The following is a 70,499-nucleotide window of genomic DNA, read 5'->3' on the forward strand; positions in this document are numbered from 1 at the left end:
CATGGAGCACGAGAAGGGACAGAGGCCTGTCTGCACTCTCACCAGACTTGGGAAGCTGGCTCCCACATGCTCTGGGGCTCACCTCACCCGCCTCACCTGGGCCCAGGTGGCAGGAGTCTCCCTGAATCCTGGCTGAGTCCTGCCCTGAGCCTGAGGATCATGCCCGGGGGCCTTCAGTACCGAGGACACATACCTGACCCAGCATGACACTCGGGCTCATGATGCACGTGGGGTAGGACAGCCTTCCCTACAGACCCAGGCACAAAGCCTGCTGCTGCAGTGGGAGGAGGCGGCGGCAGCCCAGAGCCTCAGACCCATCGGCAGGCCTCAGGGTGGGAGAAAGAGTGAGACGGAGGCAAAGATGGGACGTGGTACAGCCATATTTAATTCAACCACCAGTGAATTCGAAGGGGCCAGAGCACAGAGTACTTCTCCTGCTCTATAAAATTGGGTCCTCGAAGCAAGTCACCTCCATCCTTTCAAAGGGGGTGAGTTATCTGGAGACAGCAGCAGCCCTGGCTGGGGAACAGGCCTGGGCTCTCTGTAACGTGGGTGTCATGTGTGCGGCCTGGGGCATACAGGGCATGGTCACCCACCTTGGCCACCAAGTGGAGGCAGAAGGCCTGAGGGCCACCAGGCCAAAGGCGTTGGGGCTACCCATGCGTCCTGGGGCTCAAGGTCATGCGGAGGTCTCAGGAGGGAGCACAGTTTGCAGAAGCTGGCCAGCACGCAAACAGAAACAGCCCAGAGCTTCCCGCCCTGCCCCAGGGCCCCACCAACCTCTAAGCTGTCCTCTAAGACATAAGGAGGCATTTCCATCACCATGACAACTAAAAACAAAAACAAACCAAAGCCCACTTTAAGGTAGAAACTTCCAATTGCTTAAAATTAGTCAGTGCAAAGTGAAGCTGAGCCCGTGGCCGGGCCAGGAAGGCGGCCAGCCTCACACGAGCCTGCGCCTCTTGGAGCCCCTCTCCGCGTCCCCCTCCTGGGCGTCTGCCTCACAGCCGAGTGGGGACACCAGGTTCAGCAGAGGGTCCTCGGAGGCTCGTCCGAAGAGCGCCAGCAGGAGGGCCACGCCGAAGCCGGTGGCACGCTCACCCTACGGGCAAAGGGCAGGGTGATGCTCTCCCAGCCCAGCCGGACCAGCTCAGCAGGCCTGCCTCTGTGGAGAGAGGCTTTGGACTGGGCGAGGGCATAGGCGGCCCTTGCCCTGCAGCCCCTCCTGCTGCCCTGCCACACTCAGGGCCAAGGAATGCTCAGGCCCAACCCAGGTCTCCTCAGGGCGCGAAAGGCTGAGCCCCAGGGTCCCGGGCCTCTTGCTGAGGATGGGCTGGCTGGGGAAGGGCCGCACACAGCAGCCACGCTGTTCCCAGGGATGAGGAGACCAGTGGTCAGTGGGGACCACAGCTGGCCGGGAGGCCGAGCCACGGGCAGTATGACCCTCGACACAGAATGTTTCCGATGAGCTCAGCCTGCAGCTTGAGCCAGAGAGGGACTCTGGACGCAGGAACGGGTGGGAGTAGCCAGGCCAGTGGGAAGCAGACTAGCTGGCTGGACAAGGGAGCGTCCTTATAGGGGAGGGGAGGACACCCACAGGGCCCTCGACTCACGGCGTGCACAGGCGCGGCGATGTCCAGGTGGACCCAGACCCCGGGCCAGTCGAAGCCGAGGTGTGAGGCAATGAAAAGGCCAGCACAGGAGCTGGGGCTGTTGTCCCGGTCCTGGGGACACAGGAGGGCAGACGGTGACCCTTCCCCTCCCAGCAATGCGGTGGGGGAGAGGGGCTCCACCGAGAATGCCGTCAGGGCTGCTTCAGTGTGGGCCCACTGTGGACACCCCACACCCTTTGGACCTGCCCCGCCATCTCAGCCATCACCCTCCCTAATGTCTGCAAGAAGGGGGTTGGGGGGAGGGCCCAGTGCAGGGAGGCAGCTGAGAGGGACCTGGGACCCCGAGGGCCTTGCAGTGGGCTAAGAGGTCTGCCTCCACCCAGGGAGGCAGCTAGCGAAAGGACTGATGGGGGGCAACAGACAGACCCCAGTGGGGAGGAACCCTTGTACCCACCATGGTGGACATGCTGGCGGGGAGCCCAGCGGGATCCCTCCTTGGGACGTCCCCCGCCAGCACGGATCTGGGGCCTCGTTGGGGGGACCCTGGTCTGCGTGCTGCTGTTTCTTGGGGTGACACTGACTCCCTGAGTGCAGGGCTGAGCTTGTTCTGTACCACGGGGCGTGGGGGCCTCGCCAGACCTACCGCCACTGAGTTCTTCATATCTGCCACAGCTGAGGTGAACTCGCTGAAGTGCAGCTCAGGACAGTAGACGAGCGGGTGCACCAGGTCCCCACACTTGCGCCCAGCCTTCACGCAGGCCGCCTCCCACTCGGCGCTGTTGGTGAGCACGGCGGCATGGTACTTGCCGGTGGCGATACCCTGGGAGGTGACCCCGCGGGAGGAGACCAGACAGAGACAGACAGAGCCGCATGGGGAGCATCGCACGGGAGGGAGGAGAGGAGAGGGAAACACACACACGGCAGGAGAGGACAGACAGGAAATGAAAAGACCAAAAGAGAGGCAGTGAGAGGCCAACACCAGACACAGGGCGGAGTGTGAGCACCGAGCTCGCGGGGGCAGGTGGCCTGGCCTGGCCCGGCCCGGCGTCTAGGCCTGTCTGTGGGCTCTGTGGCCTGGCCTCTCCTGGGGACCTCAGACAAGCTCCTTGGCCTCTCCCCGCTTCAGTCCAGGGAGGCGCCGGCTGCCCAGGGACCCACCTGCGCTCCGGTGAGCGTAGCCACGTCCAGGATGATATCAGCACCCAGGTCCTTGCAGGCATAGGACACGCCATCCGCCAGCACCAGCCTGCCCTCAGCATCCGTGTTGTTGATTTCCACAGTCCTGGGCGGGCAGACACCCCACTCAGGACGGCACTCCTTGGGGCACTGGGAGCGAGCCCCTTTGGAACTGGGGTGACCTCCATAGAGCCCTCATCTCTGTCACTTCCCCCCACCGGGAGGCAGAGCCACCTCGTCCCCACAGCCATGCTCTGGCCAGGGACAGGTGTCAGGGCATCGGGGCAATTCCACCCGCTGCTCTTCAGCTGGAAGCTGGGGTAAGCTGCCTGGTTTCCATGCCTCGGTTTCCTCATCTATAAGATGGGAGAACAGGGTTGTGTGGGGGCATTTACACAGTGCCTGGCCCTGGGTAAATGCAGAAGAGGACGCAGCTCTCAGGGTCACCCTGGGGATAGGCACCCGTGTGTGTGTGTGTGTGTGTGTGTGTGTGTGTGTGTGTGTGAGAGAGAGAGAGAGAGAGAGAGGAGAGAGAGAGAGAGAGAGAGAGAGAGAGAGAGAGAGAGAGAGAGAGAGAGAGAGAGGACTCATCCTGCTAAAGTAGGGTGAATCCCGAATCCTGGCACCCAGTCCAGTGACAAAGGTGACTGGGCACCCCAGGTATGGCTCAGGCTGACGAGTCTGGCCCTGGGCAGGAGGGGGGCAACAGAACCAGAGGGAGTGGGGACTGTGACACAGCGAGCAGAGGGGCTGGCCTTACTTTCCTGAGTAGAGCAGGTGGATGTCATCGGGCCTCGTCGCATTGGGCCCCACTGCATTCTCGGCCAAGCAGAACACCGCATGCAGGTTGTCTTTGAAACCCTGGAGGGCATGTGGGCAGAGGCTCCAGTTAAAGGCTGGTGGTGCTCGGAGGAGGAAGGGCAACCAGAGCTCTCTGACCCGCTGCATTCCGCAGCAGACAGACAGACAGCCAGGGCTCCAAGGAGCAGAGCTTCCCGCCACTGTCTGGTAGTCCTGGCAGCGGGCAATGAGGCCGAGGCTCACCCCATCTGGGGAATCCTGCTCTCCTCCACTGAGCCCACGAAATGCAGGAATGAGCCCAGAAGTGGGGCTGAGCTATGGGCTTGAATCCTGGCTCTGCCGCTTCCCAGGGCATGAGCCAGGCCGGTCACCCAGCCAGCGGTCGGCGTCTCCTCACTACACAGACCTGCTGCGCTCCACACTGCCTGTGAACCAGGACCTCAAAACTGGAAGGGACTACCTGCTGGGCACTTCTCAGCCAGCCTGTCCAGATGCCAGGACAGACCCTGTGCTGGAGCAGAAGCCAGGGGTGAACAGCGAAGAGGAGACAGTGCCAGCCCTGAGAGTCCTCCAATCCACTTCCCCACCGGCCAGGCCACCAACAAGCAGTAGCTGTTCCCTTAGAGAGAGCCGCCCAGAGAGTCCCTATAGCTGGGCCGGTTTCCTCACCCCTCACATCCTCTGACGAGCTCATCCACCGAGGCAGCAGGTCCTGGGGGACGGGGGGCAGGTGGCAGAAGCCGGGTGCTGCCCACGCAGGCCGGGTCAGGCCTGTGGTCCTGAGTGAGGTGACTGTCTAGCTGCTGCTGGCGGCACTCCTTGTGAGTCTCCAGCCAGCAAGGGGACAAGAGCGAAGATGATTCATGCTCCTTGGGCAACGTCCCCTCCACAGGGCTCATGGGGACCTGTGGCCTGTCGCTCTACTTGAGAGAGACCCTTGGAAGGCCTGTTTCAAATGAGGCCGTGGGGGGCAGAAGCAAGAGCCAGTCTGCCTCTGGGCCGGGCTCTGGACATGCTGGCCCCTCGGCCCCGCTGGAAGCCCCAGAGTAGTAGAGATGCCCCGCCCCGCGTGGGCCAAGGCCCTCCTTTCTCGCTCCTATTTCAGGGAACAGGCTCGACCCCTGAGTCATGAATTAAAACCTATTTGCCAAGACCTTTTGTTTCACTTTAAGTTTACTGCACAGGTAATCCCCTACGAGGAGTGGGGTCTTGCATGTAGTGACAGGAAGGGCCCAGTGTCTCAGAAGAGAACTGAAGGAACCACACAAGGCGGTTAGTGATCCCTATGGTGGCTTAGGGCACACCACACCTTTGTTTAAGAAACACTTTTTATGGCACTTGGAAGCCATGGGCAGGGAGGGGCTGCCTTGCATTTTTTGAACCTTTGGCCTCTGATGGGTGTGGACCCCCCCAAGGTGAGGCAACACTCCTGTTTATCACCAAAGTGTTTCTGCCTGTGTCCCTGGGGACGACACCTGGACAGATGTCCCGAGAACATGCAAGGGGCCCTGGATTTCCTGGGGAACCTCCTTAAGCACAAGCCTTTATTAAGAAGATGCTTGCCACCTCCTTGGGGCAAACACAGGAGGAGCAGCCACCACCAGCTGGTCCCCTCACTGGAGCTCCCCCAAATCACCGCCAGCTGGTCCCTTAACTAGGGGCTCCCCCTTTCTCCAGACTCTGGTTCCAACTGTTCCATGAGGCCGGGCATGTCCTCCATGGGGAAACCTGCTGCCGTGGGAGCTGGTCTCAGCAATCTCTGACGTACGGGATGTGGTGGGCACGGGGCCCCCTGGCTCCCCTGGATGTCCCGCTCAAAGTGGTCACCAGGCTATTCCCAGAGCAGACCCAGCCCCCTCCTACCTGCCCACAGTTCACACATACCAGCCAGCGCCTCCCCAGCCCCCGAGTGTGGGCAGCAGGCCAGGCTGGGGCAACCTGCCCCAGTGCACCCGTTCCCATTTTGATTTTGACAGGAGAGGCTGTTAGAACCAAGTGGGGTCTCATGAAGCCTGAATGGCACAAGGTCAAGCCTGCAGTCCCACGACGTGACCCCTGGCAGAAGGAGGCGGAAGGAGCTTCCCTCGCCAGAGGTCTGGCAACCAGCTATACCACCACCTTTCCCTCCCCGATTGGCACTGTGCCACCCGGCCAGAGGACAGCCCCCCTTCTGGGCCATGCTGGACCCTGGACAGCCGGGTCCGCAGAGGATGAAAATGGCGATCCCAGGTCCCCGCCAGCATAGGGGGCCCTCCCATGGTGTGATGGGAGGTAACTGGCCGATGCCAAGGGCCGAGCTGATGGGAAGTTGGATGATAGAAAGCTCAGATGTAGCACATGGCACCAGCTAGGCCCCACTTCTATCATGGGCACGTCACCGCAGGTCGGAGGATAGAAAACCATGTCCCCATGGCCCAGTGAGGGCTGTTGCTGCTGTCCTCCCAGCTCAGGGACCCCCGTCCTCTGGCTTTTGGCTTCCAGCAGAGCAGGACCCTCTGCTTGAGGGTTTTCCTGTTGACAGGGAGACCTGGCTTCTATGGGGTGCATGGATGCAGCCAAATCCATCCCTTACTCCATGGTGGACCCGCAGGGACAGGCCTCCCAGCCTGAGCTATGGACATCTGCTAGGGCCAAGTGTAGGAGCGAGTCAGTCCTGGCAAGGCCATTTCCCAGTGGTCACTAGGACACAGAGAAAGGCTGTTGGGAGGGACACGTCGGGAAACCTACGCTTGTGAGCTGGTTCCGGGCCCAGCACAGGGGCTCCACCTGCTCACGCCGTGGCCTCAGTTCAGGGGTCTTCACTAAACGCTCCCGGGGCACCTGTACGAGCCAGGCCCTGAGTGGCCAGCACGGGGCACTCCACTGTCGGGTGACACCCTCAGGCAGGGATGACACTCAGGTAGAAGCCACACATCCCGTGAAAGGAGCCTTGATAGAAAGCAGGGAGCTCTGGGAGTTCAGGAGGAAACCAACATGGGAGCGTAGAGGAGGGAGGAAGGCACCGAGCTATGGAGACTCAGGAAGGCTGGGATGGGGGCCCTGGAGAGAAGGACAGGAGGACACCAAGGACACCCAGGGAGCCCGCGTCCCCAGGACTGCAGCGGTGGGCCCCACTCACCTGCTTGACAGCAGCTCTGAAGGCCCCCAGGACCGCCGCAGCGCCTCCACAGTCCCTCTTCATGCCTGGCATGGTGGTCTGGAGACGGCACAAATGAGAGAGGGGGGTAAGTGGTTACTGACCAGCCAGCAACACGGCCCCACCTGCGCCACCTGGCCCAGCCAGACACACCAGGCCCCAGGGGGGCTCCCCAGACCCACAGGACCTGGTGCCACAGAACCCTGGAAACTCCCACTTTCAGGGGTGTGATGGCCAAAGACTAGGGGACCCTGGCACTTGAGCAGAGTTGTGGGGATATCCAATGGAACTTCACCAGGCAGGGGAAGGAGGAGGAAGAGGATGAGACGTTCTGTATTTGCCACAGGCAGGCTGCTCCACAGACCAGACCATGACCCCCGTGTCACCAGGCTGCCCAGGGAACAGGCCCCACTTCCTCAGCCTGGCATTTAAACCTGTCACTATCTAGCCTTACTGACACTTTTGTTCTTGGCTCTCTCTGCTCCTTTATGGCACTATCTTCAATGATCCGCTTGAGTTAATGTGCACTCTTCCCAAATGCCCGTTACGTCACCAATCCCACCTCACTGGCAAGGACACCAGTAACCCCACTACCCCACCCTCCCTCCATTGCCATCTCCTGGGTAGACGAATCTAATGTGAGGCCACTAGAAACAGAGGCACCCTCCTGCCACAGAGGGAAATGGGATTTTCTATAAATGAGTTGAGAGTGGTCACACATTTTTACATTTTATAGGCTCCCAACTCTAATTGACAAGTTCATATTTTAAATTAACTGCAGGTCGTCACATGTAAAGATTCCGGTTTGAAATGCACTGAATGATTTTTTTTTTGAACCTTTACAGATTACAGGGGACTTGAGTTTTAATGGAAAGTATTTTTAGATATAAACTGAGCTGCTTTCACAATTAAGCCGTGTGAAAATGACCCATACGGAACATAAGCTGTCTCTTTTGACCTAAACTGTGAGAAAGCACAGGATTGTTTAAACAGAAAAATGGGGCCTCGGATCTGGAATCAAACCACTCGCGAAATGGCCCATACAGAGAACATCTTGAGAGGGTCGCTGGAATTATGACTCCCCATCAGCAGCCCAGCCTTCCTACCACGAGCACAACTGCCAAACCGCCGCGGTAGCCCCACAGATGGTGTACAACACACCACAGCCTCCCAGGCCGTCCCCAGTTCTAGTAAGGAAATGAACGCAATAGTAACACTGGGTGCAATCTGCCTTTCTCACTGGGTTGACACCTGCACCGTTGGAGCACAAGCCACTGGCCTGGGGATGCAGCACGGAGCCAGATGTGGTACCCAGTGACCTGGCACCACCTCGCCCCGTGTCCAGGCCTCCAAGAAAGGAAAGCACTGCCGATTTCACTGGAGTTTCCTTGCTGAAGCAGTAAAATTATTAGCTTTTAAAAATCTCAACCGTTGAGTACAGCTGCTTTCAATGTTCTGCGTGACGGAATGGAAGGTACTCGAAAAGCACAATGACTCCCTGACGCTTGTCGTTCAAGAGCTGAGGAAGCTGGGGAAGCAAGGGAACGGTCCTTTGAGTTGTGAGTTCATCCAGCTTCTCTTCTCATCAACACCATCCTTACTTGAAAGGGCAGCTGACACACGAGGGTTATTCAGACTTAGGTTTCCGGCAGCTATTTTCTCAACAATGAACAAAGTGAGCCTCTCACTTCCAGGAAAACAGCTACGTTATTTACTGCCAATGGCAAAATTTGAGCTTTCAAGCAAAAATCAGAACTTTGGAAAACTTGTATCTGCCCCCGTGACAGCTTCCTAATACTCAACGACTTTTTTAAATGAGATGGGTGGTGATATTAATGAATGTGATTTTAAAATATACTATATAAGGAAATGTGTCAACATTTGGAGGCTCTGCATAGCTCAGCAAGCAGTATTTTCCAACTGATCCATGCATGATATTACAAAATCTTGTATTCAAAGTACAAAAGTTCACTGACATTGTTTCAGATTCCACATTGTAACTAACCTCTCAGGAACCACCACTTGTGGAGTTTTGGTGTACTAGCAAAGAAGAACCTCCTCAGTTATCTGAGAAGTGTACTAAAATATTTCTTCCTTTTCCACTACAAAATGAGTGAGGCCAGATTTCCTTTTTACATTTCAACTAAAACAACATATCACAATAGACTAAATGCTGAAGCAGACTCTTGATCACAGCTAGCTTCTATTAAGGCAGACACTGGAGAGATTTGCCAAAATGTAAAGCAACACCATTCTTCTCACTAGTTATTTTTCATTTTGGAAAATTAGGTATTTTCATAAAATTATATCATTTACATTAACGTGCAATGGGTTTACATTGCTATTTTTACATGAATTAATAAACATCTTTAGAATTTCCAAGTTTTAACTTCCAGTCAGGTAAATATCAACAGACATCACCTGTATAAACAAAATGTCTTTGAGACCAATACATTCAAGAGCGTCAAGTGTCCTGAGACTGATATATTTGAGATCTGCAGGCTCACACTGATCCTGATTTGCTTTTCAAATCTTTGGAAATGGAGCTGTGATTGTTCCTGCAAAATTGGGAGCTGGGCCACCAGCAAAATGACTAATTCCCAGGAAGCCCAGCTTCTCACTCTGACCCTCCATCAAAAGCAACATCAAAACAAGCGTCCGACCAATTCTACCAGCCAGAACTCCGCTGCTGTCAAGGGTGGGGCCGGGGGGGGGGGGGGCGGGGTGGCCAGCACCAGGGGAGACAGTGGGGGCTCCTTGTCTGTGGGGAACTTAAAAAATGGTGATAAACCGACTCAAAGTTGGTTTGCCTGTTGTCATCACTGGTAAATTATTCCTCCTGAAAAAAAGCTGTTGTTGGTTGAAGTGAGTCCTAATCATATAAATGAAACCTTCAAATTGCCTATTTTAATTACTTATCCTTTTAGAAACATTATTCTAATGGATGGTAATAACCGCCAGTTACACAACTGGCCCGACCCCACGCCTTCTCTCATTCTGAGGCCACTTCCTAACCACTGGAGTCGGAGTCCTGCTGGCTGGCTTTGAATGGACTGGTGTCTACACGCCTGCCTCCAAACAGGACGCAAAGTAAGCCCGAGCGTGTGGTGAGCCCAGGTCTCTTCGCTTCCCTCAGTCTATGAGCACACCTGCAGTTGTGTTTCAAACGTTTTTACTCCACAGACATTTGAAAGCCCCTAGAGGCAATCTCAAAGAAAGGAAGACACAGACAATGTCGCGATTTCTGGAGTCTGTTGGGAAATGGAATTTTTAGCAGTCTCTGGCGAGCGACCCTGCAATTAAAGACTTTCCCCGAGTGCGTATCTGCTGCTTCGTGTGATAGAAGCTCCTCCAAGTTAGAATTCATGGTGTTTGGGGATCGACTCTGAGTGAAGACAGACTGACAAATCTGGTACCTCTATCCAGTGAATATAAAGATGTAAAGATCAATTGTGGGGCCGGCCCGGTGGCTCAGGCAGTTGGAGCTCCATGCTCCTAACTCCGAAGGCTGCCCGTTCGATTCCCACATGGGCCAGTGGGTTCTCAACCACAAGGTTGCCAGTTCAACTCCTTGATTCCCACAAGGGATGGTGGGCAGCGCCCCCTGCAACTAAGATTGAACATGGCACCTTGAGCTGAGCTGCCACTGAGCTCCTGGATGGCCCAGTTGGAGGGCGTCCTCTCAACAGCAAGGTTGCCGGTTCGACTCCCACAAGGGATGGTGGGCTGTGCCCCCTGCAACTAGCAATGGCAACTGGACCTGTAGCTGAGCTGCGCCCTCCACAACTAAGATTGAAAGGACAACAACTTGACTTGGAAAAAAGTCCTGGAAGTACACACTGTTCCCCAATAAAGTCTTGTTCCCCTTCCGCAATCAAATCTTTAAAATAATAATAATAAAAATAATAATCATAATAAAGATCAATTGTGGTAAAATCATTGACAAATCTTCAGAAGGTAGGCCTGAAAACAAACTATGACGCTAGCATTTATTACCACAACAGACCAATATGAAGGCATAAGATGTTTCTATTAAAAAACTTATATTAATGCTATTTACAAGTATGGATCAATTACTGTTTTCTTTATTTGTACTGTAATATTTAATTCCAAATTTGTACTGGCATAATAATATGTATGCAACTCAATATAAGAGAACGCACTATCAGTTAATTCATATTGGTGTTTGTTTTTTCCAACTTTTGTTATTATTAGTTTCATTTCCTGATTAGCCCAGAAAATAATTTTATTGTTTAGAGGAGGAGGGATGTCAAAAAAATAGATAAGATCATTCACTGTAGCTACCAAATACACTAGACAGGCCGGAAGTACAGAAAAAAGTACAATCCCCACCATAAATAGCAACTGACATTGGGGTTTAATGTCAGAGATGTGACAGGGCATGCTGGGACCTGCGGCAAACTGGAGTATATGTAGGCTATGTTCCCAGGGGCAGCCACCACTCAGCGCCAGCAGAATGCTTCCAGGTGGGAACATAGGACCAGCATTGCCAGGTCTGTTGAGTTTAAAAAAGATCAAAAAAATCTAGTCTTTTGTGAGAATTCTTCCTGTTTTTAAATGTTAGTAACTAATTCAAATTTTAAAATACCGTTAGTGCCAACAATACACATCTGTGAGCCAGGCAGGCTACTAGTTTTCAGTGTGTGTTCTGTATGAGCTTAGCACGTGCTCGCTCTTCTGAAACTTTCTCTCTGGGCTGGTTGCTTCTCTTCCGATTTCCTGTGGCATAAATTTCACATATCAGCTCTTTCTGAGTCCCTCTCGGATTTGCCCCTCGGAGCCCAGCTTGGTGCCCAGGGGCTGCTCCACACAAGTATGTGTGATGAGCAAATGAAGACTGGTACCACTAAAACAGGACCCGGTTGGGAACCCCACAAAAGAGGCCTCACCTCTCCCTGCCCTAGAGCTTAACAATTGAAAACCCCCCTCCGTGCGGTTTGAGCTTGAAATGTCCCCCGTCCAGTTCCTTGCTTTAAATAATTACGCAAATAAAAACTTGTGCTTGTCTATAATCACAATACCCCTTGCCCACTGATCACAATCTCGATGGCCTAGCATTCTTTCCAGGTCACTGTCATCAATGCTCCTGGTTGATGACCACATTGGAGCCACACCGTCTGAGGGAAGACTCCACATAGACCCCGGGTATATCACGTAGCCTCTGAAGGAATGTCCAGATTTTCCATTAAATATCCCAGGCTGGTCTGAGAATATGAAGGCAATTTTTGGAGGTGTTAACCCACTGCCTTCTCAGACCACCGGTGCTCTGATAATAAATGCTTATTCTATGACTCAACTCCTGTGTCGGTCTATTGGCTAAGCGGCTCAGGCAGCAGGAGCCCCAGACTCCTCCGGTTTCATCATCATTCCTATTCCTGGTACCAACAGAGTGCTGGGTATGGAGGAGGGCAGGCCGCTCAGAGGCAGACCAACAAAGCAGGCACAGACTGGCATCCTTAAGGACCTGTCCTCCTGAGACATGGGACTTCAAAGGCCACCCACAGGAGAGGCTTCTGGGACTGCAGCCTCACAGCCATGCTCCCAGGCAGCTTGCTTTGGGTCCAAGTTCCCCTTATTTTATGCCAGATGCCTGCTTTCTGAGTGGTCTATGCGGACCACCCCCGAACATTGTCTCCCCAGAAACCAGGATGGCCGTGGTTCCTTGAACCCTGCCTCCCTGGGTTCTGTTTTCATGCCCTTTCATCATTTCTGCAGCTTTTTTCTAGATCCTATCCAGCTTTTTTGTTTTCTAGATCCTTCCAGCTTTTTTTTTTTACCCCATTTGAAGGGTGAAATCGTCTCCCTCTCAGGAGGGGAATTAGCCCCATTGACTCTCTTCCTGAACTCGGCGACCCAGAGGTATGCCCCAGCTCCGAGCTCCCAGGAACCTGGCCGCCTTCCTCCAACACCTGAGAGCTCAGGAGCCTGTCCAGAGCCCTGCACCCCAGGACCTCACCTTCCCTTTGATGCTGAGACCCCCGGTGTCGTAGACGATCCCTTTGCCCACCCACGCAATGGTCTGGGTGGCTCCATCTGGGGTGTGGCTGAGGACTGCCAGAGCTGGGGGGTGGAGGGCAGCTTTGCCAACACCGTAGATCCCTATGGGAAGCACAGGGAAGAGTCTGTTAGGCTCGGGTTACACTGAGCAAAGGACTCTCAGCAGCCCCCCAGAAACACCAGCTTCCCCCCGCCCCCAGGAAATATCATCTGGCTTTGGGCAATTTCTCCCGGAGAGCTGAGCTACCCAAGCTCAAGCTCCCAGCCCCCTTTCTTACCCCCCCCACCAGCGGGGGGTGGGGTGGGTGGATGAGAAATGCAAATTAGATCCAAAGCTCTGGGACTGTAAATGCATTCTATGCGAAGCATTGTTAGGCAAGAAAACCCACTGAGGAAAAAATATTGTATCATTCCCAGAAAGAAATGAACAGGATTGCAGAATGAAATGATTTTTGGATAACGCTTCAAGGTCGCCCCAGCCCACGCTCGCTCTCCCTTCCCTGAACCCTCTGTGTACTCAGAACTGCATCACCCTCTCCAAGCTCACTCCAACCACAGCCTCACTGTTCATTTTATGCTCCATCTTCTCAAGAAAATCGTGGCCTGCTATGGGCAGAGTCCATGTCCCAGGTTCCCCAATAACTGAACTGAACAGTAATCACAACAAGCAAGACAAGAGCCAATAATGGCTGCCTGACCAACTCCTACTGATCCTGTAAGACCCACTGCAAAGGATGCCTCCTCTGGGAAGCCTTCCACTTGTAATTGGTTTGTGTGTCTGTGGCAGGCACTTCTCAGATGGCCCCTAATCAGGGCCTTCATATTCATGACCATACCGACCTCTCTCCATAAGGGTGGGCGGGACCCCATGTCTCGGCTCTTCTGGACAAGACAGAAGTGATGAGATACCACTTCCAAGATTAGGTTACAACAATGACCTTGCCTCTACCTGCTCGCTTGCTTTTTCTCGCTCTCACTCCCAGGGACGCAGCTACCACAGCTTGTGAGCCACTGAAGGAGTGGCCCACGTGACAAAGGACAGCCTGTGAGTGCCTGAGGCCTGCTGGCAGCCCATGAGTGAGCCTTGCAGGGAGCACATCACCGGCCCCCGGCGAGCCTTCAGATGGCTGCAGCCCAGGTCAACACCTTGATGGCAGCCTGGGCCCAGCACCCAGCTAAGCCAGGCCTGACTCCCCACCCACAGAACTATGGCATCATGAGTGTGTGTGGCTTTGAGCGGCAACCTTCTGGGGTAAATTATTTCGCAGCCACAGATAATAAATACAATGACCCTCCCCCAGCCAGTCTGAAAGTACGTTGCCTCAGTTGTCAATGTACCTCCAATGCCCAGGGAGTGTAACCAGGGAATGTGCAGGGTATGACGGCTTTGCCATGAGAGCATCTTAGGGGAAAGTATCCCAGATAGGGACAGCCCAGTACACGGCTCTGATACGGACGTAAACTTGTGTATTCGAGGAACAGAAAGTCCCTGCTGAGGTGGCCCACAGAGCCAGGACAGCAGCACGTGAGGAGGCTGGAGAGGGAGCGAGTTGGGGAAGGGCTTGGATTGTACGGCTTCCAAATGTGAATCAGAATCTGAACCACTGCCTCCTTTCTCCCCCAGAGACAGTCTGCTTCCCAGGATCTGGTCTCGGGGTTGGACACAAACCCGTTTCTTTCAGGATGAAGCTTGGGACAGCACAGCATGTGGCCCACTGCCCTTCTGCCACCCGAGGTACCCTGGACTGTGCCCTGAGGCCATGGCCTGCAAGGGGCAGCCTCCCACTCACCTCCAAATCCTCTTGTCTTCAGCTCCTCGTCACGGATGATGGTTGGGGCGATCCCCAGATCTTTTCCAACTTTCTTAATCTCCTGGATGTGTTCATGGAAAAAACAACACCATGAGGACACGTGAAGAAGGCTTAAATTGAGGCGAGGCCCCGGCTCCGGGCCAGCGATGAGCTGAGGGCTGCATGGCGGGAGAGGAACCAGGTTTGCGAGCCAGCGGCTCGACTCTCTCAGCTTTGAGTGTGATTAAACCCAGGAGAGAAGGCTCAGCCTCCAAACTCTGCAATTTCCTGCAGCTCAGGGCTGGAGTCCTGCAGAGGGGCCTTCACAGGGGGCTCTGGCCTGCTCTGCCCTTGGCCGAGGCCTGCTGGCCCCTTGGAGCTGGGTGGACAGCAGGCCTTTGCCCACACAGCCCCAGGCTGCCCCATACAAGGTGCAGAGGCTGTGAACACTGGCCCCCTCCCGCCCCCACTTTTCCTCTGACCCTCCTTGGGGTCTGTGACACTTCCTCCATCCTGGTCCCACCCGCTGGCAGGGCCCCCAGAGCCACGTACCTCGAGGAAAGTGTCTGTATTCATCTCATTGCAGGGTGTGTCCACAATGCGGGCGGCCAGCCGTATGCCTTCTGTGGCGCTTGCTAAGCACTAGAAAACAAACCACAGGCTGTCACTGGGGCCCTGGGATCAGGTGGGAGGGGGCTGCCCTCCAGCTGTTCCCCACCAGAGGCACACACCGCCTGAGGGAGGTTGTGGGACTGCTGAGAGGGCCGTGAGGGGCAGGTGGAGGCGGGAAGCAAGAGTCACGCCTCCTGCTCACTCCCCGGGGACTGAGACCCACAGCGACCTACACAAGTTTGCACCCCGCTGCCAGAATTTCAGTGACCCTTCAGTCTGGCATCCTGACCTGGTATAAGAGGGCCCACCTTCCTTTCCAAGCCTCACCTCCTGCTGCTCTCTTCCCAGCAGCAGGTGGCCATTGTGCCTGGCCCAGGATATGTCCTTGGCACTCCTACCTCTGGCCTCTGCCCCAATCTCCACACCCTCTCTCAGGGGGAGGTGCTGCCTCTATGATGGACTCAGTGCCTGAGTCTCCCCAGACCCACATGTATTAGGAGGCCTTTGGCAGGTCATGAGGGTGGGGCCCCATAATGGGATCAGTGTCCTCACAAGAGGAAGAGACCAGAGCACTCTCTCCGCCCTGTGAGGACACAGTGAGAAGGTGGCCGTCTGAAAGCCCCAGAGGGAGCCCTCACCAGAACCCACCCTGATCTCGGACTTCCAGCCTCTGGCACTGTGAGAAGTAAATGTCTGTTGCTTAAGCCACCCACCTATGGGGTTTTCTTAGGGCGGCCTAAGCTGACCAGTCCACCCTCCCTTCTCCTGTGGCCAAGATCCCAGCCATCCTTTGAGGTATTTCTCTAAGGCCATATCCTCCAGAAGGTCTCCGGACCCTCCCGAGGGAGTAAAAGCACTCCATGTTCTGAGCCTCTGGCCCACTGGCCATGTAGCCGCCCTCCGGCTTGTCAGGGGCATTTTTCTGACTGAAGCCCCATGTGAGCATGTCATAGACCCCAACCACCTGGTTTATCTGGTCGTCTGAGGCGACACTGCTCTTGGCACAGGGCATGAGGGAGAAAACAAGCAGACCCTGCCTCGTGCACCTCACACTTCAACCCAGCACCCAGAAGGGAGCAGGAGCCTGTCGCCGGCCACCACAGGCGCTTTGGAAAAGGGCACGTGCATGCTTGCGGACTCATCCCAGAAAGTGGCTGCCCTCCGCCCCCCACCCCCACCCCCGGCTTTTCTGCAAGGAACTTCCATCTTCCTTTTGCTTCAGCCCTGACCTGGATGTTTACTGCCTTCTCATTTGTCTCTGCCCCACCACCCACCCCCAAGCTTCAGACAGGCTGGCCCTGCTGCTCTTCCCAGCCCACGGGGAAGAGGTGACATTAAGAGAAAAGTAGCACAGGTTTAGCAGGGGTGCAGACAGCATCAAGTTGATCATCACTTTTTCTGGTCCCACGGTGTCAGGGAGGACAGGCTCTGGGTCAATAATACCAGCCCTGCCACCTCCCAGGCCCTGTCCAATTGCTGCGACAGCTCTGCCTGTCCCGAGGCAATTAAACCCCAACGCTTCAAAGAACGAGACCTGACAGCTCGGATAGGAAATGTGCCTGTGGGGTCCCGCCACCTGTCAGCGGCTCTACCCTGGAAGGGCAAGGGTCCCCAGCTGTGGGTGTCACAGAGACTGGTTGCTCACCTCTGACACATCCCCGGACTGCTGCCTGGGAAATGTGTCAGTGCCCTGAGACGTCTCTCAGCGGAGGCCAGGTGCTTGCCACGCTGACCTCCAGTGAACTCCCCGACCCTGCTCGTGCGGGTTCGAGGGCAGAGAGTGTTTGGGAGCCGGAGGAGGCTCCCAGGGTCCCATCACCACCGCAGAGCCATGTGGCCGTGGGGAAGAGCTTGTGCCTCATCACACCTCGGTTTCCTCATCACAAAAGCAGGACCATTCATTCATTCATTCCATCCATGCTTATGTAAGCGCCTACTTTGTGCCAGACTCCATGCTGGACTCAGAATCCAAAGACACCCCAGGGACTGAAGTCCAGCAGAGATCACAACACACCCTTCCATCCAATGCTAGAGAAGGGTGACAGGCCGCAGGGACCTGGAGGGGACCAGGATGTAGACGGGGGCTGAGGAGGACCCCATGGTGAAGAAAAGGCCACATGGGTGTCAGAACCTCACGTGCCCATGATCTAAGAGACAGCAGCCATGGTTAAAACCTGGCTCTGCCCTTACTGACATGGCCAAGAAAGTCACTCAATGTCTCTGAGCCTCAGTTTGCTCAAGTCTAACATGGGAATAATAATAGGACCCACCTCACAGGGCAGCTGTGAGAATTAAGTACACGGGTCCATGAGAGTACATACGTGCGCTCACACCAGGGCCTGATACCCGGCAAGCACTCGGAAAACGCTTCCCCTCACTTTGTAAGGCAATGGGAAGGGGGAACTGGAGGAAGGGCATCTGGAGGCACAAGACCAGCTCAGGGGTGTCTGCAGGGCCCAGGAGAGCAGTGGGGCGTGGGGGGGCAGCTGGAAGCAGTGGCCCAGTGCTGGGACCAGGTCCCTGCCCTCCGGGAGCTCCCATTCCAGCATGGGGCACAAGAGCCAAACAAAGATGTACAGTGTCAGCTGGGGATGGCACTCAGCTGGCAGAGAGCCTGACGATGTGGAAGGGGCCATGTCATCCAGGATGGCCAGGTCTCCCTGGGGAATGTGGGCAGAAGCCAGAAAGGGAACCTGACATTTGCTCCATAAAAGGACTTCTAAACTGAAAATCATTTCTGGCCTTGCCTTGCCTTGCCTCAAAAGGATTATTCTGAGCATCAAATGAAATAACGTGTTTTCAAAGTTCGCCATAAGGGGAACATAATATATATACGGATGGGATTATTAGCATTAAAACATGAACGCGCCTGGCACTGCTTAGGTGCTCAATAGATACTGGCTGAACAGAACCGAATCCTGAAAACAAAGACCACGGTGAGGGAGAGGGAGCATGCGGCCCAGTTTGGAAAGGCCTCTGGGGCCTTCTCAGGAAGTACAGCAGCCATCCCGTCTTCCCCAACACGGGAGACGCAGCCTTCCAGACACCCCTCCTGGCGGCCCAGCTCATGGAGGCCCTGGGACACGGTCTGAACGTCCAGGCACCCACTTGCAGAGTGGACACTTCCACAGGCCCGTTGTCTTGTCCCACCAGGAAAAACTCCACAGTGACCGTCTTCTTCTCTGGGCGCCGCGAAGCACCTGAGCGGTGGGTGAACAGCGGGAAGGCGCGGGCCAGGGCACAGGCGGAGGCGAATGCGTCAGACCGCTCACAGACCATCTGCAGCACAGAGAAGCAGAGCTGTGAGGAGAGGTGCAGGGGGGAAGTGGGGGGGGGGCAGGACACAGGGCCCACCCAGGATGCTGCGTCTCAGATTTGCCACCAAAACTGATCTGGGAGAAATGGCTTAGTCTCTCTGACCTCAGTTTCCCCGTCTGTAAAGCAGGGGTTACAAGGTCAGGTGTGGCAGCCGGTGAGCTACTGGGGGCCAGAGTGCTCTGCGGTCACCGTGGCTGAGCTAGGGAGATAGCAGGGCCCTGCTGGAGGAGCCTCTTCCCTCGGAGGCACTCACCACGATGCAACGATGAGTTCCGGGCGGCAGGCAGGTCCGCACAAGTCGGGTGACGAAGTGCGCGGCTGAGGGGCTGTTGTGCCTGCTCACCCGGGAGGGCAGGGCGGCCACGGTCGCATAGTTCAGGTAGAGGGGACAGCTGTCCGTGGGGTTGGGGTTGAGCGTGCTTAGAGCGGCCTGCCAGAGCTGGATGAGAAGGGGAGAGACAAAGACAGACACCAGACTTCAGACAGTCCGCACGCCAGGCGCCTGTCACTGTGTGTGGACACTTGCATTGCTAAAGGGCGCTTTTGCGGCTTCCCCGAGGTCCCCACTATCCATAATTAAGATGTCACATCTCACTAGGGCGAAGTGTGTGTGTCTGCAGGCGCAATTCCACCCTTGTGGGGTTGAGGGGTGGGGATTTATTAAAAAGCCAGTCTGGGGGCTGCTTTGCTTCAAACGCTGGAAACCCACATGGGGGACCCAGCCAGGTGCCACTGAAAGGGGGACAGGGGTCCGGCCCCTCGAGGCAGTCCTGTCCAGGCGGTCACATCTGCCAACTCTCCGAGCAGCGCGGCCCGGGCGCGGGCGGCTGGGCGGGAGCCCGCTCTGCTGGTCGCAACGAGGCGGGCGGCCCGGGCCTGGGCGGCGGCCTGGCCCTGCGCGCCCCGGCGGCGGGCGGGGGGCTCGGGGCGGCCGAGGCGGGGCCTCCGCGGCCTCCCCGCCGGCGCGACCCCGCCCGTCCTCCGCTCGCCGGCGGGGCGGCGCATGGCGGCGGCGCGGCCCGCTCACCTCCTCGGTGACCCGGGGCTGCAGCTTCCCGCGGACGTGGCTCCAGGGCACGCGGTGCAGGTGGTGCAGCTGCCCGAGCAGCAGCAGCGGCCGGCTCTGCGGGTCCGCGTCCCCGGCGCTCGCCTGGAACTGCAGCCCCACGTTCGCCATCTTCGCCGGCCCGCGCCCCTCGCCCCGGACGCCGCGCCCGCTCCGCTCGGGCTCCCGCTCCGGCCGGGCCTCGGCGCCGCCCCGGCCCTGCCCGGCTGCCCGGCCCCGCCTCCCCCGCCGCTCCGGGCCGCTCGCGAGACGTGCAGGGCCCGCCCGGGGCGCGAGGGGGCGCGAGGGGCGGAGGGCAGGGCCGGCCGGGCGGCCCGACCGAGCAGGCCCCACGGTCCGGGCGGGCCCCGACCCACAGGCCTGGACCCTGGGCCGGCCCCAAACTGAGCAGGCCCCAAACTCCAGGCAGGCCCCAAACTCGGGGCAGGCCCCGACCCACAGGCCTGGACCCTGGGCCGGCCCCAAACTCTGGGCCGGCCCCGAGTGGTCTTGCCCTCAAAAGAAGGAAACACAGCTCTCCAGACAGTCCTTCTGGCACGGGGCCCTGGCCAGCAGGCCACCAGCAGACCCGAGTGGGCTCAGGCCAACCTCGAGTCCACCCCAGCAGTTCCCACCAGTCCCAGACTCCAGACGAGCTCTAAGTAGGCATCGTGGCCTCCACGGGAGCAGGGCCCCTAGTGGTCTCTGAGCAGCTTGTGGCAGTTGTCAGGGACCCCACACTGGCAGGGCTGCCCTGACCACACCAGCAGCCGCTGTCAGGTTTGGGTTGGCTGAGTGAGTTCGGGATTTATGCCAGCTCCAAGTCATATAAGGCCCCACTGCCTGGCATGCTGGGTGGGTCAAGTCTCTTCTTTGACATTTCTCAGACCCCTACTCTTTGCCAGACACTGCCCTTGAAGTGAGAGGGGTGTCAGGGACATGGGCTCCCATCCAGGTTGCTGCTTCTGGGATGGCCACTTACAAATCCAGGCATCACCTTAATGGGTGGGCGACCCTTCCCCAGCACACCCCTTTGCAGGGTCATCTGGCAACAGCCTAAGCAAGCTGCCCCTGCAGCCTCCTAGGCCACTTAGGGAGAGAGAAGGGCGGCTGCAGGGTGTCGGGGACATGTGGCGGACGGTGGGTATGCCATTGGTGAGGCTCCTGGCTTCTGCTGTGGCTCAGATAGAAGGTTCAGGGAGTGATGACCCAGTTGTGGAAGCTCTACCCAAGAGTTGTTTAAAAACAAAAATCTGTGACCCCATCCTGCCCACGGCCGGATTGTTCTAGGGCCTTTGGCTGACACCCCTCTCTGTTACCTCCAGCTATTTCCATGCACCGCTCCTCTCACTGTTTCCTCTTCACCACCAACCTTTAAAACAGCAAAGCCAACCCCCCGGTGTGGCATCCAAGGCTTTCAGCCCCACCTCCCTGTACCTCTCCCCCACTCCCTGGCTTGCAAAGTAGCCACAAGCCACTTTCATCTTCCCTGTCGCCTCCCTCCCTCCGCAGTTTTGGGCCCTGGTCCTTGGAAACACCCACTAGGTGAAGAGCGTTGGCATTCTGAAAGCAGGGCTTCTTGCCTGCTTTTTTCTCTAGTGCATGGCACAGAGCAGGTGCTGAGAAAATAGTTGTTGAATGAGTGAAATGAATTCCTTCAAAACCCTCCGCTTTCCGAACATGAAAGTTGATGCTAATTGGATCTTATTTACTTCAAAAGATTCTTACAGTGGCTGAATGTTTTCACACATTTGTAAAGGGTACGAAAAACACGTATGAAGATCTCCCTCCTTTCTGTTTGCAAATGTATTGTAGGCAAGTGCAGGGTTTTCCAGCAGGGGCCGAAGTAGTGGGGCAGCTCCCTAAATAATGGATGTGAAGCTGTGCCCGATGGATGAAATAGGACTTCCACAGACAAACAAGACAGGGGGAGGTATCCAGGTGGGGACAGGCCCAGGAAGAAAGCACAGGCCCAGGCCCAGAGTGTCCACGTGGTTCTGAAGCCAGTGTGAGAACAGAGAATGGGAGAAAGTGGGTGATGGTGGTGAGTTGGGGAGTCTGAGTCCCTCCCTAGACTTTAGCAAACTGAGGCAGGATCCAAGAAACGTTCTGGAAAGTAGGATCCTGGAAGTTCTGTGTACAGGAATTTGGAAGGGGAAGGAAACTGTCAGTGGTGAGATTATTTTGGAGGACTTTCCTTTTAGATGGCCCCAAGAAAGGATGAACGAGATGATTCAATTCAATCACATTTATTGAACACTTATTCCATACAAAGCAAGAGAAAATGGTAGACGCTTGTTAGAAGCAGATATTACGGATTCTGGTTTTAAGCCATCCCTGAATTGAAGAAGTCCAAACTAAACAGAACATTGAGGAATTATTCCACTTTAGATACCTGCCAGTTTCCTCAAGATGTGGCCTGTGACAGATACAAACATCTTCCAGGAAAGTGTTTTCCCCTTTTCACTGCACTTTGCAGACTTCAACACAAAGAAGACAGGCAGCACTTCGTTTAGATATATATTTCACTGTCAATGAAAAATTCACCTCAATTTAAAAAAAAAAAAAAAAAGAAAGAAAGAAAAGAAAGAAAACCTAAAACAACTCACCAGAGCTTTAATGCAATCCAAGAAGTAACTTAGGTTTTTTGTGGCTTGAGACTCTTTCCAGACTCAACTGGGTGTTCAGACTTACTTTAGGAATTAAGGGAAAAACTAAAAACTTCTGGAAGAAATCAGAATCAAGTTTCCAGGATTTATTAGGAAGTTCTGGGGCACAATTCATAGTCTAGACACATTTCTGAAATCACAGCATGTACGATGGCCCTAGGCGTATGAGCTATTCTTATAACATCGCTGCATGCTGGAGTTCACCTGTATAAAAACCCCCCAGTGCCTGCTTAGACGCAACTGATCACTGTGATGTTCCCAGATTTCATCACATCTGATGTGAGAAGGAAACCCTGGTCCTCTGGGAACACTTGTTTCATCTTGCTGGTGTTTCCATTCATTCATTCAACATATATTTATTGAGTATCAGTTCTGAAAAGTTCCAGGCTGGGTCAGACTGTGTGTGTGTGTGTGTGTGTGTGTGTGTGTGTGTGTGTGTAGAGGTGGAGAGCGAACCCAGCAGGAAAACCCACAACTGCAGTCACCGGGAGCTGACTAGGTTTGGAGGTGATACTGGAGTTCAGTCTTGAGGGTGGGCTGTGTGCCAGGCAGGCTGATCCTTGACAAGGGCCCAGAGTACTAAAGGGCATGGTCCATTCCGGAACCGGCAAAAGCCTGTGTGGCTGCCCATTACGTGAATGTGAGATATATGCTGAGCCACGGAGTTTGGACTTGACCTTGTGGGCAACTGAAAGCCTGGGGAAGTGCCTCCGTCAGGACTAACGTGAAATAAAGGTAGGGCTCATTCCTGGTTGAGAATGATCTGCTACTTCACACGCCCCGAGGAAGCAGGAGGTGGCTGAGCTCCAACCACCGTCCTCCTCATCCTAGAGCAGCTGGTCTGGAAGTGAGAGAACGTCCAGCCAAGATGGCAGAGACATTTGCATGACCCCCTGATACTGCCTGTGCTGTGTATGTTTGTTTCCCTCACCACGGCTGGACATCAGGGAGCGCCTCAGTCAGACTGTAAATATTGTCGGACACACCAATTAGATTTGTACTCAATGTTCCCCAAAGGATTGAAAATGAACTAACTGCCGTGAAAATCACATTTCTCTAGATGCTTAAAAAAAAAATGCATTAACTTATGGAAAAGTTGAAAAACCAGTATGATGAACACTGGTATACCCTTTACCTATATTCATATATGTGTGTGCACATATTTTTCTTTCGCAGCATTTAAAGCTCCTTGCATACACTACTCTAAATACCTCAGGGTGTATGTATCTCTTGGGAACAAGGACACTGGCCCACAGTCACAATAATATCCTGATCACACCCATAGAAATGTATTAGTGAAGCAATGCTGTTACCTAATACGCAGTCCACACTGGAATCTCTTTAATTGTCCCCAAAATGTCCTTCATGGTGTTTTCTTTTAAAATCAGAATCTAAATAAAGATCACATTCCACTTGGCTGTCAAGTGCCTTTCCTCTCCTTTAGTCCAGAACAGTCCCTGCCTTTGTCTTGCCTGACGTTGAAATGTCTCCTGGAGGGCCCCACCGTCCCCACTCGCCTGATTGTTTTCTTATGATTAGATTCGGGTTAAACGGTTTCGGCAACAATATGCATTGTTTCCCACAGCACCTCATCAGGAGCCATGTGACCTGGTAAGCGTCTCCTCTTCACCTGCCAAGACTGGTGACTTGGTGGACGCGGAGTCTGCAATATCTCTTCATGGTAGGCATATCTCCCCCTTTATAATTAACAGAATTAAAATCAGTTTCCTCTCTATCATGTGTGGAGTGACACTCTGAGACTGCCAGGATGTGTGGTTTCCTGACAACCTTCCCCCTAGTGGCCTTTGTATCCAATGATGGTCGCTGCCTGAACGGAGCACTGGTGGCAGCGTGCTCATTTGCTAACTCTCCCATTCCTTCTACACTTGGCACGTGCTATTCCTGGGTATAGAAGACCTCCCTGCCTCCACCCTCCAGGACTGGCTGCCTAATTTGTGGGGTCCAGTGCAAAAATGAAGATGCAGAACTTCATTTTCAAGAAAGAATTTCAAGATGGTGACCGGAGAGCATGAAACCCAAAATGGGGCCACTGGACTGCAATGGCTGCACGTCCGTGAAACTGCCGCGCCGCTCACTGGGAACGGACATACTCGTGTGCACCTGTCAGCACCACTGGTCCCAGTGTCCCCACTTAGGCCAATGAGAGCCCCATCAGGCCAGCTCCTGTGCCTTTTTCACATGTCCCTATCAGGTTTTTAGTACTTTTGTCCTTCCTGGAAAAATAAGATGATCCCAAGGCTCACACTGCTCCTTCCTTGCCCCAAATGTTGGGTCAGCCATTTCTCCAAGGGGCCTCTGTCCCGTGAGTCGGGGGAACTGGTATTTAGGAAGCGAGAGCTTCCTGTTTAGAAACCCAGGTCTCACTGCTTCTGATCCTTTTAGGGGACAGAAGTCCGGTTTGTTTTCTTCTTGAGTCCTCCAACTCAAACCCCACCTTACAGACCTCCTCTTCACCTGCCCCTATTCCACATGGCTGTCCCCATCCCCCTGAGAACCGATTCCCACTCATCCATCCAGACACTCACTTGCGGTTTCCGACACCAAATAGCCTCCACTCCTGACAATAAACCTACTACATCAAGTTGAACAGTTCTTTACTCCCTTTTATTTTTTTGTTCTTAGAATGCATTCCATTGATAAATTCAAAATTTACTTGATTTTTGTGTGATTTTTCTATCTGATGTACACCTAGATTCCATATTTCTGTCTATACTCAACATAAGGGCTTGCTGTTTTCATTTTCTTTACATTTCCGTTTTTTGAATACGTGAAACATTTCTATGGTTCAAAAATCAAAATTGCAAAAAGGAATACTCAAAGGAATCTGCTGTCCCTTCCATCCCTTTCCACTCATCCTTCCACAGGTAAACATTTTTATTAGTTTTGGGTTTATCTTTCCTGTTTCTTTTCTGAAAAGAAATACAAAATCATATATATTCATGGATCTGACACAAGAGATAGCACATTGCATGTAATCGTTTGCACTTTGCTTAAAAAGCACATTTTGTAATCTCATCTAACACAGCGTGGTTTTTACCTTCCGGTTTTGGTGGGATGAGAGAATGTGTTAATAAAAAATGTGCTCTTGGAACCATTTGTTAACGACAAAAAGAATTCTTTCTAACATCAGTTTGGAGGACTTCTCAACAAAATGAGGGGGCCGAACTAGTTGCTGTTGGAGATCCCTTGCCATTCTAGAAGCCTAAATTATCCTCCCAGGCAGGGCACAGTGTCAGGCAATAATAACCCTCATGTCTCGGAACTAAATTCCTATTTACTTCTGAACACCAGCAAAATTATTTCTGTGGTTGCAAAGGTGTTCAAGGACACACTGCCGACCTAGAGCCTGAGGATGGGGTGGCTACAGGAAGGGCAAGAGAAATGATTAACAGACCTAATGTGGTTCCACATTCCTGGAAACAAACAGCATATGAAAATGGATATGTATAGAAAAGCAAAGTGAAGGGGAGATGTTTATTTTGATCGAGAAATCTTTTCTTTAGGAAAAACCTTCACTTATAGGATCCTTTTAAGTCGTATGTTTCTCTAATACATTGAAAATGATTCAATCTTCTAAAACCTGAGTCATATTTTTTCCAGAAACACCCTTGTGTAAAGCAACACGTCTATCCGTAGTACCTAAATGGGGATCTTATAAAAAGTAAGAAAGATTGCTGAGGGTTTTGGCAGCTGAGCAGTGTGAGAAAAGGGTGGGGGAAGGAAAAACTAACCAGAAATTGTTAAGTTTTTTTTAAGGGCCATGGGAACAAAATTTAATAGTTTTTTTCTCACTAAATCTGGAAGGTTCCATATTTCGGGCTGGTTCATCGTTACAGATGAAAAATACTGCAATGGAGCAACCTGACTTATACAACAACGCAGGTTAAAATGCTCGATTTGAAATAAGATCACTTATCCCGTCTCAATGATTTAGAAAACTCGAGTGACATAATAACCGAAACAGAATAAAAAAAAGCATTCCAATCAGGTCCGTGGTTGTCCCAAGATCTTCATAAATTCAGTAATACTTAAACATGACCTGTGAGAACCATAAAAAGACCTTTTGAAGTCTTTTTCTTAGCACGCTGGGAACAAACAGTAAGTGTGTACCATCGAGTGCTCTTGATAACACGTGATTTGTTACATTACAAACTGGGCAGCACATGAGACCTAGTGTATACATCGAGAGTTCCCCTCTTCCTTTTCCTTTCAATGAGAAGCTACTTTTCATTCCCCAATACTCGTGGAGGCCATAGAAAAGGGAGGAGGGGAGGTAAGCGGGAAACATTCGTCTGTCGGGACCAGTGCTCTCCAGGGTGGGCTGTGGAAATCTGAGGAGACGGAGAGACAGGGATGGCAGCCAGCCTGGGGACTTACCAAGACAGGGTTGGTAATCTGCTGGGGCGCCTGCACCGTTGCTGGGGATTTCGGCAGTGTACTGTTGTGAAAAATACATGACATAGGCCTCCCCGAGGTACGATGGAAGTGCTCAAGTTCTGTGCAAATTTAATTATTAGCATGAACTGAAGGTACTGTCATTGTTTAACTCAGCCGACCTTTTAAATGGATAACCAACCTTGAGGCTTAACTGGATTTAAAAAAAAAAAATCAATTTTTAGCCATTGCCTAGTGTGAAAATGAAGGGCTACATTCTCAGGCGATTGTAAACCCACTTTTGCTAAGACTATTTTTTGATTATTTACAACTTGAAAATGACATTACCCATCTTGGAAGGCATTTTATGTGCACACACCCCTTGTATAAACCACCGCAAATACACACGTACGCATATCCAGGCACGTCACAGAAGCACCACCACTTTCCGTTTCAGTGGCAGGCTGAGTCGTCAGCAGCCACCTCCTCACACCAATTACACGAAAAACTGAGCTACGGATAATGACATACCATTGTCTGCAGATCTCTCTTAGCCTCGGTTGGGTCTAATCTTTGTAATAAGAAAAAGCTCCTTGAGGAAGCTTTTACCAAATCACACCTTGACCACTAAACCTTTTTTAAAGAAGGTCACTTAATTTTATGCAAAGAAACGAACAATTAAAACGGCATAAGCAGAAATAGTACCGGTCTGGAAATGAGAAAGATGGAAGATTCTAGTGCCCGCCCTGGCTTATACTAGCCGTGGGACTTTGGGAAGCCCTCTTGTGGGTCTCTGTTTCCCCATCTGGAAAAGGGAAAGGCTTGGGGGCGGGGGGTGCAGATGCTCTCTTTACCCAACAGTTGATGAAAATGGAGGTCTATGACAGTGTCCTGAGTCAGAACACCACGTTAAAAAACATCTGATTCCCTCAGCACTTCCTCTGAGAAAAAGACCAAATGATGCAAACCAGGGCCCTCTTGCCTCCATTGTGGCATATATAAAATGAGAGAAAGAGTGATTACTAATGGCGGAATATGGATGATTAGCTAAAAGCAATTTTAGAATAATAGTTGACAGACAGAAAACGCTCAACCCAGTGGTCTATTCTAACTAAGCCGGGTTTCAACATACACTGTGTTGAATGGAATCTCATTGAAATGGTCCATTTTAGCCAGATTCCGGAGCTGAAGTGGAGGCCCCCACAATTATCCTGAGCATTCAGGACAGTCCAGAGAGCTAATGTGGACGATCGGACAAATGATGATTTTCTTTTGCCTCAATTGCCCGGATAATTGTGCATAAGACTGCCATTTGGCTCTGTGCAATGTCCCTTTGTGTTGCAAGAAGACTCGGCTGTAGACTGGTGGAATGACGTCAAGGAGTGTGGGGCCGGGAACAGGACGCACACAGCACATGGCTGATGCCCACTATCTAACTCCAGGTCCTAAATCTGAGCCACTTCCGGATGAGCTGCAAGTCTGTGCACCCACCCAGAGCCTTCACCAGTTCACTCTAATACTCATGGTTTTTGAAGCGGGGTGTTTTCCCTCAATTTCTAAACAAAACTAAATAAAAAACATCAGGAACCAGGTTACAGGTGGCATCTGGGTAGTCAAGGGAATCTGGAGAGAGAAAGAAAATCAGGAGTTTCTAAGGGCTAACAGTTCGAGGCCCCATTTATACGTCTGCACAGGGCTAAGTTCCAAAGTGTAGCTACCATCAGATGACCCAAGTCTGCCTATCTAAATCTCAGAGGAAAGGAAACTCATGGTAATTCACCAATGAATCAGCACCACCAAAGTGCTGCCCTGTCCTCCCTACACCCAACGAATGACCATCCCTCTGTTAAGACATGTCAGCCAAGTCTCTCCAGATGGTTTGCACACGTTTTGACTAGAATAAGGGATTCTGGTGATCAAAATTAAGCCTGCAGGTAGAATAACATGCTATACTTTTAAATTTCAAAACAGATTCTGCTAGGCTAGGTGAGTCGTTTTGCTGTGGCCACAGAACTACAAGAGACAGACCAGGAAGCATTCCAGGTTATTCAAACTTCGGTTTATGATTCGAGTTCTTACAGTTGTTCACTAAAGTTAGCAGAGTGAATCTGTACCCAGCCTGTTCTGCTACAATCACTGGGGGCATTCAGAAGGAACCAGCCAACAGCCCACGCTTCCACACCTGCAAGCCAGGCACACCTGAGGGCTAGGCCCCCAGCTCTCTGCTCAACAGGCAACGTGTGCGACCGTATGTACAAACACTCATACCACCATTGCCAGAGTGGGCCACCGAGCACTCTGGGAAAAACTCACGAGGTTATCACACAAGAAACACACACACACACACACACACAGCCTCCATGTTCATAGGTGCCACCCTATTTATGGCAGTCCCCAGCGGTATGAGTTCTTCAATGTCATCACTGGTCTAGAATGTTGTCGTAGCCTGTGGGAAAGGTCTATCCTTTGAGAGTGGATCTGATTCTTGGACAGAGCCAGTGGCTGATGGGCAGGTGGGGGAGGTCATGTCTAGTCAAACACCAAGCTGCAGGCACAGTAAGGAGGCCTTTGTCCCATGCGGCTCCACAGGCCCTGAGAACAACGAATGGCCACGGGCACCGGTGGCATTGCAAGACTAAACACCAGCTTGCGAAGGTGACTAACTGGACTAACTGCTCTTGCTCTCGTCCGTTTAATGAGAAAGCCCTCACGGTGCCTTGATAACATCTCCCATCGGGCACATACGGGTGAAAGCTAACACTTAGTTGACAAAGAACCATCCCCGCGCCTTCGAGGAGGAGACACAAGACACAGTGGAAGCAAACTACAATCCTGGCTTTGAGTTCAACTGGCAAACACTATCCATGAAGTTTTCAGGGTAACAGGATAGGAAACTTTCAAAGTCACTTAGACTTTGGGTCTGTGGGTAAGAATTACTTCTCCACAAGGCACACATACTACAATTTTATTTGAAGATATCCAAATGTTTCTTGTATGTATAGAAAGCACACATTTTCATCAGAAAAATAATGATCTGCCTTTTTATAGTTTCCCTTTTTGTATACTGGACAGTGAACAGAGTGGTCCCTTTAAAAGTGTCCCTTACATAGACAGATGTAGGGCAAAGGCCTCAGGCACAGAGTCATCAGCCCAACAATCACAGAAATGGCCAGGCCCTCCCACAACACAGATGCACTGCAAGAAAACACGCACCCCATCGTTAAAATTAATACTAGGATGGCAGGATGTTCTTCAATCAGCATGATTGCTTTATTGTACAAAAACTTTCCAGTAACAGTAAATCAGTTTTTAAAAAGGACAAAAAAAGTCATGTTGGATAGAAGCGTGTCACTAATTGCTTTATTTAAGCACATAAGAAAAAAAGTCTTATCTGACCAATTACGTTGGAAGGGTTTTATTACCTTTAAGAAGCCATTAGCTGGGATAAAACACTGAAAGCACTTGTGTCAAAACAAATAAATAATGCTCTCTCAATTAGCAGAGAAAGCGGTAAATCCGATAAATTAGAGACATACACTGCTTCACGCCCATGGCGACGCCAGCACCCTCCCAGCCCCAAATTAATAAAATAAGAGACAGTAGATTTCAGTTACAATCTGGGGAAAGATCGGGAGCTCTGGAGACCTGACAATAAACACTGACATTGGTCCACTTGCCCGGGTCAACGGAGCCACCCCAGGACACATAAAGGGGGCAGGTGTCCAAGGGCACCCAGAAGGAGCCGTCCTCCTGGTCTTCCTCAGGGCGAATCCCAGGCAAGGGGAGAGAGTGCACTGAGCACTCATTCCCACCAGACCCCGACAGAGCCGGTTGACCAGCCTCCCCACAGACAGTGGCTGTCAGCAGGTAGAGGAGCCCAGGTCCTTCAGGGGCAAAGAATGACCCTGAGGTACCCAGAAACCATTACTCGTTTTTTCTTACTTTGCCCAGTGCTACTGATCTTTCCCCAAGTAAAGGCTCAACAGGAAAATACAGTGTTTGGAGGAGCCCAGAGCAAGGCGGCGTACAGGCTCTGGGCCGTTTCTTCCTCTGGGACACGGTTACGGCAGCAGACAGCTTGGGCTTTCGCTGCCACTGCCCTGGTTTCAGTCAGAATGGGACAGTTCCCGTGCCCCACATGAGATCCTTAAAACCATTTCTAATCAGATCCATTATTTTACCCAAATGGATTGAGGGGACAAAAACCAACCCTAATCACCCTCTTCACTTAGAATAAATATGACTAGATGGTGATCCTTTCTTAAAGGGTCACTTTCCTTCAAGGAATAGTAAGACTCAATAATCCACTATTACCATTAGAGACCGTCTGGGAGGGAAGGCCCCTGACCTAAACACCCCATTGCAAGGAGCAGCTGGTCTACACTGGCTGGGACTAAAGACACCTACAGTTACCTTCAAGACCTCTAGACACCCCGCATTTTAGGGTCAATCAAAGAGGGCTGGGTTCGTATTCCCTGACCTTCTTTCCTAATAAATAATTGTTTGTCAGGGAACACCGAGCTGATTCCCTAAATGCCAGGTACATCTTTAGAACCTTCCATGGCCACATCAGTAATAGGGTACCAGTGGCTGCCTCGCGTCATAAACAACTTGGGAAGCGAGGGCTGGGCCAGGGGATTGGGTAGTAAGCCCATGATCTATTTGGACATCTTGAATCTCTGGACTTGAGTTTAAATGCCTAGAAACAACTTCAACGTCAATTCTAGAGAGGCATTTTATGTGACTGGTCCAAATAAAATGTAGCACATTGGAGGTAAAACAATGGAAGAGCGATCAAAAATTACACAAAGACCATTAAAACTGTAGCTGTGTCTGAAGCCCAATTAAAACATGAACAACTTCAGTTTTCAAAGTTACCATCACTTTGCACATCATTCTCCAGTTCCAGGAATATATTCAAGCACCATATTGACAGTAGGTAAGTAAACAACGAAGTCCGACTTCGGCGATCTCCGCGCTCACACAAACGAGGGACCGCCTAGCCAAAGTTTCCACAATCTGCAGGAATATGCCTGCCTACTTCCTGGGCATGTTAAGTGGCCATGGGAGAGCCAATAAATCAAACCACTGGTGGAATATTTTACTGTGAAATGGAGTGATGTTTGGTTAATAATTTGAGATCCAAATGGGGTGACCCATTTAGAATGGCCTCTGTGTAAAATCACAGTTCATTAAACGGTGTCTGGTTTGAACAGGTCATTATGTAGTTAGTATCTAAGTAATGGATTGAGCAAGGATGGCTGGGGACGCGCACAGGGACACACTGGCCAATTCTGGTGACTTGCAAGACACTGCCAAGCTTCTCTTTAATGTGAGGTTTGTTCAAATCACCAACTTTTAAATTTAGGTGGTTTTGCTTAGCAACCCCTTTTGGTTTACAGCAGAAAATGCAATGCACAAATTTTAGATGAGGAATCCTCCATTTACAGTTAATTTAAACTTATGAAGCTGTTTTAACTGGACCATCTAAATGTATTAATTAACATCAATGATGGTTTCTTATTTTTCACACTTTGTTACTCTGATCATTAACAGTGATGGAAAAGCCAAATTAAGTTAATGGGGAACGGATTATAAATTCTTGAAGGACTTCTCAGTTTGTTTTCAACTGGAAAATATATAGAGAAGCATGAAGGGGCATTTTTGCCTCTACTCATAAATTTTTGGTACCAAATTTCTTAAAAACCAGATGGTTTTCAAAAAATTTTTTCCAAAAATTATTTTAACATGCTGCTCAGACATAACTGCTAAAAAAAATAGCATCTACACATATAATATCGAACAGCTTACGTAGGGCCTGTAAACGTCCAACTCATTTTCTCTTTCTAAAAAAAATATATTATAACTTAGGACAGAACTCCATCTCTACTCGGCGGCAGTATCAAAGGTCCTTAAATTCTTGACAGCGAAGGAAAAAGAGAAGCCCACGCCCCGGGCTTGAGCACGACTGTGACGAGGAGTCCATGGAAACGCTGGCCGCCCCCACGCGACGGGGCTGCGCCTGCGCAGGCGGCCCGGGGGCGTGGCCCAGGCCCTCGCACCCTCGGATCCACGCGTGCGGCACACAGACCCGACGCCGCTCAGCGAGACTTCACGCCGACGAGGACAACAATGAGGACAATAATGATGACAAATAATATTAAAATCACAAGCATCTTCCGATTCTTCTTTTGATACTGCTCTGCCTACAAAAAGAGGAGGGAAAGAAGGCGGTCATTTTCCCCCAAATCCAAAATCCACTCCCTCGTTTCGTCCTAGGCGTCCGGTCCCCACTGTGTAACTGACATCTCTGCTCCAGGCTACGTCGTTACAATCCCGTCCATCACTTCAGGCGAATCCAGTCAACACAGGTGGGAGGGTCCGTGACGGCCGAGCTGCCTGTCTCCCCAGGACTCATCAAGCGCCGGCGTGGGACCGACCATTAAGAGGAAGCTGGCAGGAGAAGTCAAGGTTCTCCTTTCCAGTCCAGACACACCTGCTTCTCCTTACCGCTCCTTCCACCGACCGTGACCAGCCATGCTGCCAATGAAAGCCTCCCCTTTCTGGATGGTTCTTTGGATGAGCGCACACCTTCATCCAAACTACTGGCTAACGGAGTGTGTGTGGGGGGGGAGGGGAACTGATGGCCCCAAAGAAGCCTGATTCCTACCTCCCTACATTTGGCAACAAGAAGGTCCATCCTTTGACATAAAAGTGGGAAAATGCAGAAAGGATGGCGAGACATTACCCCGTGCTTCTGATGACACAGCAGGAGGACCTTCCAAATGCGCACCCTCCCTTGCTCCCGCTTCACCTGTGCACATCAGCCTAGAAGCCCACGCAGGGCAGTGTCCTGCGTGACACCACGCGGGTCGTGCAGAAATGCGACCAGAGAAAGCACAGAGGAGCCCAGTTGTGGGGTGTCTCTAACCACACCGAGGGAGAGCACCGCCTGCCTTTGGATGGCGCTGGGTGACAGGGAGGGACCAGGACGCAGCCTGACGGAGATACCCAATCCCGGGGCTCCTTCTTCCACAGTTCCCACAACCCGACCGCTAGTTCTGTTTGCTAAGTGAGCCGACCCCGCCCCTTCGGCCCACACCAGAATCACTCATCAGCCAGGACAGACAGGCTAACCCGTCTGGAGAGTCCGGCCTGCCTCTGTGGAGCAACCACGGAGGTTCGGTCATCCTTAGCTGAGCTGGCTGCTGAGGAGACAGCCAGCCTACCACCCACAGCACTGTGACTCGCCAGATAAGACGGAGCATGCTTACTTGTCCAATAACTAACCCAGAACACCAGGGAAGCCAAAACTAAATGATATACGTTAAAACCTCTCAAAATGATTTATAAACAAGAAGCTAAAACAAAATATTTAGTTCCCACTAGATCTGCACACTCCCGCAGAGAAAGCGTCTCCCTTTATCTGTGTTCTATTACAAAACGTGTTTCATTAGTTTTTAAGAAGCTTCAAAACCAATGCATAATTCAACAGCAGATCAAAACCTGGGTATCATAGGGTGAGAAACTGAAGTTAGTTTCACTCTTCTAGTACACAAGGCTTGGCAACCAACTGAATCGAAATGTTTAAAAAGCATTTTCTTTCTCATTTTGTGCTGGGCTGTCATGCCTACCCTGCATATGGCGACAAGCCCACGGGAGAGAGTGAACAGTTTCTGGACAGACCTGAGACCTGGCCTCACTTTCTGTAAACCTGATAATACCATTACATGGGCCCTCTCTGCTATAGGAAGTGACTGGTTTTAGAAAAATGACAGAGCAGTAAATTAGTGCATTAGAAAAATGCTCAGGATATGGCTAGAAATACCACTGGTTCCGAAAGATACAAGGAAATGGAATTTATTTTATTTGTGAAGTATTATATTCCTTTAAAAGAAAATACGCACCCAATTGTATATGAGAGCCACTCAGCAGCATACGTATGTTTCCTAATTCATTACAAGATTTCTAAGATGCTTGCCATTTATTTTTAACAAATATCATGAAAAATATTCCTGAAATAGCCACCTTATTAGGAAAGAATGAGATAGCTAATAATCCTCTTGCTTCAACAAAACACTTCTCAAGGTAAGTACACAGCTACAGTGTGGTCATTAAAAGGGAAAATTAGATTTCTAGCTTCTCCAGATGATTCTCCACCAGCAATTCATCAGAAATGTGTCACAGCATGAGAAACCTGCGTCAGCAGCAGCAAGCAAACAGAACGTTCAACACGTATTTTGGGAAACGCCCATACAATTGATTTCCTAAAACAAGAAGACTCAAAGAATGGAATATTTCTAAAAGGAAGAAAACCCAATTCCTTTAGAATTTACTGTCACAGAAGGAAGTTCTCAGCCATTTCAAATCCAAGAGCGAGGCACACCTGGAAATACTACCTACAGCAAAATGGCAACAGCCCCGGTGCTCGGCTTTGAATGAAACAATACTGTCCATTTCCCCACAAAGACAGTCCATGTTCCCACTACTACGTTGATAATCGACAACAGACAAGAGTGCGAAAGACAGTTATGGCGGAAGAGAACCTCTTATGCATTCTTGATATTTGACAACAGTTGCTCAAATTCTCAACTATTGAAAGACAGGATATTACCTTGTGAAGCTGTTTCAAGCCATCTTCAGTTTTGATACAGGACTGTTCAACATTATAGTCAATTCTATCAAGGACTGTACCCTGAGTAATAAATGAGAGTTACAGACAATCAACAACCCCAACTGGGAAAATTGCACTTCAGAAATGAGCTATGCAAACTGCAGACCTCGTTATGCACAGGATTTTCTGTTACTTAGCCATGGTGGAGAGGGGCACGCGGGAAGCTGTGGAATCCATCACGGCAGCACCAGGCACACCGTGGTACAGTACTGTGTTAGCTGCAATAAAGTCTAGCTCACAAGAAAGAAATACTGACAAATTGAGCCTTCTTTTCTGGATTCAGACAGTATAGGATGTGCCGCATTCAGACTTGCTGGTGCTTTAAAGAAATATACTTTCAGTGGAAACAGGCTCTGGGCGGAGAAGGGCTAGCTTGTGTGCTCATCTGCTGCTTAAATACTTGGATTTAGGGACGCAGAGAACAGCAGTTAAGCGGGACCTGGTTATGATTAGGCCTGGAAATGGACTATCACGTCTACAAACGTCAACACAGGTCTCCACGGGTCAGAGCAGTGACAGTAAGCTCCAATCCCCATGTGCAATTACACATTTGCCTCAAGGAAAATTTTTTTAATTGCTTAATCTCTTGGTTCAAATAGAAAAAAGGGAACATTGGGCTGTATGGAGGAACAGGGCTCTTAACAGAAACACGCTGTATTAGGAGAGATAGTAAGAACAGCCCCTGGGAACCACGGGAGTAATTAATGTAACTAGATCTCCCACCGCCTTAACACTCCATTCTCAGTTGGTTTCAGGGGGATCAGGACCCAAATCCCTACTGGCAAGATAATAAAATATCCTAATCAGATTGTAACAGTGAATAAACAATTTAATTCTACTTGAAAGCTAGTGGTTCCAGTCGCCATTACACAATCACCTGCCAAAATTAGAAGGGAAACCTTATCTATTGCCAGAATCATCGCTGAGCGTGGGCAGAACCAACCAGGCCCCCAAAGTCAGGTGCTCCCATGAGCACCCCAGGGCAGGGAACAGGAGAACTTCTATTGACATTTGTTTATCTAAAAAAATGGTTTATTGTTTTTTTATGAAGATGGACAGTAGTATGTGTGTGTAATTTGTACATGCGTACACAAACGTGTAGGTGAGCAGTCACACACATACAGACATACATTGGGCTCACATTTTTTTTTTTTCCTGACAGGAGGGCAGGACCAAAAAAGTGTGCAGAGGGGCCAGATTTTATGGCAGGAGAACCCAGCGATAAGGAAGGTAAACTCACGTACCTGTTCTACAATCATGGCTCCTAAGTCCCTAAATATTTCATTGAGGTCAGAAATAGACTGCACGATCTGGCGGATCTCCCGCTCCCTCTCCTCCACCATCAGTGTGTTCTGTGCCACCAGCACTAGCTGGTCATCTGTAAAACCCTGGCAAAACCAAAAAGCATAGCATTTGCATGTTAGCTTTCCCCCCTCAAGAAAGCTATGGTGTACCATTTTAACTTAAAGAAAATGATGAATTCTGAGAATATTTCTATGACGCACATAAACAACACATCAACACGTATTTTTCTCTAACAGGAGAGATCCAAATCCCCAAAACAAGCGGGATTGAAAGCACTGGGCCAAAGCCACGCAAGGCAGGCTAGCAAAACCAGTGGGACAACCCTGAGCGTCCTTCCCGAAGGTTCTGGAAGGCAGATTACAAGGTCTGCCTGTAGCCTCTGGAAAGGAGGCTACAGTATAGCCCCCATGACGTCTCTTCCGCCTGCTGTCAAAACTGCTTGATGGACGTACAAGTCCGGCAGCGCTGGTCCTTATCTGCCTTGTACACACGGTACGGTCTCCGAAGAGAAGGGTGCAGAACGGAGCACAAGTGTACAGCAGATGATTTGGCAGCCCCTTCACGTACCCGATCATAAAGAGTGTTATCGTCTCCATCGTCCATTAGTGGTACTGATGTATCAAAAAAATGCTGGGATCTTTCCTCTCGATTCTTCAGGCCTATCATGGATAGGAATTCACTTTACTCGGATATGTAAACCATCCTGGTTACTGTTCCACCATTAAAAAGGGGGAAATCTAGATTAAAACTCAACAGTCAAAATGGAGACATTCTTAGCAGCTTTAAAAAGAAGCCCATCTCCAAGAGAGGAGGGGGAGAGTAAAGGATTATAAATATATAACAATATGCGAGCATTTTGGTTTATTCAAAGCAAAATGACACTGTAAATATGTACGATTCACTTGATGCCAAGAGAATGACAAAATGACACAACCATCTGAGAATCTGTAAGTGAAGCAGAAATATTTAATCTAACTGCTGTTATAAAACACTTTAAAAAATCAATATTTTTCTCTAGAAGCATCTCTAATAAAAATTCCAAATGGCCCTAAATCAAATTTTACAAGTAACAGAATTAAAATACAAATATGCCAGTTGTCCAAGGGAGGGAGAACTAGTCTTTTGGAGTGTGTGGGGGATGCTACTGATCACAGTGACAAGAAAGAAGGAGTTTGTAGGGTGGTTAAGATGAGGGTGTAGAGAAACCTGACTGCACTATTTGGGAAGACAAGGTGGGCTGAGGAAAGCAGGAGTGGGAGCCTGGAGGACCACCTGCCCCCCCCCCCAAAGGTTTCTAGGCACTTGCAAATACTCTGGTTGTCATGCAAACATGGAGCTTTAGTGGGATTAGGGCTGTAACATCTAGGAAGCCACAGGTTTTTATTGAGCTAGACTGAGTTCCAAGTTCTTGAAGCTTGACACAGAGTAAGTTTTGTTTTCCTACATGAGAACTATTTGATACCTGTCCTCAGCCTCCATCAGGCGTGGTTTCACTGGTGTGGGGAGGACAGGGAAAGGGCTCAGAAACTAACAATGAAAGGTACAGGACCGAACGCAGAGCGAGTAGCCAGAAAGAGGAAGAGCAAACATGGGTCCGCGGTGAGCGGGGCACAGGCACTCACGTCGGAGGTAGGCGGACTGCGCGCACCGGAAGCTGACGGACAGCTGCTGCACAGCCTGGGCCAGGGCGGCCCCCACGTTGCGGAGCAGCCGTTCCTCCGGCTCTGAGCATGCCCGGCGGGCCCGGCTGGGCAGCGCCTGCACTGCACGCTGGCACCTGTGGAAGAGCTGACAACAAGTCCCGGGCTCAGGGAAGGTCGCCACCGAGGGGCCCTGAAGTGCCAATGCCTCCCCCCTTGCGAGTCCCAGGGAGACGCAACACACTCAGTTCACACCGGCTGGCACAGACAGGGTGACAGAGCACAGCATGCTGTGTGCTGGGCACCCGTTATCATGTGTCGCTGTTCACGCAGTCTTCCATTTCATCCCCATCATCCTTCTGTGCAGCAGGTGGTGGTAATATTATTCCCATTTTACAGATAGGAACACTGGAGTCAGAGGGCCGAAAGGAGAACGGTACCCTCATGACACTGCTAACAGCCCAGATCCTAACATCCTTACATCCCAGGGCATTTTCCACAGCCCACACTCCTCTCATCATCAGCACCCAGGAGGTTTAAACAAAAGATGCAAACACTAAAATGTAAACACTAGTCATAGTACTTAAAAATTACTCAAACTTAACATTTTATAAGAAACTTCTCTAGGATACTAATGTACTCCATCTGGGGAACTAGCTACCAATCTTTTTCAGCCACGAGGACCATCTTTAACATAAAAAATGCGTAAACCTAGTATACAGTAGAAGTGCTACACTTGGAAGTCAAATGATTGAGCTTCAGAATGCTCTGGGTTTCATTTTTAAAATCAATCCACAGTACTATCCACCACCAACCAAAAACCAGTCCCCACTCCTCCAAGACGTGGGGTGCACATGCTGACACCCGGAGGAGGTCGGGGCCTCTTGCAGTCCCCTTGGGAACCTGAGGTTGGGCAGTGACGGGCCAGGGTGAGAGTTGTACCACGTCAGGGCTTCGGAGCCAGCCCTGCGAAGCCTGGGGGATTCCCACTCAGCCCCGGCTCACCTGAGTGATCTCCTGCGTGGTTATTTCAATGGCGTGCTCCTGGTCACTGCTGTCATCCAGGGTGGGTCTGTTCAAATGCCGGTCATGAAGACTGGCTAATTCCTTCATCTTCTGCTTAATCCGGCCAACATCGTACTGGATCTAAACCAACGAAATCACCAGAACCCCACTGACGCCAGCCAGGTACCGGCCTGCTGCTGAGACACCCAGCCACACTCAGGGGTCAGAGTTCAGTTTTCAGCCAACTTGCAGGCTGGCGGATGAGTGAGCCACTTTTAACTCAAACACCATTCCTCCTGTTACATAGCTCTTCCGTTTCTTTCTAGAGTTCAGGTAGTTAGCACCAGGCAGGAGCACCAGCCCGCTTCCTGTGTGCAAACGGGATACTCGGGATACTCGGACAGCTCGAGCTTCCCCAGGGGTGTGCCTCCAAGGGGAGCCCACCAGTACTCAGGGCAAATAGCTTAAGATATGTTAATGTTATAAGGACTTATACAAGTAAGAGAGTGTGAAACTAACATTCCACTTACTTCATCCACTCCATCCACCCATTTAGGAGGTGACAGTTTGGTCACACCAATTGCTGCTTCTGGGTCTAAGCTAATGCCTGACACCAGAGCCATACGATCATCAGCGAGCTACAGGGAGGTAAAGGAACAGTACAAAAATTGGTCAAGTTCACGTTTGGTAAGCACACACTTATCCCCCTTTAAGGGCCGCTCCCTAAGAAAACACAGACATGGAGGAGTAAATGCACTTGCCCGCGCCATAAACGTGCTTTTTATTACTGGTATGATTTGGAACTGGTTCCCTGTCTTTTCACGCACCAGTTCTTAATTTCCTTGGACATGCTTGTGAACACGAATTTGACTTGGTCTGGCTATGGAAATGTAATGAAGAAGCTAACCAAAGACCCTTAAAAGGGCCTCTTACTCCGTCCTGGTAGCAGGATAGAACGGAATGAACCTCAACAGTTACCGTGATCAGACACAAGTGAAAAAACAGTACCAGGCTATAAATGAAACGCGCACAATTTTCAACAGTCCTAGCAGGGTTTACTTACATACATTTAGCTTATTTTGGAAATCGGGCTGATCCAGTTAACTTAGTCACAAGCTCATTAACCATGTGTTAAAATGTGTGAAAGAACTGCTTAAATGGTTAGCAAATTATCCACCATTTGGCAAAAGCAATCCTCAAATCTCAATGCAATCTTATACTGTCATTTCCTTTCTTCAGTTAAATGTCCACAGGCAACGTTTTCACTTCCTTTGAAATGGTATCTATAGTTCTTGTTTACCTATAACATGCTGCCTTAGATCGGAGGGAAATCAGGGCTTTGGGGCTTGGGTGAGCTGTTCTCTTGCCCAGAGGCAGTGAGGGGGTTGAAAGGATCTTGACGGAACCTCTGGAGCTCAGAATTTATAATTCCAGTTTCAAAAGAGCCAAACGATGATCAAAAAAATAATGGAAAACAGCATATGAAAGTCCTTTATAGGTAATACTTTGTAAATTTTCTAAATCACACTGCAAAATCGGGTGAGGAATTTATATTGCCCTTTTCCCCACTTCTCTGCATTTATCTAAATTTACTTTCTCATTCATTCAGCAAATGCTTGCTTGCTTTTCTAATAAAGGAACCAACAAAAATTTAAAATCCACAGATGAGGGGGAAAAAATATCACATAAGAAAAGAAATCTAGATTAAAAGCATTCAAATAATAAACCCTAAATTCTGAAGAGAGAGTTTATAGCAAAATTCCTGAAAGCAACTGGGTGCCTTGCGTCTGCTCCCCCCTGCACCCCCATTTTTTGGGGCATTCTGGGGATTCGGGGAGCGCGTCTTGCGCAGTGACCTCACTGAAGGGAGCAGAACCCCATCCCTGTTCCCGAATTCCCGAAGCACCACGTGGAGCCGCAGACCAGTGTCATTTCAGGTCTTAAACAAAACAGGGTGTCAGCCACCCTGCTCGGTGGGGTCCTCCTCAACCAGTGTCACCTTGTTTGTTTTTAAGAGTTAACTAATAGGACTTTTACCTTCTTTTTCTGCTTTTAATCCTCACAAAAACTAGGTGAGCTAGGAACTATTAGTCCAATCTACAAACGAGGAAATTGGAAGTTAAGTACCTTGCCCAAGGTCACAAAGCTATTAGTAACAGATTAAAACCTGGGTGGGCTGACTCCAGAAGCCCCATCCACTCCACAGGCTGCCAATCACTTTGGCAGGCCCACGAAACATACTTGCAATTGGCTAAAAAAACAAATCAGGACAAGAAGCCCTCGGATTAACACTATAGCACAAAACACGGTCCTCCGATCCATACGTCTCCATCCCTCACCACGTGTCAAGAAGCAGCCTTCCTTGCTGACCATCTGTAGATACAGGGACAAGGCACACGCCTGTCCCACACACAGGGACAGGCAGTGTTTACTCCTCAAACGTCCTGCTCCAGAGTCACCCCGAGGCACACTGACCACGGCACCAGGAACACACCCCACGCCACCTCCCAGCGTCCAGCATCTACACAGCAGCGGTGGGACAGTCGCGGCCTCACAGGAGCAAAACTTGAACTTAAACCTCTACTGTTTATACAAAGCAAAACCTAACATACCTCTTTCCGTGGGTCCCAGTGCTTCCAGCATGCCAGTTTATTATCTAACCCACTATATTTTATTATCACACCATATTTCAATAGAGTAATATTGTTTTGTCTGTAGTTTTTCAACTCATGATCTTATTATTTTGTACTGTTTTTACTGTTTACGAATATACATTAAACTGAAAAAGATGTATGGAGATGGTATTCATCTAAGCTCATCCGTAAAGTAATTAGTATCTTCATCTGAAGCAAACGAGACATTTTAAATCACATATGAAGTTAGTTGAAGTGGATTCAGCTTTTAAGCACGACTTGGCTTTACACAATAGAAGGGTCCCCCACCCCCAAAACGCATGAGTCAAAACTGGGGAGAACACTGTCAAGTGTCCTCTTCCTACATGAAGGGGACAGACACCGGCCCATCTAGCCGGCTCTGGACGCTGTATCAGGACTTCGCCAGTGAGATGGGACAGCTGAGTCTTTGGGCCGGCAAACTTGACACAGGGAATAATGTCTCCTCTTTCTGGTATAATCTACAGCAGTAGCTCATCGGGATAAAGCAATGCAGCTCTACTCGGAAGAAACGTGTCCTTTATTGTATCGGTGGATTTGTAACGTATCACAGTATGCACTTTTTTTTTAAAGACTATGTTTTGGGAAAGGAAAACACAATTGAAGAGAAATGTGAATTATTTTAAATGGGAATAAATATGAACATAAAAAATACATTTTAAGTGCAAAATTATCACCCTTTCAATTTCAGAAATCTCACTTAACATTTAAAAAATTTTTTTTAAAGATCCAGGATATATCAATTTTCGAGCTGCCATCCTACTCAACAGAGACCTTAAAAAACTGCCAGATTTTTAATTCTTGACTTATCCTTGCTGAATTTCAATTCAGTCCCCCCTCCAAATACATGAAATTGTTCGTTCAGGCTTTTCTTAAATGAACTTGAGCTTCTAAAGTAAAAAGTCTTTCCATATTCGTTAAATAAGATTTTTTTTAAAAAATAGAAACTTAGAAGAATTAAGAATTTTTATCTCTTTCATTAGTAGTTCTGTCCTCCAAGAACTACGGGAGTGCACTGCTCAAACCCGGAGCCATCTAACTCATCAATGAGGGAAAATTCCAACAAATGCTCGAAACAGCACACCCAAAAGGCTTATTGCCAGTTTCACTTAAGTTATCTTTTCCCCTTGATCCACTTCAGACGTTGACATTTGTGCTTCTGAAGAGGACCACAGTATGGACAAGTTCTTGATCATGGAAGATGAACACACACACACACTCACTTATAAATCTTGCTGTTCCAAATATACAGCCTTCCTACTTATAAAACCCTGTTTTTATGAGAAGGCTGATTTAATGAACTGTAAGATTGAAGAAATGGCAAGCTTATGTAGAGATTAGAAAAAAAATAAATGAAGGCCAGCCATAATGCATCACTAATAAGAAACAACACTGAAAATTCTGGATTATCTGCAGCAATGAACATTTTAAAAGTCCAGAAGGGACGCTGAAAATTACAGCTTGGCAGCTCTTGTTGCACGTGAGACGACCGAGCAGCATGCACGATAGAGTCAGACCCCAGGCGAACTCACTGGGCTCTTCGCTAATAGACAATTAGGCTTAAGGAAGCTCAGTTCTATGGGTGAAAGAGAAGCAGGGATGTCAGCACTACAGTTTTTAAAATCGGTGACAGCTTTAAAAGGGTTTACTTTTTGTGATTATAAAACAATGCTGGAAACAAGACCTTTTCAATGTGCAGCAAATATAGAAATAAAAAAGTCTGAGAATGGCACCACCTAGATATAAATGTGGCTAGTGTAATGGATTTTCGTTTTTTCTCAACTATTACATACACCCTTAAATCTGTCAGTCTCGTCCTTCCACTGACTTGATCTTTTTAGTTCCAACGACAAACCTGCAGACAGGATCCCTGCAGACAGGATCGGATGGCTCCTGGCTTTTCAAACACAGACACTGAGGCCCTGCCTGGTTCAGAGACTTTCTGGAAGCTGCCCTCAGCAGGGGGCCCAGTTGCACCTGCCACGTCCCCACTATTTCACCCTGCCCTTCTCAGGCTACGTGGTTTGGGAGCTTGCCATTTACTTCTTGTAATTTTTAAATACTTCCTATTTTGAGTTTTCAAAAACCACCAACCTGGGAAACAACTGTCATAGGAGGGGACTAGGTTAGCGCAGAGAGCAAGGAGGGCTGGACACCTCCCCGAGGCAGACTAAAGGGTGGGTGAACCTCCTCCTTGGACGCCCTACTCAGCGTTTCCGGAGGAGAATGCAGACTGGTATCCCCAGGATGCAGATTTTCGAGTTGGCCTGAGTAGGAGAATGACAAACTAATGTGGACAGACCACAGGAAGCCACCAGATGGCTTCACTCCAGGAGGCCCAAGTGGTGCCCTCAGGAAAGTCTGCTCAGGCCTCACCTACGAGGGGTGGCTTCCATCTAACCCACGCAGGGAGCTGGGGTTCACTTTTACAATTCCCAGAAGACATGGATTCGAAGTCCTGCTCCAGCCTTGGCAAAGCCAGGCTCCGGACACCATTCCCAACACCTTCCCAGCTCCGAGCTCAGCACCCAGCACTTAGCAGTAATAACTGTACAATTCTAACTAGCTGAATGAGTCAACAATAAATGGATGCAATGAATGAATGAATGAATGAATGAATGAAATAAAATATGTCATGTAGGACCTGAAAGCTAATTCATAAGAGACAGAATGGTTTGGAATAAAGGACAAGACAGGGCAAGTGGACTCCTCAAGGGGATGAGGTGGCCGTGGTACCCAGAGTGGAAAGACTGGACTGAATTCAGAGAATTCTAACGACATGGGAAGCGTATGTGATGGAGAAAGTGGCTCTCCATTCAGCGTCTCTGATTAACAGAATGTGGAGACCCCGTTTAAACACCGGGAAGCTACGTAAGAAGAAGAAAAGCAAAAGGATCTGGTAGCTCCTCCAGTGGGGGGCCAGTTTACAGAACCTGCCTAAAGAGGGCACGGGAAGGACTGGACACCAGTGGAGACGGCAGATACCCCAGTAAATGTGACCACTGACGTGCCCCTCGAGTGAAAAGTATTCAAATGGCTCTTCAACCTAGGGGAGATCCTACTGTTTGCTATTTCCCATCATACACTTCCTTCGGGGGGCCACAAGGCCCCTATTTCCGAAGTGTTCAGTAAGGGACATCAATTCCAAAGGGCCTGCTCGCGAAGCCCCCGAGCCTTAACGCTTTTAGAGTCTGCTAAACAACGCCAGCCACGTCCACTGTTCCCCAGAGATGCTTTGCTTCGTAGTGTGTGAGTTGAAGTGACTTCTCATCTCTCCAGGGCCCAGGGCCCAGTGCCCAGGCTGGGTGCCGGCGGGCAGGTTCCTCAGCCAGCATGGCCATGGCACCTGGCTCAATGAGCTACTAGCCAAGGGTTTGCTTTTAAATACTAATGGGTTTCTAATGACAAAAGTAATACATGCTCGTGATTTAGAAACATACATCCAACCTAAGAAAGAAGGTTGCAATACCAAGGAAGTATTTCTCTTCCAACCCAGACATTTCCTGGAAGGTATACACTGTTAACAGTTTCTTGTGTCTCTTTTCAGAAATTTTCTAAGTACACACAAGCATGAGTTTTCTAAAAAAAAAAAAAAAAAAAAAAAGGGGGGGGGGGGAGTGGGCAGGAATCACACTGCCCACGCTCTTCTGCTCAGGTCCTTCCCCCTGGGCGCTGGGTCCAGGGGCTATGGCACCAGCCTCACTGAAGAGCATTCAGGTGGTTCCGCATGTGCTGTTATGACCCGCGCGGGAAGGTTTCTAGAAGCTACAGGCAGATCTTAATCTACGAGTTTGGATGACAGTCACCCTAAGCCCACTCGCTCTCCATATTTTTAAATTGAAACAAACAAAAACAAACAACGCTTCCCCTCCCCATTGCTCTTTGTAAAAGGTCTACCATCAGGAAACATATTTTCACCCCTTCACTGCTGAAACAGGTAACAGAAACACAAAATGAACAATCACGGCTGAGTCTCCTTTTTCTTCAGCCTTTATTGGCGCTACTGGAACCAAGTGCCATGAACGCGTACCCTCTCCATCTTCTGGGTGAACTGCTAATGAGTCATGAAAGCACGCTGCCAGCAAGTGGGCAGATGTGGGACCATGCACTGATTGACTCAGCGAAACTCAGGGCCACCTGCTCCATTCGAAGCAGTGACCGTGAAGCCCCCTCACAGCTCGGGGGCCTTATGTCCTCCTCCTCAGAGCTTTTGCCAGACAGCATGTCCTTCACGTGCCACCTGAGCACCCTCACCACCACCCACCTCTCAGAAACCAAGGCGCGCGCGCTTGCGCACGCATACACACACACACTCCGAAAAACAATCTGGCTTAAATTTTAAGTTCAAGAAAATGTTCAACCTCTACTGCTTCTGAAGTTGAGACACTTTCCCAAGAGTAGTAGATAATGTTCCTAAATGCTTCTCTAAATCAACAATTCACCTGGTGTGGAAATATATTCAATAAATCCGAAGTGTTAAATTGTTAAATACAGCAGTTGTAAGTCCTCAAAACAAAAGCTAAAATATGTGTGAGCTCTTGTTAGCATTTTATACATGACCAAAGACTTCAAAAAAACCGGCATAATTTTATGAACATACAAAAATATGCAAAACACAATACCTCATCCAGCTCCTGAAGAGATATGTGGTTCCCGTGAGTCCCATCCAGTTAGGGATAGCAAAAAAAAAAAAGCAGGATGGAGACAGACAGATAAGGTATGGTCAGTTGAGAAAACACTGAGATTTTAAATAACTCTAAAGTTGACTAAAAATAAAGATCTACTCACTAACTAAGGCATTTAAAAAATCTCCCCCTTATGATTTTCCTTTTTTTAAAAACAGCTACATCAACATGTTTTTTTGTTTTTATTTACTGTGATTGCTTTAGAAACAATAGGAAAACAAACAATAGTTGCAAAAATCAAAATACAATAGAAACAAATAAAACACACTTGCTTTAGTTTCACTAAAAAGCAATACCAATCTGTTTCATAAATATCAAATGTCACATACAATAGTGTAAGTTTCCCTTAGGAAGATAAAACAGAGCAAAGCTAAAATGTAATTTTACCCTGCCAAATAAATGCACGTTTAAACATGTCCATCAGTCCTGCAAATGCAGCAAAATTAGAACATGGACAACCCACAAAAATTCTCTATGGCTGTATTCGGATAACAGTTCAGGGACCACCTGTATAAAGTGTCTACAAATTCAGTCCCGCACTGACGGGCTTTCTCCGTGGTAATCAGCAAGCCGGAAGCCACTCTTCCCCGGAGAGAGAGACACAGGTGGCAAAAGAAAAACTCTTCCCATTGCCAGGCACATGTTACTATTAGTCTAGAAAGCACATAGTTATTTCTAAAGCTATTATGAAAGCAAGTAAACAAAACAAAACAAACAGATAAGGAGAGGTGTTTTGTTTTGTTTTTAAGGAAGGAAGAAGCCCCGGAAGCCAGAGGATTAAGTTTCAATTTAAAACTGAAGGTTCCTTTTTAGATCAACGTGGAACTCTTATCTTCCCAACAGACATTTACTAATGCTAGATAATCTAAACAACTAAGTCTTTTTTTTTTTTTTAACAGCATTGATCACTGAAATAGCTAGTGGTGAACGTCAATAATCAACTGTTGATCTTTTTTATACTTGACGGTAAATTTAGAAAATTAAAAATATAACTTTCTTATTTAAAAATTAATAGTGCAAATAAAACTGGTCTATAAAGGCTAAAACATTATTATACAATGACAGCAATAAAAATGGAATCAAACAAGCATTCCTCCGTGCACAGACTCAATTAGCTGACATTATAGGACACTGCCAGTCCTTTCATTCCTTCTGCCATTTGCTGAGGGCAAAAGAGAACTATATTCTATACACACCCTGCCGTAGCTGTAGTGCTAGGAGATATTAATAGAGAAGATAGTGTCAAATGGAAATCTGATTTAATTACCGTTTACTCTAAAATGTTTTCGTTTTTTTAAAAGCTCAACAACACTTTCAGCAAGAAAGCATGAAGTGTTGTGATTAATAAAACACGACCCAGGCAAAGCCCTAACTCCGGTGTCTCAACGTGCACAGGGCCGCTCAGCAGCGCCCTGGCACCAAGCCTTGAAGACGGTTTACTGCAAACCACAGCTGGCGTCTGTGCTCCACACCAGCCTGTCCTCTGGGGTATTAACCAAGCCCTCACCCCAATCTCTGGGTGTCTACAATTACTAGCTGATAAGGGGTGAAATCAGAATCATAGGCTAGATATGACTCTGTTTTTACAAATAAGAAAAGCAGGCTTCAGAATGCATAAATCCACTTCCCCAAAGTCACAGAGCCTGTTAATGGCGGAGTTGGGGACAGAGCCAGGTGTTCAGGCCTCTTTCCATCCCACCTTCCAGCCTCTCTAACTTTATTAACAATTCAGGGAATGACTGGTGATAGGCAGCTACCATCATACCACCTCAGGATTTAAATTCAGGTCATCTTTTGGAAGAACTCCCCCCATCCAATTTTGCTACCTAAAAACAGAAGGCTTTCAAAATCGCCCCCCCTCCACCCCGCTACCAAATTCCAGAAAATTTTGTTAAGACCTAAATTCAAACATTTAGAATTACCATCAGGAAAATCCAAAAGACAGCCAAATGAAAACACGTTACTACACATCAGCACCTTCTAAATCTTCATCATGTCTAAATCTAGGTTTCTGACCTGCCAGTGGCATATAATCAAGCAAATACTGAAAACTCCAAGTGGCGTGTGGAATTTATAGCCTAAAGAACTTTCTACATAAAACTGAAAAATAAGTGGAAACCCATCTGTGTTTACTCAGGAAGTCTGGAAAAGTTGAGTAAAATGAGTTGGAAATACAGGTCTATGCTATAGTGATATTTACTTTATTTCCGTTACTGCCAAAATAAAAGTTCGCTTCACTTTTATTCAACAAAGTACCCTTATTCTCAAGTAAACCTCACTGCTCAAATGGAATCTTTAGAAGCAGAAAAACAAATAGATCTAAAGAGAAATATACAATGATTTCATACTTGGATTCTAAAAGCAGAGAACTAATTTTCCAACAGACTCACCCTGGACTAAAACTTAGAATCTTCAAAATGCAAGTTAAAATGAACTGTGTATGGTTGTAAAGTGAGAGAAAGGATGATGCTATCCTATTTTAAGATAAAAAAATTTTTTAAACAATGGGCCCTTGCATTACTTTCCAGGACCTGCAGCAAAAGCCCTGGAAAAGCAGCCAGACCCCGTGGCTCACGAGAGCAGCAAGGGCTCTGGCTGGTTTGCCTCAGTTCCCATCCCCGCTCTCCAACCTGCGAGGTGGGCGACACTGGGCGAGTTTCCCAACTCCCCGAAAGCTCAGTTTCCTTATCTGGATCATGGGAAGAACAACCACCTATCTGACGGAGCTCTGGGAGGGCTGCATGAGGTTGCACATGGAAAGGCCTGAGCCCAGGGCTGGGCACACAGTAAACACTCAATGAATCAGCTAACATTATAGCCAAGACTGAAGAAGGGCCTCGGATTCTTACAACCATAGTTAATCCTGTTTCTTTTTTTTCCGCCTAAAGCACACCATGTTTAATTAAAACTAATGTGCTAGTTTCAAACTAATCTAAGACCAATTAACTCTAGCTTCCATTTATAGATTATGCATTATTTTAAAGCAGAGAATAGATTAGGCAGTAAACACTACCAAAGCGCCGCAATCCCTCTATTATATCATTCCAGATCAAAGGAAATCACACAGCACCTTGTCAGATCCCAGCAGCAACTCAGCAGCTACTTTTCATTCATTCAAGACTTGACACATTTTTTTGGAATGATTATTTAACTTGGTAAATTCATTTCAGCTTCTTGAAGCCAAGCTGCCTGAAACCTGCGCTTGGGCTGAGAGGTCAAAATTACTTCTGCACAGTACTGGAGCTGCTTCTAAGGATTTTTGCTGTTGTTGACTACCATTTCGCCTTTTAAAATTCAAAGATACGGCCATGTGCCGTAGGAAACAATTTGTATTGAAACAGAATTTAGAAAGTACTGTTGAACCCATAGGGCACCTCCATTTACAAAAAAGGCAAAAGATGTCCAAAGAGATTAAAAAGCTCGCCTAAAGACACATTCAGAGTCAGTCGCGGGAGTGAGACTTAGGTCTAAATTCCCAGACTTGAGTCCAACGCTCTTTCCTTTATTTCATGCGGCCCTGAGGCATAAGCACGGATGGTGCATGCAAAACTGAGGCCAAAACAGAATGAATGAGAAATGCCAACAACTGCCCTTCGCAGGCTGATGGTCTCAAAGTCAAACCCCAGGGTTTTTAACAATTAGTTTCACTAACATTAACAAAACCAAGAATACAATTAAGTAGAATTTGTTCAGTTCTGGGTGCTAAACTTTAAAAGGGACACAGAAAAACTAGACTTCATACACTGGCAAAAAAACTTAACCCCCACGTCTGAGCCTGGAAGGCTGAGCTAGAGAAAGCGGGGAGGAACGAGAAGGCTGCAGGGCTATTATGCAGAAGAAAGCAGGGGGCTTCCAGTGTCAGAGACCCTCAGAGCCAGAACAGGATACAAGAGACAGATGTAGTTGGGGTTAACAGAGGCAGGCTGTTTTGGTTGTACAAGAGGCGGCGTGACGGGCTGGCTGCTGGAATTTCCTATCGCAGGCATAGGTTTATCAGTCAGGATGTTGGGTCAAAGGACCTTTAGGTCCCTTCTGGCCCTAAGGACTTTTTGTTTGTTTGGTCACTAAACATCCTCCTTAAATTCCTGTTTAGCTTTGACATATTTGTGTGAATGCTGCATAAAACTGTTTTGGTATGCACGTATAGGTAACCTACAATAACCCCACCAACAAACTTCTAGTTTTTTCCTCAAACTCGTGTGAAAAAAAATGCATGTTTACATTTTTTGAACAATAGGGTTTTAGGTGTGCTTAAAGCCCTATCGTTCAAAAAAATCACACACACACACACACACCCCCCACTTTACAACCAATTTCCACAGCTTCTTCCTTAAATAAGGACGTGAAAATTCAGGTTGAAAGCTAAAAAACAAAAAAAACAACCATTATTTTAAATATCATTTATTTTCAGTGGTGTGTGAGATAACAAAAACACAAACTAAAATAAACTTCTACAGCTTTTTCCTCTAACTAGGAACTAGAAATTTCCGGTTGTAATTTTTTAAATTACTACAGGTAAGTTAAACTTTAATTACTTCCTTTTTATTACCTGAGTTTTAGACAAATATTTGCCAATTGTCACCTTTTAATTTTTTTTACTCATGTTTTTAACAGGACAGGTACATGTTTTAAGTTTTTATTTATACTTTTTCAAAAAAGTATACAGAAAAGTATGTAAAATGGTATAAAATCCTCCCACATATTCATCACTACACTTAACAATTAGTAACACTTGGCCTTATTTGTTTCCTTTATTGGAAACAAATTATTGGGGAGGTTAAGAATATGAAGTGATATTTTGACATTTCACTACTAAACATTTCAGTAGACCTCTCTAACAAAATTAACTAATTAATTAGTTTAACTAATGATTTCTTAATATCACCTAAGACCCAGCCCATATTCAAATTTGACAGCTGCAGTTTTGTTTGACTTGCTAAATGGTTTTGAAATTTGCAAAGTCAGAAATGAGGTTTTAAAATTTTTGTGAGCTAGACATGAAGTAAAAAACATAGCTCGAGTTATTCAATGGAGTTTTGAAAAACTGTGTTGGACAAGGGTTTTCCCCCAAAATGGGTGTAATACTTTTCCAACTTCCAGAAAAGTTGTAAAAAACGGTACCCTCTATTTAGTCCCATTAACATTATGCCATGTTTGACTATGTGTGCATGTGTGTGCAGAAATCGTTTCTGTACAGTCAAATGCAAGCAAACTGAAGATATCATAATAGTTTGCCCCTAAACACTTCAGAAATTTGTGACATGCCATGTATTTTTTAATGCACGCAATTAAAATATATGTATTTTCTTTTTTAATTCTAACTTAGGCAAACCATTTTTCTTTAATTGTAAATCTATATTTTAGATAGACTGAATGGACTATAAAATATTTTAAATGCTCTGATTCTTTATGATCTAAGAAAGATGTTAAATAGTCAGACTAGTATAAGTATGTAGCATTTTAAATGGCATAACATACAGAAAAATATTTTTAATGTTGACTTAGACATGTAGCTTTAGTTTGATTTAGAAATTTATTTTCAAGAAATTGTCTGAGTTACCTACATATATCTGTACATTTTCTGACATATCTATTTTTCCAAACTGTGTACTTTAGCTATTAGTTTTTATTTATTTGACTTAGCTTATACATTTTTTAATTGCCTACTTAGAAAACCATTTTAAAAATCGGTTTGAGTTAGAGATGCACTTTTTAAAAGCTGCCCGTCTCAGCTACCAGGTTTTTAAACCGTTTGACCTACTGATTAATAATAAAAAAAAGTCTCATGTTACCCAACATTTCAGGGTGTTTTGAATCTTATAAAAATTTAAAAGCAAACAAATCAATTAAAACTGATACCTTAAAAACATTGACACGAGTTTTAGTTGTTTTTTTCCCCCCATGGGGTAGCATAAAATCAATCCATTTAAGGAACACGCGATTTTTACATCTTTTTAAACAAATCTCAAATTCCAGTGTGGGATTTTATTCATTCAATTTCAACTCTCTAGTTCTTGGCTTATTTCAGAATATCCTTTTCAAAATTAACCTGGAATCAGCCCACTCCCATTTTATAATTATTTCAGTATAGTACCATTTCTTTCCATTTACAAAGGCAAAAATCCTTCAAATTCTTAAGGAAATAAAAACCTAAACACACTCCATCCCTGTTTTCTATGATTGTTTTATCTGAGTATACGTGATTTTATTCCTAAAACTGCTCACACGGCTTAGAATAGCTTTTCTATAGGAGCAAAAATCCGCTTGTGATTTACAAAAAAGAAAAACGGTCTGGGTAGACATTCTGTCCGTAATGAAGACACACAGCATAATTTAACTGAAGCATTTAGATAAAGTTGTAAAGAACAAAAACTCGAAGACAGTGAAGTAAGTGTGAGATTTCCAAAACTGTGTGTTTCCAGGATAATCCCCAGGAACCTGATGTGGGATGACTTTGTTCCCTCCTCCCCCACCGCTGCTTCTACTGAAACCTGGCCCATCTGGAGCCAGGAGCCCGCCCTGCAAACTAGTTTCATAACTTCACTTTTCCGTTTAAGACACGACAAGGCTAATCGTCCCCATTGTTTTGTGCACATCACCCAGACCGCCCCCGCCCCTTATTCAGCAGCAGAAAACTGAGGCCCAGAAAGGGAAAGCGGCCCCCGTCAACACACACGGAAACGTCAGTCCCCTTTCCGAGCCCTCCCTGTGCAAGAGTCTACCGCCGAGCTCAAGAAAGGTTCAGGTTTGATTAATAGCCCAACCTATGGGCTACCTAGGGGTTCATTTTCACAAACACACTATGTGTTGTGTTGTTGTTTTTTTGTTTGTTTGTTGTTTTTTAAGTTCGAATGGAGGGAAAAGCTTCGTTTCCTGTCTGGGACATGGAAAACGAAGGACCTAGCACCTTCCAGTCTCGCAGACAGAGGCCCCCGGGAGAAACAGCGAAGCGATTATTCGCAGGGAACACGGCCACCCAGAGGGCTGCGAGGCCATTAAAAGAAAACCGGAGGGGGGGGGGACAAAAACCACCCAACAACTCCTTCCCCGTTTGGGGGGGAGCGTGTTCTTCATTTGCGAGGATTAGGGCCTGCGGTTCCGCCTCCCGGCCCTTAGGACCCAAGTGAGGCCCAGTGGGGGAGGGGGCGGGGGCGGGGGGTTAAAACCACGCGAAACGAAAAGGCTGCAGGAAGCCTCCGCGCTTCCAACCCCGAGTGTTAAAACGTATGTAAATTGGAGGCGGACGGCCGTGCGGTGACGACGGGGGGGGGGGGGGCGGAAGTGAGGACACAGCGCGGCGGGGGAGGGCCGACACCCGCCGTCCCCGGCCGGGGTCACCGGGGCTCGGGGCCGCGGCCCGGACCCCGTGCGTCGCCCTCTTACTCGGACCCTCTTTTTCTCAGACAGACAGACAGACAGACAGACAGGCCGAGCCGCAGTGCCCGCGGGGCGTGCGTCGGGAGGCCGCCGGGAGACTCACCGCAGCCAGGCTACGTGAATGCGGAGGGCTGGAGGTGGTGTGACTACTCACTTGCTCGGCTAACAGCTGCCGGGTTTGGATGGAATTATTCCGCAACAACAAGAAAGCGTCGGTTAAACGCCTGGTGGCCATGGCTGCCCCTGGGACCCCCCTGTCGGGCCCCCCGCCCGCGTCCAGGCCCGTCTGTCCCGCTCCCGCTGTCGCCGGCCCGCTCGGCCCGCCCTGCCCGGCGGCTCCTGCTGACCAGGCCTCAGCCCTCAGGCCGCACGGGCGCAGCTCTGCGCGTCGCCAAAACGCAAAGACCCCTCCTCAACGAGGCGCCCGGGCTTTCCAGTGGTCGACCTCCCCCTCCCCAAGTCCGGCCTTCGATCTCCAAGCACGGAGATCCCCCCAATCCCGGCGTGGCTGGCCACCGTCCCAGAGACCCCTCCCCAATCCGACCCGGGATCTACAAGCGTCGGACTCGCCAATCCCGCTCTGCACTCGGAGGCCCTGAAGCCCCCGACCCCTAGGCTCGCGGACCCCCGAGGGTCCCGGCCCCCTCCCCTAACCCGCTCCCACGCGTCTGGGCCCAGCCCGAAGGCCTGACTCGGACTCCGTTTCCTACTAGAGGCCTGGCCTCGGCCCCTTTGGACAACCCCAGCCACGCCTGGGCCCTACACTCGAGGGGGCCTGGTGTTCCCTTGTGGGGCCTCGTCGGGGCCTGCCAGAGCCCAGGCCCGACCTCCTGACCCCTTCCCTTTCTGGGTGGACTGCTCCTCCACTGCCACAGCAGGCTGCAGCCTCCAGGAGGACAGCACGGCCTGCTTTCCCGGCCTCCTCACTGCTCTGCTCCGGCTCCCTCCATCCCCGGATCTGACTGCAGCTCGGCCCCGGGCCGTTTCCGTACTGTGGTCCCGGGTTCTGGCGTCCCCCCTGGCCCTCTTCCTGTCCGTCTCTCGCGAGTGCCCCCCTGCAACGTTCGCAAGGCTTGCTTGCAACGTTCCGGGCGCGGGAGCTCCCTGCCCCTCTGCCCCGGGGCGCGGGAGCGCTCCGCCCCCTCCCGGGGTGCTCCCGGGGCGCCTGGTTTCCACTTTCACAACTGGGCCTAAGCCCGGGAAACGGGCGAGCGGTGAGGCCTGAGCCTCGAGAGCGTGGCCCCCAAGCTGCAAACCGCTGCCAGTGGCCTGGCTGCGTGCATTAGAGTGGAGTTGCGCGGCAGGCAAATTTGGGCTCCAGCAAGAGCCGAAGTTTGAGGCGCGAGCGGAGTTGGGGCGGGAGAGGAAAAGTTGGAGACGACTGCCTCTGGAGGCCGAGCACGCTCCACTGCAGGCAGCGGCTCGCGCTCGCTTTTTTTCAATTCTAAAAAAAGATGTATCTGGAAAACAAGGGGGAAAAAAAAAAAAAAGCCACAGCTAGCTGGCGCTTAGCTGGAGCTGCAGGCCGCCAGGGCCGCGCCGCCGCCAGCGATCGGGGGTCGCAGGGGGCGAGCGCCCTCCGCGGTCGCCGCTTTCTGTAGGGGGCACTGCAGGGTTGTGCAATCTCCAGCCGGAAAGTTCCCAGAAACTTTGGCAGCCCCCTCCCCCACCCCCACCAACTTTTTCCTGCCGACCCGGCCGGCGCACGGCAGTGCTGGGCCCGGCTCGGTGCCCCACGCTTTCCCGTGGTTGGGCCACGCCCGGGGGACGGCAGGCGACCCCTCCCCGCAGCCGGGGGCCCGGGGGGCCGGGATTCGAGCAGGGGCTCCGCGTCTGAGCGCGGCGACCCGAGGCCAGGAGCTGCCCCGCGAGGGACACCCGAGCCCCGCCGGGCCTTCGTCCCGGGACCCCAGCACGGAGCGTTCTGGGCTGGACGGATTGGGGTCGCGGAGCCGGGCGGCCGCGCCTCCCCAGGCCCAGCGACCCGGGCAGGGCCGGCTTCCCCTGCTCGGGCGAGCCGAGGCCACGTGGGGGCCGCCGGCCAGGGCTCGGGAGTGAGGTCTTAACAAAGGAAAAGCGCCCCGAAATCCGCGAGCGGGCCCGCATCCCTGCGTGCGTTCCTGCATGCCCCAAACCTGACACACACGTGTCTTTCCGAGCGCGGTGCTGGGCGCTGGGCTTGCACCGCGGAGCCGCACAAAGCCGGGTCGGCACTCCGCGGGCTGCCCGGGACCGGGGCTGCAGGGGCCCTGCACCGGCTCCGCCGAATCGCCGGCGACCCCGGCACATGCACCTCGATACATGCACATTTCTCTAAAAGAGAATCTGTCTGTGCGTCGATTGTGTAACTAAAAATTAACGTCAAAAACATCCTTGGGAAACACATCAAAATGTGTAGAATGAAAGAACCATTGAAACGGGAGAGGCAGAGCCGGGCTGGCGCGTACATTGGAGGAAGGGGCTGTGGCTCCCAGAGCCGGGGCGACGGCAGAGGGAGGGCGCTCGCTCGCGCTTGACCAGGCCTGGACCCTGCCCGGGCGGCACGGAACCTCGCCGCGCGTGAGCCGAGACGGCCAGCAGCCTGCTTTCCCCGAGCTGGACGCTGCGGCGGGATGAAGACGTCGCTCTAAAGGCAGAGACCCTGGTTTACCTCGTGCAGGGAAATTCGGGGAGCCTGTGTGTGGACCCCCCCCCCCCTGCTTAGCTCGACACCAGGAAAATGTGCACGTGTGCCAAATGAGGGAGAGCTCTATCCCCACACTTCGTCTGACCCCCGCCCCCCCCAGTGACAGCTGACCCCAGGCACACAGCGAAGACCCTTTACTCCCCCCTTCGGAGGACAGATGTTGTAAATAACAACCGAGCCGGGCTTCCTAAGAACATCAGATTAGAAATGTGGTCCGCACTCTGTTCCTTTCTCTTGAGCACACTCATCACCTTGCAAAGCAGAGACTTGTTTACTTCTCCTGGCTCTCTCCCCCAGGCTAGAACGTGACCTTCCTCCTACGCAGGAACCGTGTTTTATTCATCTGTGTACCCACTGCCATTTCCTCTGGCTTGGAATAGGCTCCGGATAAATGTTTTTAAAATATGTGTATGAATGAATTAGAGACCCGCGATTCAGTCACCAAACTCTGCGACGTGCCTCAAGTGATTGTAAGCCTTTATAGCCCTTATCTGTGAAGAAAAGGGGGAAAAAATGTGGGGTTTTAATAATCCTTGTAATCCGTGTCCTGTCTGCCTCTATGGGGTTATTGTGAATATCAAGTGAGATAAGTGAAAACCTTTGTAAACTATCAGGTGCTGAGCAAATATTATATAGGATGGTTATCCATTTATTCCCTTCCCGGGGAAAGTAATTCCTGGGCTGGTGTTTTAGCAGATGGTGGTCACCCTTCCCCATCAGCCTTAAATATTTATCGTGGGGCAATCTCTTTCTTACAGTTAGGAAATCAATCAAGCTTCCGTTTCTTCGAGAGAAATGAACAGTGCTTGCACACATAAATAATGGAAGAAAAATCTTCGTATTCCCAAAACAGCCACCCCAAGCAAACCAAGAGCCCAAGCACAGGGAAATCATGAAGAATCCATGAGATTGGCATAGCAACCTAAAGGCAGCACCGGGCAGCTTTCACCCGGCCCGGGATTGCGTGCGTGAAATAGTGTTAAGTGAAAAGCGGGGAGCCCGGAGAGGACGTGCACACTGGCAGAGATTGCTCTGACCCATATTGGAAGGGAGGTGAAGGGAGGGGGGAGGATGTAAATCATTATACTTGAATGTTCCTTGGCTGTTTTATTTTCCTGTCAAGTGGCTTAAGCCTGATTTTTTTTTTTTAAAGCATTCCCTCATGGCCAAGTATGTGTTTCCTTGGAATTGAAATCTAGGTTGATGGTTTTATATTTTAAAAGCTTTCATTGTGACTCATTCTTGGCCTGGGATGGGATTCTGTAATACTCCCCAAGCTCAAAGAGCCTGGGTGTCCTGTTTCTTGGGCTTCGGACCCACTTTCTAACATTTTGCCAATGGATCCAAGAAGAAGTCACTTTTGGAGACAAGTGTTTCATTGTCTTCTTGGCATCTTAATCTGCGCAGCAGGGAACCATAAACATGGACTTCCCTGGCTACAGGGGGACGATGGCAGGCACAGAAGAAGGTTTCTAGTGCAGCTGGGTTCGTGGGTAGACAGAATGGGTCAACAGTGTGATACTCACCTCCTTGGGTGAGGAGGTTTAGATGAGCTAGGCCTCACGAAGCCCTCACTGGGGCCAGGGCCCATAGTAAGTGCTTCACAAATGGGCACCAGGGTTCAGTTACCGCAGCCGTCTTGCTGCCACGAAGCTCCCGCTGGCTCTGCTTTCCCTGGAAGGCTTCACAGCAAACTCCAAAGAGCAAGGCATGGTGGTGGGAACTGGATACTCTCCACGCACATTTTCAAGATTCTTGTTCTGTGGCCTGGGAATCCAGACGTACCTACAATGTACTCTCACATAGAAGAGGGGTTGAAACAGCCACTGGGCACCTCTGAACTTTGGCCTTTCTAGTGCCTATAGAAAGACAAATAGTTGTTCTTTTACCAAGATGAGCAGCAGCAAAAGCCCCCAAGCTTAATGAATGTTTGCTTTGCACACATCTGACATAATAGGCAGATTCTGGCCAGATTTAGGAAACAGCAGCTCATGTGTTCTGTCTCCCCAAATAGCTCCTCAAAACCTTGAGTATTTCCAACCTCTGAAAACTCCCGAGCTCTGTCTTTAGCCACGATGCCTCCCTCAAGCAGGAGACTCCAGAGAGGCAACAGTTTTGTGTTGTCCAAACTCCATTAGGCTTTTTTTTTTTTTTTTTTTTTTACCAAATAATTCAATTCAGTGGCCATTTCTAAAAATCTAGCAGTGGCTGTGCCCAGCTCCACCAGTCCCTACTGCCTCTGCCCAAATGCTGGTTCTCATTACCTGTGTCTCTCCAACAGCTCCTACTAGCCACCCTCTCTTTTCCTCCACCCACCCGCTACCCTGCAGCCGCAGTGACCTTTCTAGAGCACAAATCTCATCATGTCACTGCCTGATTGAGGCCCTGAAACAGCTCCCTCTGGCCCACACCAGAGACGCTCAGCAGAAAACAGGTGCTCTCTACACCCGGCCATCACTAATAGTAACTAATGAGGGTCTTTTCTTGGTTGGCAGGAAAAAAATTAAGCTAATTGATGAGATAGTCTCCATTTTCAGTGTTTCTCCCCTCACTTTTTCTTAAGCCTTTGGTCCCTGCTGCCACGTGGCTGTATAAAATATAGTATAAGACTTTCAGATTATCCCAGAATCATGCATTTGGTTAACTTTTTCTTTCATGTATCAACATTTCTTGGTGTTTTGCATATAGGCATCCCGTTCTCTCAACATGGTGGAGTGTCCCTGGGGATGGTGGCTGGGCATTTGGGTCCTTCCCAACAGGCCCCACGCAGGTGGCGAGCTTCTTCCTTTCCAGGCCTTAGCTCATGTGGTCTCTCTGTCCAAGCTGCGGGTCTTCCCTCTTCTGCTGATGAACAGTTCCTTCAAGACGCAGTGCTGTCTACTGTCTGGTGTCATAAATGTTTGTGGAATAGACGAATGGATGGACTGATAGACGGAAAGATGAGAGTAAATATATTAAGTCCTGGAGAATTCCGGATGGCCAAGCCCCTAAATGGGTGGCACAGACAGAGAGTCTGGTGGTCCTCTCTCCCCCTTTCAGTCACTGTGTTTCAGACTCACTGGCCTTCTGACTAGTCCTCAAACCTTAGCACTTCTTGTTCCCTCCAACCTAGGATCTCCATGTGACCGGCTTCTTCTCATGACTCCAGTCTCAGACCACCCCATATAAAGTAGTCCCCCCACCTTTTCTGTGGCATCAGGAAAAAAATCGACCTCTCCCAGGGCCCTGGGCCCATGCTCGGTCAACTTCAAGTCTCAAACAATGTCTAAGCTCATAGCTCTTGGTCTTTGAGGCCAAGAAAGAGGCCTCTTTGATAATAGCTCATGCCAGCAAAGCATACTTTCTGCACTTTTTTTTTTCAGGATGATGTTGACACGTGTGTACTCACATAAATCAACCTTCCCATCTTAACCATCTCCCTTGGCAGGAATAATAAGTTGCTGTGCCAAGCCAGGGCTGGCCTGTATGACTCAACCCTTGAAAAATATAAAGGAAATCTTTGTGTTTTCATGCTGACACAGCCAGCTCATCCGTTTCTAGGGTTTTTTCTTTTTCCCATGGCCATAACCACTGACCTGTTTGTGGTATTCTGTGTGGTGTGCAAGTCCAGAACTGGACTCTAGTCTTTTCCAGATGTCGCTTTTGTAACCAGCAGCCTCTCAGTAGCCATGTGGCCTTGTATGGGTCAGGACTCCTTTGGTTGCAAGTGACAGAACCCAAATTGGATAGACTTACGCTTGAAAGCAAATGTGTTGCCCAAATAACTAACTTAAAAAGAAAAAAAATTCTAGGCACAGCTGGACACAGAGGGCAAGTGATAAAAACAAGAGTCTGTCTCGCAGCTCCTTTCTTCCTGTGTTGGTTTCATGCTCAGGCTAGTTCTCCCAGCAGGTGGCAAATTGATATCTGGAAGCTCTGCCCTGGTATCTCACAGCATAGCAACCCCGACAGGAAAGATATTTTTCTTTCCCAAGGGTCTCAACAAAAGTCCTAGAAGTGACACTCATTGGTCTATCTTGAGTCACATTTTTATCCTTTAAACCCTAAACTGTGGTCAGAAAGTGGTGATCATCTGATTGGTTAGGCCACGGTCACGTGACCACTTCTGGACTCAGGAAGGTGAGGGTGGCAGGGTCAGAGCCACCCACAGAAAATGCACTGCAAGTTCCCCCTTTTTGAAATCAGTGTGTTGGGCCCCATAAAAGGGATGCTGGGTGTTCCAATGCAACAGATTTCTGCCTTCGGCCAGTTTTCAGTCCTTATTCTGTGTCCCTTAGCCATTGCCATCTGCCTTTTATTGAAATTCACTCCTCCGGCTTCCAGAACTTCAGTGGTGACTGGTTCTCCATCTCTGCAATCTCTCTGTGGCCCAACCCCCAAATGTTGATTTGCCCCCAATGTTTTGTCCTTGCATTTCTTATCTCACCCTTCACCTACCCATGGTTTCAGGGACCACCTACCTATAGGCTGTTTCCCTCCACCCTCACCTGTCATTCTGAGCATTTCAGGTGGATTTCCAGCTTCCAGCTGCACGGAGCTGCCTGGGTGCCCTCCTACATGTCCCTCAATGAACCACCAGCTTCCCTTCTCAGTGTGCTCCTCCTCCCTATTCCTGACCTTTATCCATGACCCCTAGTCACTCAGTCCCCCTCGACACAGCCTTGGTGTCCTCTGCCATTCTCACGCTTCTTTGCCTGAGCCAGTATACCATTCATAGCCAGAGTGCGAAAGGCGCTGCCTTCCCCACAGTTCTTCCTCCTTCCTATCCCCACTGCCTCTCCACTGGTCTCATCTCTTGCTTGGAAAATTGCAACAGCAGTCTGTCTAACTGGTCTCAATGCCTCCAATGTTAGTCCCGGGGGCAAGGATATTCTTGAAACCCTCGCCTTTCTAAAGAGACCAATCTGTCCATGTTTCTCTCTTGATTAGAGATACCTGCTTTGTTATCCTGCTGCCTACTGGAGAAAATTGACTCCTGAACTTTGCCTCTAAAAGCCTGAGGTGCCATGGCCTCTCAAGCCATGCCCACTCAGAGCCCTAGGCCTTGTGGACCATTGCATACTTCATGCTTACCCTTTCTGTCCCTTTGACATTTGAAATCTTCTATCTTGAATACTTCCCTCCACTCCCACCCTCTTCTCCTGGAAAACTCTCACTCACCTTTTAAGATCAATCTCAGATGTCACCAGAGTCCCTCCCTATTCCCCCAGGCAATGTCAGTCACTTTTGCTTCTCAGAGCACAAACCACTGTGTTCATTCATGTCCTGTAGGATATGCCACGCTGTCTTGTATTGATCTGTTTTCATTGTCTCCTCCACTAGATGGGGAGTGTGGGGAGGGCAGGCGCTGGCCCACTCCTATCTGAGTCTTTAGTGCCTGCTAAAGGAAGCATTCCCTCATTGTACGTGACCAAAGGAAGACGTTTGAGCATCACTGTTGGGTGGGAGGGGGGAGTGGGATGAGCCCACCAGAATCAGAGAGGGCTGGGGCGGCATCTTACAGCTTATACCAGTAGGAAGACGGATCTTTGTTTTGCAGTCAAAGCCCAGGGTTTGAGATGTGAGTTTTGTGAGGCTGGGCTGGACCACCCGGAGCCCAGGTAGATGCCCTCAGGGCCTGCTCCCCATAATCAGAAACTATCCATAAGCCCAAGTGCCTTGAGGGGGATTGGGCTAATGAGAAGGTTGTATAAACCAAGGACAGAGAAAAAACATCCAGCTGAATTTTGCATCTCCAGTGGGCACTGCCCCTCCTTCCTTTGAAAGGCCAGCTCATCCTTAGCCAGCAGTCTAAATCAATTTGAGCCTCAAGGTTGGAATGTTGGTGATAAACACATGTCTCTGGTACCTTCTTTCTCTTTTTTTCCTTCCAAAGTTCAGTCGCAAACCTAGTTAAATATTTCCTTCGGCTCTATTAGATGTGACTTAACTATTCTGCCCTAATGGGAGAGACAGCCTGCTTCCTGTCTTTTTGATGGAAACAAAGGCTGATTGAGTCGGACTCGTGTCAAATTATCTCTGAAAATATAACTGGACGTGGGGTCTGGGGGAAGCTCATTCGATTCTGTCTGGGGCTCCGTATCTCCCAAAGAGCCAGAGAAGCAGGACACGTGTTACGTGCCACTTCCACAGGACAGATGTTAGCAGATCTATGGGGCTGGCGGAGTGATAACATCTGATGTAACCAGGTTTGAACCCGATGTCAGCCGTGCAGAAGGCCCAGTCTAAGGAGGGTGGGTAGAGTTCTAGCACAGAGCCAGTACCCACAGGCCTCTATACGTGGATGTGTCTCCTACTGGAAAGGTTATCAGGACCGTGATGTTTAGCGCCTCTGTGGGCCCTGAGGACAATTTCCAGCAATCAGCACGAAGATCTGACTCAATCAATGAAGCCACCAATTGCTTTGCCAATACAGAAGTATTAACAGCTACCATGAACCCAGCACTGTGGGAGGCACTAGAGTTATATAAGACACTCTGCTCTCAAAGAACTCACAGTCTAGCTGGGGACACAAAACCAACAGACGGGAAACAATTACTGAGCAATGGAGCTTGAAAAAATATGCTGAAGCGACTATAAAGGCAGTAGCCGTTCAGGAAAGAGCGAGATTGGTATTTCAGAGAAAGCGTCCCTCACGAAGGAGGTGGAGGAAGACCCGTGACTTGAAGGATGGGAAAGGGCTTCAGAAAAGGGCGGGCACCCCAAGGAGGAGAAAACAACACAAGCAAAGCTGAAGGATCAGCATCAGGACTCAGGACAGGGTGGGCAGCCCCACTGAGCCCAGTGGGAGGTGAGGGTGCATAACGAAATTAGGGCGGAGCGTGACTGCAGTCCCCTGAGAGTCAGGGGTTTAATTTTGATGTTCATTTAGTTTACAAACATTTATTGCATGCCTACTGTGTGCCAAGGACTGTGCATTGTCCCGGAGAGTCAGAGATGAACAAGACGTGAGCAAAGTCAGAGGCACAGATACCTCGTAGCCAGTGTCACAGTGGAGGGACGCACCGGGAGCCTGGAAGCCAAGAGGGCAGCCAGCCTAACTTAGTAAGGACTGAGGGGAGCTTCTTGGAAGGGCTCTTGTAGAGTGCTAGAAGCTGGCCAGGTGTCAGAAGGCCACAGTGTGGTCTGGGCATATACAAAGATGTTCACTGCATTGTTGTTTATCAGAGTGAAAAAGTGCAGACAATCTGAACTGCAACAAAAAGCAACCAGCTGAGTAAGTTACTGTCCATCCCTGTGGGACCCCTGGCAGCAGTTTAAAAAGAATAATGTATTGATTTGGAAAGGTCTCCAAGATATAATGTTAAGAGCAAAAATGCAAGATCCAGAAAAAATATATACCTATCTATCTTTCATGTGAGAAGAAATGTACATATTTTGTGGGTAAGTGACTGAACTATCTCTGGAAAGAGACATAAGAAACTTGGAATAATGGTGTTTGCGGGGAGGGGCACAGAGAAAGGCTGAGACTCCCAGAGGAGACATTGTTGAAGCTTGAATATTAAAGAGTGTTGAGGGATACCCGGGTGGATGGGTATTCTGGGCAGAGAGGACAGCCCAGAGGGGCCTGGGGCGTTTGCAGACCCTTGAGGAGTGTTGGGAGGAAGGTGGGCAGACACGTGCCAGGCTCAGGAGTTCATACCTTCGTCTAAAACACCTCCCTTCTTCCCTCAGTGCTGATGTGGACCTTGTATGATAGCTCTGGAATGGGTTAGGCTGGTGTCTGGCAGCGGGGATGGCCAATCAAAGATCACTCAGGCTAAAGGGCTGTGGAGGTCAGAGGCTCAGAGGAGGGACAAGCCTGAGTTTTCAAGGCCGTGGAAAGAGCTGGGCAGGCTGGCAGGTCACGGAGGAGATTGTGCAGGGTGAGGTCAGAGCCAAGACCTGTCGGCCTTGGACGTGCCGGAGTTTGGATTTTATCCTGAGAGTATCCTGGAGAGCACGCATCTTTCAAAGTTGGCCAAGTGAAAGCCCACACACAGCTTTTCCTTTGGAAAATGGGGATGAAACATGGTCTTGGTGTGTGTGTGCATGAGAGAGAGAGAGAGAGAGAGAGAGAGAGAGAGAGAGAGAGAGAGAGAGAGAGAGAGAGAGAAGAAGAAGAAGAAGGAGGAGGAGGAGGAGGAGGAGGAGGAGGAGGAGGAGGAGGAGGAGGGAGGGAGGGAGGGAGGGAGGGAGGGAGGGAGGGAGGGAGGGAGGGAGGGAGGGAGGGAGGGAGGGAGAGACAGAGAGAGAGAAATTTCACATTTTGATCTTTGCCTCAGGTTGACTTGCAGGCATTTCCATCCAGCATCTGTGCTAGGAAGGCCCAGCTCCCTGAGGGTCTCACCAGAATTCCTTCTTTCCAAGGAATTCAGACTTCCTCCTGCTAAGGAATTCTTCCCAGGGCCCCAATAGAAGCATTATGTGAAGCTGAGTAACTCTCGTGGTTTTACGCTTCATTTCCCTGGGATTCCATTAGCAACATCAAGCACTTCTGTCTTTATTTGACAGAATTTTCTGCCCTGTTCTGCCTGGAACAGAAGAAAAACGAAAGGGGAGACGCGGCTCTGGGACCTGGGCTGCGAGTGACGGAGCGGCCCTTTCAGGGCTTCGGGAGTTCAGCAGAGGAAGAACCTCTCAAAACCTGACAGATGGAAGCCATCTTCCTGAGGGGTCATCGGTCAGCCCCATGTGTGTTGGCTCCTGTTCCAAGCCTTCTAGCCTCTGTCTAATTGATTTAGAAATAACTTTATTGGGTAGATGCCTAGAGACCACGTAAGCCAGAGAAAGGAAGCCATTTGCCCAAAGTCACACAGCTGCTCAGTGCCAGGGTTTGGCTGTGAACCCAGTTCGACTCCCAGGCCGCCCTTAGCACACAGTGGAGTCTCTCAGAAAAGAATTAGCACCCTCCCAAAATCCACTATGAAGCCAGTATCTCCTATGTGTGGTTCTCTGGGATGACTGGTGCCATTTCTCACTTTGGAGATGAACTCACTTAGATCATGGTCTAGTCCACAAGCAGGGGATAGAGTGAGGTGTTTGGGAAGCACTTATATGCTGCTGAAAGGATTTTGACCCTTTTGCTAAGCCACACGCTAGCTTAGACTACATCCAGCTTTTCTTGGAACCACCCGGTGCATAGTATGTCTTCAATAAATGGCTGACCATCATGTGGGAGTGCTGGCTGCATTCCCTTCCCTCCCATCATTTAAAGGCCTGATGCTCCACCTTCAGGAAGCCTTCCTGGGTTGATGGAAGAAGGAATGGATTCTTTAGCCTTGAACAGTGCTTTTGGACTCATTGGTCATTCCAGTGAAGGTCTCAGAACTGAGTCTCATTGGCCTAACTTGGGTCACAGGACCCTCAACCCTAACCCAATCAACTTCTATTCTGGGTGGGGAGTGATGCTCTTATCTGCCCAGCCTGGCTCACCTGCTCATGAGAGAGCCAGAGCTGGGCCAGGTCCCCCAACCACTGGACTATGGCAGGCGGAGGGATGCTTTCCAGAGGAGAATCAGGGTGTTTGTTGCTACCAGGAGAAGGAAAGGTTGATGCTGAGCAGAGCAAAAGAGCAGTGAGCCTCATGGACTGAAAACCAGAATGTTCTTATCTTCCTTTCAGAACCACAGAGAGCTGTGGGACCATGCATGCCAAATTCATTTCTGTATTACTCTCACGCAGAGTAAGGGCTTTGTAAATATTTGTTGAGTGAATGAAAGAATAAATGAATAGTGAATGAGTGGACCTCCTGAGAGCAAAAGGTGGTTATCACAGTGGGAAGAAAACAGCGACCCCCACTCGAGTTGCAAGGAATGGCCCCAGGCCCCATGCTCTGCAGGGACTGGCCTGCAAGACAAGCTGGGGAAGCCAGGCTGTGTGCAGAGTGACAGGGCCACAGCGCGCTGGACTGCACCCCTGCCGAAGGCACCTGGGCATGAAGTTTGGTGGGAGGCTGCGTGAGCTTGCCCACGGGCACCAGTCTGTGGGCTCAGAGTGCAACTCAGTGTGAAATGAGGGGTTGCTCTTCTCAAATGTATCAGTCTTGGCCAGTGGCCCTGGTCCTGAAGGAACTTTCAAGGCAACAGATGGATCTCTAGTGATAGGGGAGAGCTGGGTATGATAATTTCCTCGCTCCTTGGAAATTCAGCTGTCACCAGCCCAGAATGGAGAATTATTGAGTTGCGTTTCTCTTGATTTAGGGGGTAGTGGCTGGAGGCCTGCATGACATCTGGGAGAGATGAGGGGGCAGCCTGCCTTCCCTGGAGGTTGGCCTGGCTGGTGTGGGGCTCCCTGGGCCCCTGACAGCACTGCTGGGAATGTTAACAGCGACCAAATCTATAATTATTTTGTTTTCAGTGTAGGGAGCTGCAACAGGCAATCTTTAATATTTGGAAAGGGTAGTGGGAAGGGGCCGTTCATGTCTGAAGGCCAAATAAGGCAGCTTTGCGATGCTTTTCATGCAGATCCCATGATTGAGCTTCCCATATGCAGGGAGCGGCTTTTCCACAGCTCCTTGGTCTTTTAAAATGAGAGGCACATGGAGGGTGGAACAATTCGTTGGTCCCCAAAGGACCTACTGGGAAAGAAACATCCCAGGCTCTCGGCTCACGGAGAAAAACCATCCCATTTTTTTTCCAAGAAACTCTGCCTAGCCATGCTTCTCCTAGTGGGGAGAGGGTGCTGGAGCTACCACTGTGCTCAGCACCCCGAACAAATCTTCTCATCTAACTGTCCAAACAGCCCTAGGTGCCAAGGCTTCTACCTTCCTGTTTTACAGACAAAAAAGCAGCTGTATGTGGCTGACCTGAGGTCATGATGAGGTAGTGCCAAGGTGGAACGCAGGTCTGGCTGGCTCCAGAGCCCACGCCCAGCACCTCCGTCATGTGAATTTTGGGGGACTCTACTAATGTCATCCGTGATGATCTTAGTTAAGCCCACTCAGCTGGGAGCACCTTGTAAGCAAGTCCTCAGAGGACAAACCCAGCAGTGCCCCTGGAATGGGAGTGTGATCCAGTCGACATATTGACAGAGCAACTACTATATGTGAGGCATGGTCAGCAAGACACAAGGCCCCTGCATCATGGCAGACAGTAGACTCATATGAGGGGTGGTCAGGGAAGGCCTCTAGGAGGAGGTGACAATGAAGCAGAGAAACTGTCTGGAAGAAGTGTCGCAGGGAAAGGGACCAGTAAGGCAAGACTGGGAGTAGGAGCGTGTCCGGTGTGTTCACAGCACAGCAGGAGGAGGGAGGGGCAGGAGTGCAGCGGGAACCAGAGGATGTCACCAGGACATGGGATGTGGCAGGCTCTAATCTAATAAGTCCTGGAGCCTTCCCATGTGGGCCACCTCAGCGGCTCCCTCTGGTTCCGAAATGCTCAGGTCCCTGAGGGCTGCGGTTGGAGAGCTGCCGTTCCCTCAGGCTAGAAGCATTCATTCGGGCCCTCCGAGCTTCAGCCATGGAGAAGGTTCTGAATTGGCCTTTCCTTTTAATGTCGGGACTGGAGGGCTCCCACCAGCTGGGTGGTCTCATTCCCCCATCCCTGTGGTCGCCTGGAACGGGAGGATTGTGAGGCCCTGCTCCCGGAATTTCTACAGACCGTCTCCATGTGACATACGCACAGAGGGCCAGCCAGGGCTTTCTTTTCTGTGTTCCAGGGACATGCACCATTGAGAACATTTTCTTTCTTTCTGATTTTTTTGGGTCTGTCCACAACCGCTGATCTCCAGTTGGCTCTACTTTCTTTCCTCTGGTGGGAAAGGCTCTAGGAATGTTTTTGGCACACTCTCTCACGCGTTTTTATTTTTAAAGGTGCAACAGGCCACCCATCAAAGAATGAAGTAGGAGACAGTGAGGAAGGAGGGGACTGTCCTGGCATTCCAGGACACCTCCATTCCAGGAAGCCACACCCACATTCCAGGAAGCCACTCCCACATTCCAGGAAGCCACTCCCCCATTTCAGGAAGCCACTCCCCCATTCGGTTCCTTGGTTTGTCCCTCTCCTCAATGGAAAGGAGGGTCCCGATTGACAGGAGCGCCGGTCACGTAGCAGCAATGGTGTAAAAGAAGGGAGGGAGGAGAGAGATCTCTCGATCAGTTTCTCAGCCTCGGCACTCTGGACTTCTGGGGCTGACAGCTCTGTGTTGTGGGGCTGTCCCGTGCGTTGTCAGATGTTCAGCGGCACTCTTGGTCTGAACCCGTGAGATGCCAGTAGCACCGTCACCCCCGGAACTGTGACAACCCCGAATGGCTCCAGACAGTGCCAGATGTCCCCTGAGGGCAAAATCACCCAGGTTGAGACCAGGGCTCTTCACATCCGAGACCCTGGATGGTGTCCCCATGCTGGTCACTGTCTGGCCAGGCGTCCTTTAGAAAAGATGTTGGTGACTCAAGGGCTGGAGCACAGTGACACTGTGGGGAACCAGGGAGCGCCTTTGGCTCAAAGCTGGGGCAAGGCGTCCCCCCCTGGTGTCATCACTGGGGAGGCCTCTCTCGTGGTTCAGGAGGGGGTGTCGCCTCCTCTGAACACTCGGAAAGGCAACAGGGACCTGGAGAAGCCGTCAGGAGCCCCTCGGTCCTGCTTCAGCCCTTTCCGTGGGAGGTGTGTCGACCGGGGCCAGCAGTGCAGGGAGAGGGCCTGCGTGCTTCGAGCACATCTGGTCCTGTCGGGAGCATGTGGCCCTGAGGAACGCTGGGTGGGAGCCGGGCCATCTTTGAGAAAACGCCCTCATGGCTCCCCAACTGTGGTGGGTACAGCCTGAACTTTACTTTTCTTATATTTTGATTTTTAACTTCTTTCCTGGTTCTTGGCTCTGGAAAAAGTGGAAAAACATATACAGGGACCATACTGTTGGTGTCTTGGTCAGAGAGGAGGAAAGATTTCACAGTCACTGAGAGAAAACACGGGTTGACATGTGGTCTAATAAATCACGCCTACATTTATGCATTTTTGGGTGTGGATCTATATGGTATTTTTTCTTTCTCAAGAAGAGAGTTTAAGCTCTGGATTCCCTGACAAGGCCCCATTAAATAGGGCCTTTCTCCCGCCTGCTGAGGGCTGCTTTCATAGCATGTTTGACAAACAGAACCTGCGGCCCCTTCCCCCTCCGATGGGAGGGCGGGAGCTGCAGCCCAGGGTGAGAGTCTCAACTCTGAAGGTCATTGGGGGAGACGAGCGGGATTTCCTTGCACAAAGTTCATGAAATTAGAGACAGGGAAAGTGCTTTCCTGAGCAGAGGGCATGGTACCCTCCGCAGGTAGGTGAGTGCCAGGCACATTGTAGGTACTTGGTAGGGACAGAAAGAATGACTTTTTGTGCCCAGGTTGGCGGGATGGTTGACCTTGGACTTCGGCACCGTTCCGGTCTCCCATCTGGCAGCCAGATTCTTCTCCCCCTCACTCCCTTATCCTCTCTTTCTTAATCTAGCTTGTAGTCACTGGGCTATAAAATGACTGCTGAATAAACTATCAATCAAATAACAGATATTTTTAACATCTATCATGTATATGCCACTGGGTTAAGACCTAGAAAATGTATGGGGCTTTGGGGAGGGAGAATGAGGTTCTCAGTTATGAAGGATGGTAAATCCATGGCATGCCTGCCCCCACACTTCCCTCCTGGCTCCTAGCAGACATTGCCAATCAATCACTGCACATGTAGCTTCAGGGTTCTGTTTGACATAGAGCTCTGGGCTGCTCCTCCTCGGGAAGGCCTATCCGTTTATAGCTCTGGGAGATCAGGGGTCACCTGCTTGATATGTGCCACATCAATCCTAGTGAGCAGTGGAGTAACAGGGACATCATGCTACACTGCCCTATTCTGCATATCTTGAGAGGATTACAAACCCACCCATCACAATGTCAAGAACCTTAAGAGGCAAAGCCAGAGGGGATGGTGGCCAG

The 70,499-nt window shown here is 49.8% G+C and overlaps 2 protein-coding genes across 7 annotated transcripts; both read right to left on the reverse strand.

The window, feature by feature from the left end:
- Nucleotides 1-363: 363 nt before the first annotated feature.
- On the reverse strand, nucleotides 364-26,702 carry NPEPL1 (aminopeptidase like 1). 3 transcript variants are annotated; one of them, XM_081033281.1, is made up of 12 exons: nucleotides 26,577-26,702; nucleotides 18,718-18,903; nucleotides 18,255-18,425; nucleotides 15,087-15,176; nucleotides 14,535-14,616; nucleotides 12,704-12,846; nucleotides 6,709-6,786; nucleotides 3,550-3,650; nucleotides 2,772-2,895; nucleotides 2,257-2,433; nucleotides 1,614-1,724; nucleotides 364-1,102 (listed from the first exon to the last, which is right to left on the reverse strand). In XM_081033281.1, exons 1-12 carry the CDS (start codon nucleotides 26,658-26,660, stop codon nucleotides 944-946), a joined length of 1,506 nt encoding a protein of 501 aa, XP_080889407.1. In that variant the 5' UTR covers nucleotides 26,661-26,702; the 3' UTR covers nucleotides 364-943. The 3 variants fall into 3 exon arrangements, with proteins under 3 accessions (XP_080889407.1, XP_080889406.1, XP_080889408.1); XM_081033280.1 differs by lacking the exon at nucleotides 26,577-26,702 and adding an exon at nucleotides 19,492-19,707; XM_081033282.1 differs by lacking the exon at nucleotides 26,577-26,702 and adding an exon at nucleotides 19,492-19,700 and having other exon boundaries at nucleotides 364-1,165.
- A 3,117-nt stretch (nucleotides 26,703-29,819) lies between these two features.
- On the reverse strand, nucleotides 29,820-54,341 carry STX16 (syntaxin 16). 4 transcript variants are annotated; one of them, XM_081033286.1, is made up of 8 exons: nucleotides 54,035-54,341; nucleotides 39,728-39,835; nucleotides 39,198-39,338; nucleotides 38,175-38,340; nucleotides 37,120-37,211; nucleotides 36,492-36,635; nucleotides 35,188-35,268; nucleotides 29,820-32,779 (listed from the first exon to the last, which is right to left on the reverse strand). In XM_081033286.1, the coding sequence occupies exons 1-8, from the start codon at nucleotides 54,164-54,166 to the stop codon at nucleotides 32,675-32,677; spliced, it is 969 nt and encodes a 322-aa protein (XP_080889412.1). In that variant the 5' UTR covers nucleotides 54,167-54,341; the 3' UTR covers nucleotides 29,820-32,674. The 4 variants fall into 4 exon arrangements, with proteins under 4 accessions (XP_080889412.1, XP_080889409.1, XP_080889410.1 ...); XM_081033283.1 differs by having other exon boundaries at nucleotides 54,086-54,317; XM_081033284.1 differs by lacking the exon at nucleotides 54,035-54,341 and adding an exon at nucleotides 46,492-47,623.
- Nucleotides 54,342-70,499: the final 16,158 nt, after the last annotated feature.

This window comes from Rhinolophus hipposideros (assembly GCF_964194185.1).
Source record: "Rhinolophus hipposideros genome assembly, chromosome: 22".
NCBI classification, from domain to species: Eukaryota; Metazoa; Chordata; class Mammalia; order Chiroptera; family Rhinolophidae; genus Rhinolophus; species Rhinolophus hipposideros.

Bases quoted from the DNA above. Each gene is read 5' to 3' on its own strand.
- NPEPL1 (XM_081033280.1), bottom strand. From the start codon at position 19,641: ATGGCGAACGTGGGGCTGCAGTTCCAGGCGAGCGCCGGGGACGCGGAC. The intron at 12,847-14,534 runs GTGAGTGGGAGG...TGCTTCCCATAG, and splicing joins GAAGACAAGAGGATTTGGAG to GGATCTACGGTGTTGGCAAA. The intron at 3,651-6,708 runs GTGAGTGGGGCC...CATGCCCTCCAG, and splicing joins TCAGAGCTGCTGTCAAGCAG to GGTTTCAAAGACAACCTGCA.
- STX16 (XM_081033286.1), bottom strand. From the start codon at position 54,166: ATGGCCACCAGGCGTTTAACCGACGCTTTCTTGTTGTTGCGGAATAAT. The intron at 37,212-38,174 runs GTGAGTGCCTGT...TATCCATGATAG, and splicing joins GCAGTCCGCCTACCTCCGAC to GCCTGAAGAATCGAGAGGAA. The intron at 32,780-35,187 runs GTAATATCCTGT...CTCTTTTTGTAG, and splicing joins GCTTGAAACAGCTTCACAAG to GCAGAGCAGTATCAAAAGAA.